Source organism: Lolium perenne, chromosome 4, assembly GCF_019359855.2.
Source record: "Lolium perenne isolate Kyuss_39 chromosome 4, Kyuss_2.0, whole genome shotgun sequence".
NCBI classification, from domain to species: domain Eukaryota; kingdom Viridiplantae; phylum Streptophyta; class Magnoliopsida; order Poales; family Poaceae; genus Lolium; species Lolium perenne.
The window spans coordinates 155,955,351-156,027,439 of record NC_067247.2 but is presented as its reverse complement, the minus strand read 5'-3'; the positions used below and the strand labels follow the sequence as shown (position 1 = coordinate 156,027,439).

General features: G+C 44.7%; 1 long non-coding RNA gene across 1 annotated transcript; it reads left to right on the top strand.

The window, feature by feature from the left end:
* Positions 1-43,265: 43,265 nt before the first annotated feature.
* LOC127294245 (uncharacterized) lies at positions 43,266-46,582 on the top strand. The gene is made up of 6 exons (XR_007846465.2): positions 43,266-43,638; positions 43,728-43,824; positions 43,990-44,066; positions 44,952-45,025; positions 45,188-45,302; positions 46,355-46,582. It is a non-coding gene; the product is annotated as an uncharacterized lncRNA (long non-coding RNA).
* The last annotated feature ends 25,507 nt before the right edge of the window (positions 46,583-72,089 follow it).

The window sequence follows — 72,089 nt, the reverse complement described above, 5'->3', positions numbered from 1 at the left end:
GCCAAAGGTCGACGCCGGCGGATGCTTGTGATGGTAAAGCACACGTCCGTTGGGAACCCCAAGAGGAAGGTGTGATGCGTACAGCAGCAAGTTTTCCCTCAGTAAGAAACCAAGGTTATCGAACCAGTGGGAGATGAAGGCCACGTGAAGGTTGTTGGTGAAGGAGTGTAGTGCGGCGCAACACCAGGGATTCCGGCGCCAACGTGGAACCTGCACAACACAATCAAAATACTTTGCCCCAACTTAACAGTGAGGTTGTCAATCTCACCGGCTTGCTGTAAACAACGGATTAAACGTATGGTGTGGAGAATGATGTTTGTTTGCAAAGAACAACAGAGAACAATGATTACAGTAGGTTGTATTTCAGATGTAAAGAATGGACCGGGGTCCACAGTTCACTAGTGGTGTCTCTCCAATAAGATAAATAGCATGTTGTGTCGTCGTGGTGAACAGACAGATGCCATAGGATGGCTTATGTTGGGGCCGAATGGACGCTAGAGGATTCGGGGGAGGGTTTGTGATCAGATGGGATGAACTTCCGGATGGTTTCCTCAAGAACTTAGCCGAGACTAGAGGTTGAAGAAGAAAGACACAAGGAAGAACTCGCTCTAGATCACTTTCTTCATTGATTTCCACAGGTTACAGGTTTGTGTTTACAGAATCTCTTCCTCTGTGTTCCGTGCGTCGCCCGTGAGGAGGGCTGCCCCCTCTCCTTATATAGGGGAGAGGGTGGCTTACAGGGCAAGAAACCCTAATGGCATCTTTGACTAGACAAACTACTTTACAAAGCTACTTTACAAAGCTACTTTAATCATAGATGACACCGGGGTCTCCTTTAATCAGGGATGCTGACGTCCTACGGCTTCTTTCATCGTCATCCTCCTCTTTATCGTCAGCCCTTCGTTTAAAGCTACTTTGCTTAGCTCATCTTTGTCTTCTAGTTTTGGAGAGGATCTTTGACCAGTCCTGCCGACTTGCTCTGCTTTCCGGTAACCCGGTGTCTTTCCTATCCGGTTCCGGTATACCTCTCCTGAGGATACCGGCTTAGCCCCGCTTAGCCAAACGCTTATCCTGTGCTCCGGTATAAACATTAAACCGGTATCTCGATGGCTCAAACCATCCGGTTTGGCATGCCTTTGGCATACCGGGGGTCACCCCCCCAACATTAGTCCCCGAAGCTGGTATAGTCTGGCGGATTCTATCCAACAGACCATGCTAGGTTCTCACGTCTTTGGATACCGGTTTAATCTATCCGTGCTGGGCTTGGATCCGGCATCTTTGCCCGGATTTTCGTTATCTCTCTATACAAGACATTTTCCGGTATCTTATCCTCTGGCACCTTAGTCATTAAACACCTCCTCGGCGAAGCCGAGAATATCTCGGGCCCCGTGCCTGTCAGAGACATGCACACTGTGACTGACGCGCCAGTGTCAGGGGTCACTTCCCTTCGGCTTCTGCGCCAGCATTTATGGCGCCACACCGGATCCTCGCGGCCGTTCCGGATCCGTGTGGCCTTCCTGTGACATGTTGTTTTCTGCACGTGTATTTGCGCGCCATGTGGCGGCCCCCAAGGTGAACCGCCGCGGCCCGACGGTTTTCGGCCCACTCTCCCCTCTCTCTTTTTGTATGTTTTGTTCTTACCAAGTTCCTTTCCGGTTGCTTTTTTCCAATTTGTCCTTTTTCTCTCTTTCAGCCCTGCGCTTGAGCTTGGCTCCAAGCCGGAGGGCTCTGCCGGCTCCGCTAGGACCTCAACTCCTCCTCCTCACTCAAGTCCGGCACCATCTGGTGCCGGCAAGACCTCTGCCTCCCCTCCGGGAGGCACTACAAGTTCGGGGCACGCGACCCCTACACCTCCTGATCACCGCGCGGAGGAGGATCTCACCTCCCCTCCTGAAACCCAGGACACCGGCGCCAGCAACACCGGCGCCGACGACACAGCTGCCGGGCAGGTGGAACCTCTGGTTCCTCCTGGCCCGAAGAAGAAGAAGAAGAAGCAGCCAAGCTCTTCCCCCAGCGAGACCGCGCCGGATACTTCCGTGCCGGCCTCCTCTGCACCGCACCCGGAAGCTCTTACTCTTGAGCCTAGCGGAGCTGCTCCAACACCGCCACCAAACCAAGGACCTTCCGCGGCCAAGCCAATGCCGCCGCCAGAAACCCCCAAGATCACCAAGTTCCTCAAGCCCGGGGCTTCTCGGGGCAAGGCCGTGGAGGGCGGCGCCTCAGCCGGCTCGCAGCCTCTAGTGCTGCATGTCGGGCCTGCCGCCGCTGCGGCCCCGGAAAAACCTTCCGGCCTCCTGGGCCGAATCGTTGAGCTGAAACGTGAGGGCAAGGACCTGGGGCACCTTCTCCCCTATGCCCAAAAATGGAACGATGCGGACATCTCTGCATCCACCCGTGGCTTGGGGAAGGACCGCCTTCCAGCGCCAGATCCCGCTGGGCCTCGGTCCACTGAAGAACACTTTATGCGGCTCAAGCGTGCCGTGAAGGAGTTCGACAGTGCGTGGTACGATGCCACCAGCAACGTGGTGGTAAGTTTCGCCAACCTTCTTGTAATTTTTGTTGATGCCGGTTTCTTTCTTTCCGGATCTTGTCTATCCTCCCAGTCCCCGAGTTTCGTGTTGAGAGCGTAGCTCTTAGCGCGAAACTTAACTAGAAACGCGCGAAACCGGCATAGCCCGTCCCCGAGTTTCGGGTTAAGATCTTTGTTTCTTTCTTTCTCACAATTATCTTCCTTTGAACAGAGCACCGCGGATGCCCGGAAGCAGCTCTTCGAGGAGCTTTTGTGGGAGCATCGGGACCTTGCCGAGGCCCACAGCCACTGCTAAGGTTTGTTTCCTTTCTTTTCCTCCGGCATCTTTTCACCGGAATGTTTTCTTCTTTGATACTTATGCATCTTTTGTTCAACAGCTGTTCCGGAAGCTACCATCGAGGCCCTCAAGGCCCAGATTGCCACGCTTCAAGGTATCACTCTTTCTTTTCCGGTTAACCCGTTCTTTTTTCATTTTATCAGTTGCCACTTGCTAACACCCTTCTTTCCGGTATCTAGGCGAGAAAGAGCAGCTCATCAAGGAGCACCACGAGGCATTGGACGTCCAGAAGACTGCCTCGAGGGAGCTGAAGGAACAAGCTATGCAAGCCGCGCTCCAGCATAAGCAAGCTCTGAAGGATGCCCGGGCTGCAGCCGAGGCCAGGCTGGCGGAGGTCGTGGAGGACTCCACGAACTCCAACACGGTGCTGACGACGGAGCTGGAGGAGGAAAGGAAGGCACGGAAGGCAGCGGAGCGCCTTATTGAGGTCATGACCACTGATCATAAAGAATATGATCGGCTGGTTATGCAGATTGATGCGCTGGCTTTCCGTAAGTCCTTGCCTTGTCCCTTCTTTCGCTTATAAGCTTTCTCCTTTTGAAAATGTATCCGTGTTCCTTTTCCTTCCGGCATACTGCTTTCCGGTATCTTGTGCTTATGCTTTTCCCTTCTTCCTGTAGAACACTTCCTGGACTCCCAGGCACACGCCGTGAAAAAGGTGATGGAGGATCGGGTGGCGCGGAAATTTCCCAATATGGACGCGCACTGGGACGGGTACGACTATCTGGTCGCCCTCTCCGCTCGAGTCCAACACATGCGCTCAGTGGACCGGCTCCTTGGCGATCTACCGGATGCCGCCATCCAATTTTTCAAGGTGCTGTGGCCTGAAGAAGAGATGCCAGCAAACATCACCCTTACCGCCCACCGGCTCAAGGAGGCAGGGCGCCGGATTCGTGAGTGGCAGTGCTCAGCGGCTCGTGCCGGAGCTGACACGGCGCTGCGCTCCGCATGCTCCTGGTATCCGGACTTGGATCTGGATGCGCTTCAAGGTGTGCGCCAAGATGCTCCAATCGACGTGGACCCGGTTCTTACCGCGAAGCGGCAGGATCGGGCCTACCGACTCGCGGAGTTCGCCGAGGTCCGCACCTTCATCCCTCCCCCCGCTGATGTCAAGGACTACCTCAGCGATGAGGAGGAAGAAGAGGGAGATGAAGATGAGGATGCCGAGGATGTGCCGCCGGAAACTCCCGAGGCCAGCGCTGCTCCCCCTGAAGCTCCCGAGACCGGTGCTGCTCCACCAGACGCCTCCGTTGCCTGAACAAACTTATCTGCTCCTGCTTGCTTGATAATAGAACTTGTTAAATTCGACCCCGGTATGCCGGGGTGTATGATGTAAGATAAAACTTGTCCTTGTGGTTTGTGGTGCAACATTTTATGCCGGTGTCTTGCACATCGGTAACTTATTAAGTTATGTTGGTTTGCTACTTAGCGCTTTGCTTATCGGTTCGATTTTTGTCTTGCACTGCAATTATTCCGAAACTGTTTCCGCATCCAATTCGATGCACACTTGGCTCTTTTGCTTTGCCTCTGCCTACCTTCTCTGGGCGTTTTTGGCGTATGAGCACAAAGTTCTTTCACCAAGCAAGCATTTTCTTGAACTTAGAAATAACTCGAAATTTTTGCAAAGAACCGGTATAACCGGGGTTAGTTAAATTTTTCCGGATTGTTCTTTCCCGCTCTCGCTCTTCGTAGTTCATGTGCTTATCCCCTACCGGTTTATCTTGCTTGCCATGAAGCCGGGTTGCGGACAGCAGCAGAGTCTAAGACTCCGGTAGGGTTTAGCACACTACTAAACCGGAAAGAAAAAACGTTCAATAAGCAACCGGTAAACTGAAAAAATAAACAAGTTACATGCAACCTTAGTGGGGTAGTCCCCGAGATTCATTCAATGTTCCGACATCTTTTATTCATAGCAATTAAGTTACAAAAAGGAACTTCTTACACCACAACTTCAAGAGTAGAAAGGACGCAACAGAGCTACATTCCACGGTCGTTTGGTCTCCTCTCCGGATTTGTCTGCCTTTCCTTTCTTCCATTCCTGCGCATCAATTAAGTAATAGGCATCATTGTGGAGAGCCTTGCTCACAATGAAGGGTCCTTCCCATGGGGGGGGACAGCTTGTGCCGGCCTTCAGTGCGCTGCACTAGGCGTAGCACTAGGTCCCCTTCCCGGAATACTCTCGGGTTAACCTTCCGGCTGTGATAGCGTCTGAGGTTTTGCTGGTAAATGGCTGTTCTTGCCAATGCTAATTCTCTTGCTTCTTCTAGCAAGTCCACATCATCTTCTCGGGCCTCCTTTACCTCTTCTTCGGTATAGAGTTGCACCCTTGGCGAATCATGGAGAATGTCGGTTGGTATGACCGCTTCTGCTCCATAAACCATGAAGAATGGAGTGTATCCGGTAGACCGGTTTGGAGTTGTTCTTATACTCCACAGTACTGATGGTAGCTCATCGAGCCAACACCCCGGTGATTTTTCCACCGCATCAATGAGTCTTGGTTTGATACCGGAAAGTACCAAAGCGTTTGTTCTTTCAACTTGGCCATTGCCTTGTGGATGCGCTACTGAGCACAAATCCAACCGGATGTTGTTGTCTTCACAAAATCTTTTGAACTCACCTTGATCAAAATTTGTGCCATTGTCAGTGATAATGCTATGCGGGTAGCCATACCGCAAGATAACATCTTTTAAGAACTTGACCGCTGTGTGCCCATCACACTTTGCAATGGGTTTCACCTCTAGCCACTTGGTGAATTTGTCCACCATAACCAAGATGTGGGTCATGTTTCCCCTTGCGGTTTTGAACGGGCCAACCATGTCTAGGCACCAAACGGCAAACGGCCAAGTTAGCGGTATTGTCTTTAAACCGGATGCTGGGGTATGGTTTTGCTTGGCGTACCTCTGGCACCCGTTGCATTTTCTTACCATATCTTCCGCGTTTTGCAAAGCCATTGGCCAATAGAACCCATGCCGGAATACCTTTGCCACCAGCGCCCTTGATGACGCGTGATGCCCACATTCTCCTCGGTGAATTTCCTCAAGCATTTCTTTTCCCTCTTCCGGTTCCACACACTTTTGGAGGACACCGGTAACACTTCTCTTGTATACCTCGCCATTGATGATGGTGTAAGCTTTGGACCTCCTCTGGATCCTTCTAGACTCATTTTCGTCAACCGGCAAGGTGCCGTTGATCAGGAATTCCTTAATAGGTTTAACCCATGATGGTGCCTCCCGGACTAGGAACACCGGTACGTCTACGTCCATGCTATCCACCAGCATTGCTTCTTCCGGTATGGGCACAGCAGTCCCCGAGCTTGCCGGAGCAGTCCCCGGGTTCCCTTCGTCGATGTCCATTGGTGCAACATGTGACTCCGGTACAAAAATCGATTCCGATTCCGGACTCGGTTTGATCGATGGTACTCTTAAGTGAGCTAAAGCTATTCCGGGAGGAATTTCTTGCCTAGATGAGCCCAGCTTGGACAAAGCATCCGCGGCTTCATTTTCTGCGCGCGGCACATGGTGAAACTCACACCCTTCGAAGAATCCGGCAATCTTTTGCACGTGAAACCGGTACGAGGCCATGTTGGCATCTTTTGCATCCCAATCCCCGGAACACTGCTGTACCACAAGATCTGAATCTCCATAGCAAATGATCCGGTGTGCACCGATTTCTTTTGCGACCTTAAGCCCATGGATCAAAGCTTCGTATTCAGCGACATTGTTTGATGCCCTGAAATGTACTTGTAAAACATAACGAAGATGATCTCCCTTTGGTGAGGTGAGCACCACACCGGCACCTAGACCCTCTTTGAGTTTGGATCCGTCAAAGTGCATCTTCAGATTACCCTCTGGTCTGAGGGCTTGTATTGCATTTCTGCCCAATCAACCAAGAAATCAGCTAAAGCTTGTGATTTTATGGCATCCCTTCTTTCATATACCGGCACATACGGTGATAACTGAATTGCCCATTTTGCAATCCGGCCGCTGGCGTCTTTATTGCACATGATATCGGAGATGGGTGCCTCACTCACCACCTTCATGGGGTGCTCCTCAAAGTAGTGCTTGAGCTTCGTGGCGGCCATGAACACACCATAAGTCATCTTCTGGAAGTGCGGGTAGTTTTGCTTCGAGGAGGAGAGCACTTCGCTCAGGTAGTATACCGGCCTCTGCACGGTTTTTCCTTCCTCTTCTCGTTCTACTACAACTACAACACTAACCACCCGGTTCGTTGCTGCTATGTAAAGCAACATGGGTTCCCTTTCTAAAGGTGAGGCCAAGATTGGGGCCGTTGCAAGCATGGTTTTTAGCTCTTTAAACGCCGCGTCTGCCTGAGGGGTCCAGACGAACGTATCGGATTTTTTCATTAGAGCGTATAATGGCAAAGCTTTCTCTCCTAGCCTGCTTATGAATCGGCTTAGCGATGCCAAGCTTCCGGTAAATTTTTGCACATCTTTTAGTTCTCGTGGGATAGTCATTCTTTCTATTGCCCGGATTTTTACCGGATTGACTTCAATGCCCCGGCTTGACACAAGGAAACCGAGCAGCTTGCCGGCAGGGACACCGAAAGTGCATTTTGCCGGATTAAGTTTCATCCGGAACCGTCTTAGGTTATCGAATGTTTGCCGGATGTCACTGACTAAGGTATTCTTTACATTAGTTTTTATCACAATGTCGTCTACATAGACTTGCACATTCTTTCCGATTTGATCAAACAAGCATTTTTGCATACAGCGCTGGTACGTTGCACCAGCGTTGCGCAAACCAAAGGGCATAGTGACATAGCAATAAGCCCCATGCGGGGTAATAAACGCAGTTTTTATTTGATCTTCCTTTTTCAAGGGAATTTGGTGGAAACCGGAATATGCATCCAGAAAGGACAACAACTCACACCCAGCAGTTGAATCAATCACTTGATCGATCCGTGGCAAAGGGAAAGGATCTCTTGGGCAGGCCTTGTTTAGGTTGGTGTAGTCGATGCACATGCGCCATACCTTTGGAGCTTTTGCCTCCAGGTTCTCATCTTTTTTCTTTTCGACCATTACCGGATTGGCCAGCCACTCTGTGTGCGTGACCTCCACAATGAATCCGGCAACGAGCAGTTTGGTCACTTCTTCTCCAATAATCTTTCTCCTATCTTCAGCGAACCGGCGCAAGGGTTGCCGCACCGGCTTGGCGTCTTTCCGGACATTTAAAGAGTGCTCAGCCAGCTCCCTCGGAACACCCACCAAGTCATCAGTTGACCAGGCAAAGATATTCCGATTCTCACGGAGGAAGCTGACGAGCGCGTTTTCCTATGCTTGATCGATTTCGGCACCGATGCGAACGGTGCGCTCTGGGTAAGCCGGATCCAGCACAATGTCCTTTGTTTCATTTGTCGGCTTGAATGCCGGTGAGCCCAAGCTTCCACTCATTGCCGCTAAGCTCAACTGTGAGGACTGAGCCAGCGCAACTGCGGTTTGCATTCTTCTTTTTTCCTCCGTGATCACCAGCGATTCCGCTAGGTTTGATCCGGCAGATGCTGTTTCCAGTGAGACCTTATAGTTCCCCACCACAGTTAAGGGTCCACGAGGTGCCGGCATCTTCATCTTGAGGTAAGTTGTATGAGTCGTAGCCATGAAAGCTGCCAATGCTGGTCTTCCCAGCAACGCATGGTAAGGACTGTCTAGGTCCACCACCTCAAACTCAACATTTTCAACCCGGCAATTGTCACGTCCTCCAAACGATACGTCCACCCGAACTTTTCCTACCGGGGCGCAGGACAAGCCCGGAACGATTCCGTGGAATGTTGTACGCGTTGGCTGAAGCATGTTTTCTGTTATGCCTAGCGTATGCATGGTATGCTTGTACATGATGTTTATGCTGCTGCCGTTGTCTATCAGCACCTTGCTGAATTTTACTCGAGTTTGCGGCCCTTTCATGATTGGGTCCACAACAAGAGCGTATCCACCCGGATTCGGCATGATTTTGGGGTGATCCTTGAATGACCAGGTAATTTCCTGATCTGACCACAGCATGTATCTGGGAACTGCCGGCATCACGGCGTTTACCTCCATGGAGCGGCGATGCGTACTTTGCCTGTCTGTCGGCTCAGTGACAAAGACAACACAGCACAGATGCGGGTCCTCGTAAACATTCCGGCCTAAAGGTGCCGGTGGAGGTGGTTGATCATTGTTTTGCTCCACCCGGTTAACTTGCTGGTATTGTTGCCTGTTTGGCTGATGCTGTACCGGTAAAGCATTTGCCCCGGTGAGTGGTGGCGGTGGTGGTAGTTGTTGCTGACGCAGCATATCTTGCGATGGCGGCAACACTGTTGAGCACCCTTGTGCTTGCGCGTCCTTTACTGCTCCCTTTTGCATCAAGTACTTGGTCCAAGAACAATCCTTCGTCAGGTGGTTTGACGGGTGATCCGGGTTTGGCGTGTGCCACCGGCAAGGTTGATCCATGGCGGCTTCCATGGTGTATTTTACGGGTTCCTGCCAATTCTTTTTCTGGCCCCAGGGCTTCTTTTCGACCCACTGCTTTTTAGGACCCGCCCATGGCTGCGATCCGGTTTTTTGCCTTTGGCTGCCGCCGGCATCATAATTTTCTTGCACGGCAGCAACGTGCTGCGGAGCGTACCTTCGATCCGGGAAATCTTCCCTTCTCTTGTTGTTCCGGTTGTCCCGGTATTGTTCCTGCCGCTGCTGAGGCGGGTTTGACTGCTCCGGCTCAGCTTGTACTGCTGGTTGCAATCGGTCTCCCAATGCATAGCTATCCGCCACACGTATCATCTCTGCCAAGGTTGCTGGCATGCTTCTCTGCAGCTTTTGCCACAGCGGTGATCCTCTCCGGCATCCTTGACTGAACCAAGCAATTGCTTGTGCTTCAATCACTCCTTCACACGTGTTTCTTGTTGAGTTCCATCGGGTAAGATAATCCCTGTCTGTTTCACCGGCACGTTGCTGGCATAAAGCGAGCTGTTGGGGCCGGTTTGGCCTCTTGTAAGTGCTACTGAAGTTGTTCACGAAGGCTTCCTCAAAGTCCAGCCATCCGTTAATGCTTCCTGCCGGCAAGTTGTTAAGCCAAATCCGTGCAGGGCCTACCAGGTAGGACGGTATGATTCTCACCGCCCAACGCCGGTTTACTCCACCACCAGCTACATAAACCGCTGTGACATAGTCCGCCAGCCAATCTTCCGGCTTGTTCGTGCCATCATACGTTTTTGTGTCCCGGGGCAGCTGGAAATTGCGTACCGGTGGCTCTTCTCCCATGATCCGTGGGCCAAAACATTTTGGGCCAGGAGGACCTTCAGATTCGATCATCTCGGAAAGATGTACCCTGTCCAGCCTGTGCCTCGCATCCTGGTCTGGCAAACATCTTTCCCCCAGGCGTTCCCCCAAAGGGTTCCGGTAGACTCTTGTTCGTTCTACTTTGGAATCTCCCTCTCCGTATCTTTCCGGTTCCGCGGCTCTTGCCTGCCGGTACCTTGGTGGTGGCATTTCCTCATACGCTGCCCTTGCAGCTCAATAATTTTGCCCGGTTTCATATCTACCGGCATGATTGTTTCTGGCATAGCCTCCTCTGGCGTAGCCTCGACCTGCCCCTTGGCTTTTTCTTCTGGCATCGTGTTGCCCGGCTTGTTGTTTTCCGGAAAGAACCGGATCGTACACAGTCATCTGCTGTGCGTTCATCTGTTTTTCTCTTCTTCTGTCCGGGTGGGGGGACGATGCCTGCCCATGGGACTTGCTTCCGGCATTCTTTGTTGAACGCGCGGATTTTGAGGCCGCGGCCTTGTTCAGCTTAGCCAGCTGCTCAGCATTCTGCTGCTCAATAGTTTCCAGCAGCTCTCTAACACGCTCTTGCTGTTTTGCCAAAGCATCTCCGGAAAGCGATTCACATAGCTCTACTGCAGCTTTAGCAGCTTTTATAGTTTTATCCGGGCTACTGTACTTAGGTTTTTCCACGATGCTAACAGATGCAGAGGTACTTTTGCCGGCAAGAACTTCTTTGCGCAAATCCTGATCTAGATTGCGAGCTTTAAGCCGGTTTTTCGGTATCCTAGCAGCATGAGCGCTAACAGAAGCAAAGCCATGGGCAGCGTTATACTCACGTAGGGTCAGGTTCAGCTCGCGCTGCGCCCGGACGATGTCGGCGCCGTTCACGAGCAGCTTCTGGCGTTGTGCCTCCAGCTCCGCCTGAGCCGCTGTCGGGTCGATGTTCTGCGCGATGGGCGTTACCAGCACGTTCATCGCCGCTTGGAGTGGCATTGCCGGTGGTGCGGATGATGCTCCCGCAGCGCCAGCGTCTCGTTCCAGCGGTGGCTTGGCCGCACGGGTCGAAGCCGCATGACCAGCACCTTCATCCACAGCTTCCTTGCTTGCACCAACCGCACCGGTCATCAATTACCTCGACGCTGCCGGCGGCGCGGCCAGCACAGAGCCATCTTGGCGGGTCCGGTGCCACCAGCACCGGCGAGAGGCGCTGGCGCACGGGGACGGTGCCGAAGTAGACGCGGTGGCTGCCGAACTCGATGGTGCGGCCGTTCTTGGGGAAGATGCCGCCGTTGGCGAAGCAGCCCGCGTTGTCGTTGATGAAGTCCATGTACCGTACGCTCGCCGGCGACCTCAAGGATGCCCGCCCGAATATGAACTCCTGCAAGCGCCACTTCATGCCCCACGGTGGGCGCCAACTGTCATCGTGGTGAACAGACAGATGCCATAGGATGGCTTATGTTGGGGCCGAATGGACGCTAGAGGATTCGGGGGAGGGTTTGTGATCAGATGGGATGAACTTCCGGATGGTTTCCTCAAGAACTTAGCCGAGACTAGAGGTTGAAGAAGAAAGACACAAGGAAGAACTCGCTCTAGATCACTTTCTTCATTGATTTCCACAGGTTACAGGTTTTTGTTTACAGAATCTCTTCCTCTGTGTTCCGTGCGTCGCCCGTGAGGAGGGCTGCCCCCTCTCCTTATATAGGGGAGAGGGTGGCTTACAGGGCAAGAAACCCTAATGGCATCTTTGACTAGACAAACTACTTTACAAAGCTACTTTACAAAGCTACTTTAATCATAGATGACACCGGGGTCTCCTTTAATCAGGGATGCTGACGTCCTCTGGCTTCTTTCATCGTCATCCTCCTCTTTATCGTCAGCCCTTCGTTTAAAGCTACTTTGCTTAGCTCATCTTTGTCTTCTAGCTTTGGAGAGGATCTTTGACCAGTCCTGCCGACTTGCTCTGCTTTCCGGTAACCCGGTGTCTTTCCTATCCGGTTCCGGTATACCTCTCCTGAGGATACCGGCTTAGCCCCGCTTAGCCAAACGCTTATCCTGTGCTCCGGTATAAACATTAAACCGGTATCTCGATGGCTCAAACCATCCGGTTTGGCATGCCTTTGGCATACCGGGGGTCATCCCCCCAACATGTTGGGTGAACAAATTACAGTTGGGCAATTGACAAATAGAGAGGGCATAACAATGCACATACATATCATGATGACTACTATGAGATTTACTTAGGGCATTACGACAAAGAACATAGACCGCTATCTGCTGGCGTGAAGTTGACATGGGAGTTATAAATCTTTATGGTGTAACTTTTCTTCAGGTCCCCGGCAACGGCGCCAGAAAAATGCTGGATGGCGCGTGAAGCACACGTCCGTTGGGAACCCCAAGAGGAAGGTGTGATGCGTACAGCAGCAAATTTCCCTCAGTAAGAAACCAAGGTTATCGAACCAGTAGGAGATGAAGGCCACGTGAAGGTTGTTGGTGAAGGAGTGTAGTGCGATGCAACACCAGGGATTCCGGCGCCAACGTGGAACCTGCACAACACAATCACAATACTTTGCCCCAACTTAACAGTGAGGTTGTTAATCTCACCGGCTTGCTGAAAACAAAGGATTAAACGTATGGTGTGGAGAATGATGTTTGTTTGCAAAGAACAACAGAGAATAGAGATTGCAGTAGATTGTATTTCAGATGTAAAAGAATGGACCGGGGTCGATAGTTCACTAGTGGTGTCTCTCCAATAAGATAAATAGCATGTTGGGTGAACAAATTACAGTTGGGCAATTGACAAATAGAGATGCACATACATATATCATGAAGACTACTATGAGATTTAATTAGGGCATTACGACAAATAACATAGACCGCTATCCAGCATGCATCTATGCCTAAAAAGTCCACCTTCGGGTTAGCATCTGCACCCCTTCCAGTATTAAGTTGCAAACAACAGACAATTGCATTAAGTACTGCGCGTAATGTAATCAACACAAATATCCTTATAGAAAGCATCGATGTTTTATCCCTAGTGGCAACATCACATCCACAACCTTAGAACTTTCTGTCACTGTCCCAGAGTCAATGGAGGCATGAACCCACTATCGAGCATAAATACTCCCTCTTGGAGTTACAAGTATCAACTTGGCCACAACCTCTACTAGCAACGGAGAGCATGCAAGAACATAAACAACACATATATGATAGATTGATAATCAACTTGACATAGTATTCAATATTCATCGGATCCCAACAAACACAACATGTAGCATTACAAATAGACGATCTTGATCATGATAGGCAGCTCACAAGATCTAAACATGATAGCACAAGAGGAGAAGACAACCATCTAGCTACTGCTATGGACCCATAGTCCAAGGATGAACTACTCACGCATCAGTCCGGAGGCGGGCATGGTGATGTAGAGCCCTTCGGTGATGATTCCCCTCTCCGGCAGGGTGCCGGAGGCGATCTCCTGAATCCCCCGAGATGGGATTGGCGGCGGCGGCGTCACAGTATGTTTTCTCGTATCGTGGCTCTCGGTGATAGGGTTTTCGCGGTGGAGAGATTATATAGGCGAAGGGGCAGAGTCGGGAGAGGCTCGAGGGGCCCACACCCTAGGGCGGCGCGCCCCCCTCCTTGGCCGTGCTGCCAGGTGGTGTGGGGCCACCTCGGCTCTTCTTCTTCTCCTCTTCGGACTTCTGGAAGGCTCCGTGGAAAATAAGACCGTGGGTTTTTGTTTCGTCCAATTCCGAGAATATTTCCTGTGTAGGATTTCTGAAACCAAAAACAGCAGAAAACAGGAACTGGCACTTCGGCATCTTGTTAATAGGTTAGTGCCGGAAAATGCATCAAAATGATATAAAGTGTATATAAAACATGTGAGTGTTGTCATATAACTAGCATGGAACATAAGAAATTATAGATACGTTTGAGACGTATCAAGCATCCCCAAGCTTAGTTCCTACTCGCCCTCGAGTAGGTAAACGATAACAAGGATAATTTCTGAAGTGACATGCTACTATCATAATCTTGATCAATACTATTGTAAAGCATATGAAGTGAATGAAGTGATTCGAAGCAATAGTAAAGATAATGACTAAACAACCGAATCATATAGCAAAGACTTTTCATGAATAGTACTTTCAAGACAAGCATCAATAAGTCTTGCATAAGAGTTAACTCATAAAGCAATAGATTCTTAATAGAAGGTTTTGAAGCAACACAAAGGATGATTAAGTTTCAGCAATTGCTTTCAACTTGTAACATGTGTATCTCATGGATAGTTGTCAACATAAAGCAATATAACAAGTGCAATAAGTAAACATGTAAGAATCAATGCACACAGTTGACACAAGTGTTTGCTTCTAAGATAGAAAGAAGTAGGTAAACTGACTCAACATAAAGTAAAAGAAAGGCCCTTCGCTGAGGGAAGCATGGATTACTTATGTGCTAGAGCTTTTTATTTTGAAAACATGGAAACAATTTTGTCAACGGTAGTAATAATTCATATGTGTTATGCATAAAACCTCTCATAAGTTGCAAGCCTCATGCATCGAATACCAATTGTGCCCGCACCTTGTCCTAATTAGCTCCATGGATTATCATTGCATTACATATGTTTCAACCAAGTGTCACAAAGGGGTACCTCTATGCCACATGTACAAGGGTCCAAGGAGATAGATCGCATTTGATTTGTCAGTTTTGATAGATCTCAACTTAAGGACATCCATACCGGGACAACATAGAAAACAGATAATGGACTCCTCTTTAATGCTTAAGCATTCAACAATAGATAATATTCTCATAAGAGATTGAGGTTTAATGTCCAAACTGAAACTTCCACCATGATACATGGCTTTGGTTGGCGGCCCAATGTTCTTCTCTAACAATATGCATACTCAAACCATTTAATCATGAGAAATCTCCCTTACTTCAGACAAGACGAACATGCATAGCAACTCACATGATATTCAACAAAGGTGTAAAAAGTTGATGGCGTCCCCAGAAACATGGTTACCGCTCAACAAGCAACTTATAAGAACTAAGATACATAAGCGACATATTCATTACCACAATAGTTTTTAGGCTACTTTCCCATGAGCTATGTATTGCAAAGACAAGGAATGAAATTTTAAAGGTAGCACGCAAGCAATTTACTTTGGAATGGCAGAAAAATACCACATAGTAGGTAGTTATGGTGGACACAAATGGCATGAGTTTTGGCTCAAGGTTTTGGATGCACGAGAAGCATTCCCTCTCAGTACAAGGCTTTGGCTAGCAAGGTTGTTTGAAGCAAACACAAGTAGGAACCAGTACAGCAAAAACTTACACAAGAACATATTGCAAGCATTATAAGACTCTACACTGTCTTCCTTGTTGCTCAAACACTTTTACCAGAAAATATCTAGACTTTTTTAGAGAGACCAATCATGCAAACCAAATTTCAACAAGCTCTACAGTAGTTCTCCACTAATAGGTTTAAACTACATGATGCAAAAGCTTAAACATGATCTACTTGAGAGCTCAAAACAATTGCCAAGTATCAAATTATTCAAGATAATATACCATTTACCACATGAAGCATTTTCTGTTTCCAACCAAATAGCAATCAACGAAGCGGCTTTCAACTTCGCCATGAACATTAAAGTAAAGCTAAGAACACCAGTGTTCAATATGAAAAAGCGAAGCATGTCTTTCTCCCACACAATGAATGATAGGATCCGATTTTATTCAAACATAAACAAAAATAAAAACAAACAGACGCTCCAAGTAAAGAACATAAGATGTGACAGAATAAAAAATATAGTTTCAGTAGAGGTGACCTGATAAGTTGTTGATCAAGAAAGGGATGCCTTGGGCATCCCCAAGCTTAGATGCTTGAGTCTTCTTGAAATATGCAGGGATGAACCACGGTGGCATCCCCAAGCTTAGACTTTTCACTCTTCTTGATCATATCATATCATCCTCCTCTCTTGACCCTTGAAAACTTCCTTCACACCAGACTCAAAACAATCTCATTAGAGGGTTAGTGCATAATAAAAATTCACATGTTCAGAGAGGACACAATCATTCTTAACACTTCTGGACATTACCCAAGGCTACTGAAAGTTAATGGAACAAAGAAATCCACTCAACACAGTAAAAGAGGCAATGCGAAATAAAAAGCAGAATCTGTCAAAACAGAATAGTACGTAAAGACGAATTTTTTCGAGGCACTTAACAGGCTCAGATGAAAAAGCTCAAATTGAATGAAAGTTGCGTACATATCTGAGGATCACGCATGATTTTTTTCAGCATTTTACGAGTTTCCTACAGAGAGATCTACTCAAATTCGTGATAGGTAAAAATCTGTTTCTGCGCAGGAACTCAAATCTAGTATCAACTTTACTATCAAAGACTTTACTTGGCACAACAACGAAATAAACATGATAAGGAGAGGTTGCTACAGTAGTAACAACTTCCAAGACACAACAAAACATTAGCAAAATAAGAAACATCATGGGTTATCTTCCAAGAAGTGTTTTTCTTTAACGCCTTTCAGCTAGGCGCAGAAAGTGCAAATCAAGTATTATCAAGAGAAGAAGCATCAACATTATTACCTCGGGCTTTACGCCTACCTCTCTTATTCTTACTCTTTGATTTAGGGAATACATGACCGCCTCCGGGTGTAGAGGTGAAATTTAGGGTGCCTTTTCCCACATCTATGGTTGCTCCCAATAGTTTCAGAAGGGATCTTCCAAGTGTGATTTGTCCTGTTCCTACACATTCAATAACGAGATAATCAGTGGATACCGTTCTTCCAAGAAAGGTTGTGAACACACCTTCAGCTATCCCCTCAGGAATTATAACAGAATTATCAGTAAGAGTTATTCCTTCTCCACCTTCAGTAAGTCTCCAAAGTGTCAAAGATTCATAAATACTTTTAGGCATAAGGCAAAACTCAGACATAATATCACAACGGGCATAAAAAGTTTCACCACAAATAGCAACCTTAATAGTAGGGACCCACTGACATAGGCGTCCCCAATGGGCCTGCCGAAGATGGTACCCGGGGTTTACTGAAGGCCCATGACTCGAAGAATAAGAAGATTCGGAAGCCCAAGATGTTATTAAGGAAAGCTAGAGTTGTATTAGGAAGTATAACTTGTAATCTTGCGGGACGGGTTGGAAACCCTCTCGGACTCTGTAACTTGTGTATTACGAATCCCTCGGCTCCGCCTCCTATATAAGGGGGAGTCGAGGGACGAAGAGAGGATCGAATTCATTGTCAACATAACCCTAATTTCTTAATCGTCGAGCACTTTTCGGCTGAAACCTTCGAGATCTACTTGCCCTCTACGTCCAACGAAACCCTAGTCTACAATACGTAGGCATTGACAAGTTAATACCTTGTCACCCACATTGAAGGTTCAAAGCTCACTCGAACATAATCATAATATTCACGAATCTGATTATACCCTTCTCTCAAACAGGATATATTTGTCTCGAGGGTGTTTAGTCTATTATGAATGCTAGCAAGAGATGAATCAATTTTACTAGCTGAGCTAAATGATGCAACCAATTTTTTTATGGCATTAAAAGCTTGAACCCCATCGCAATGAAGGAAATCTCCTCCCACTAACGCATCCAAAGCATATCTATAGCGAAGAATAAGCCCAAAATAGAAGTTACTAAGAAGCAAACTTAGAGTCATTTTAGGTTCAGTTTTACCATAAGAATCAAAAATTCTAGACCAAGCCTCTTTAAAACTCTCCTCATCCCCTTGTTTAAAAGTAAAGATCAATTCCTTAGGTGACAGAGTAACAAGTACAGAACTAGACATGATAAAAAAATAAATTAAATGCAAGTAACTAATTTTTTGTGTGTTTTTGATATAAAGAAAGCAAACAAATAGAAAATAAAATAAAATAAAGCAAGACAATAAACAAAGTAAAGAGATTGGGTGTGAGAGACTCCCCTTGCAGCGTGTCTTGATCTCCCCGGCAACGGCGCCAGAAAAAGAGTTGCTTGTAACGGTAAAGCACACGTCCGTTGGGAACCCCAAGAGGAAGGTGTGATGCGTACAGCAGCAAGTTTTCCCTCAGTAAGAAACCAAGGTTATCGAACCAGTAGGAGATGAAGGCCACGTGAAGGTTGTTGGTGAAGGAGTGTAGTGCGGCGCAACACCAGGGATTCCGGCGCCAACGTGGAACCTGTACAACACAATCAAAATACTTTGCCCCAACTTAACAGTGAGGTTGTCAATCTCACCGGCTTGCTGTAAACAAAGGATTAAACGTATGGTGTGGAGAATGATGTTTGTTTGCAAAGAACAACAGAGAACAATGATTACAGTAGGTTGTATTTCAGATGTAAAGAATGGACCGGGGTCCACAGTTCACTAGTGGTGTCTCTCCAATAAGATAAATAGCATGTTGGGTGAACAAATTATAGTTGGGCAATTGACAAATAGAGAGGGCATAACAATGCACATACATATCATGATGACTACTATGAGATTTACTTAGGGCATTACGACAAAGAACATAGACCGCTATCCAGCATGCATCTATGCCTAAAAAGTCCACCTTCGGGTTAGCATCCGCACCCCTTCCAGTATTAAGTTGCAAACAACAGACAATTGCATTAAGAACTGTGCGTAATGTAATCAATACAAATATCCTTAGACAAAGCATTGATGTTTTATCCCTAGTGGCAATAGCACATCCACAACCTTAGAACTTTCTGTCACTGTCCCAGATTCAATGGAGGCATGAACCCACTATCGAGCATAAATACTCCCTCTTGGAGTCACAAGTATCAACTTGGCCAGAGCCTCTACTAGCAACGGAGAGCATGCAAGAACATAAACAACACATATATGATAGATCGATAATCAACTTGACATAGTATTCAATATTCATCGGATCCCAACAAACACAACATGTAGCATTACAAATAGATGATCTTGATCATGATAGGCTGCTCACAAGATCTAAACATTATAGCACAAGAGGAGAAGACAACCATCTAGCTACTGCTATGGACCCATAGTCCAAGGATGATGTGGGGACCCCGGACTAACTGTCCGAAATACCCTGTTATGTATACAGTTCACGATCCCATGATCAGTGTGCCGTGGACACATAACCGAACTGATATCAAATTACATCCTTCATTACAAAACGGAATAAGAAAATTACAATAAGGTCAAATGACCAACCTTTACATAATAGCCTCGAAGGGCCTATCTAATCATCAGAGTCGCGGTATCACTTCAGCAGCGCAGAGCCCAAGTCATCTGCCTTAACCCTACAGGCAACTGACTGGGAAGACGTTCCTAGCTCGCATAGACGTTGTCAACTCCTTCTTCATCTGTCGAATTCCTCCAAGTCTGGCCAAGTAAATAGCCAGGGAGAAAGCCGTGAGTACATTGGAATTGTACTCGCAAACCATCAAGAAAGGTGCTAACAATGCTAACTAAAAGAGACAAGAGAGGAAGAATAGTTTTCTCTTGTGGATATAGCATGTGAAAGAGAATCAGTTTCTCTTGTGGATATAGCATCCCAACATCGCAGTTGAAGGGGACACTAAGAGGGTTCTATGACATCTCTATATCTTTGTTAAAGAAGAGTTCTACAACATAAAACACTAGGATGGGAGTAACCCAGTTTATTTCCTTTCCGACCATCTCCATATGGTCATCACAATTTTCATGTACCTTCCCGGTACTCCGAAAACAAGTTCCTTCCTTTCCTTTGTCAAACACTTTCATAAAACAAAACTCTTTAGGCTAAGCAACAGCCATTCCAACCGTCCATGACCGCGGACACGGCTATGCGAATAGATTTGACTCTGCAGAGTTTGCACACTTTCCCCACAAGATCCGCGAGTTTATCATGTGGGCATCATCCCCGCATATCAACTATGCCATGACAAAAACTCGGACATAGCCTTTCGCCTATTCGACTTAGCACGGGATCCTACCCTATGGAGTATGTACCTCCCCGGCACCGTGGCAGCTCACCTCACTTTGAGCGTGGCTCCACCGCCAAGCCAGGAGACCCATAGTGTCTTCCGGACGGGTCAGCCCCGAAGGCCTCCCATTATACTATTGTCTCCACCAACGACAATCCGGATTCAGGGGTAACCTTACCCTTATATAGTTGTGCGGTGTCCCATGTTAAGAAGAACAAACTACGAGCTAAGCCCCGTCCCACTCCAGGGTAATGTGGTTGCGCGGGTTAATTGTCACGGGTGAATACTTAGGCGCCAAAGTTTTCGAAAACAAGATTTTCTTTTCAACCATCTTTGCCAAGATCCTTTCCTTTCATAAACACACGTTTGGGTAAGTCCAACTCACCCAAGGTTTTCAAAAATTCTTTTCAACAAGGTATTTTTCCAAGGGGTTCCCAACCTATAGTTTCATGTAAGAACTAAGAGACACCAATGGCGTGATGCTAGCCATCATACCACTAAGGAGATGAAAATTGAGGTGTCAAGGGGATCATACATACTTAGGATAAGCATGCATAGGGACATCATAAATAGCATGATTCAACAAGGGTCATGATGTGAATCATCATACTACTAAGAAGATGACAACATGAATATGGTCAAGGGGGCATACATGCTTAGGGTAAGCATGCATAACCTCAACAAGGGGGTTCACATACTTGGGAGCAAGTATGCAAGCATCAACAAGGGGTTCAACATACTTTGGGAATAAGTATGCATACAGTAGAGGACCAAAAATCACACATGATACAAGGAACCAAGTATATAATGCAGCAACGAGCACAACAAGAAGGATAAATAGCAAGAGATCAAAAGATGGCTTGCCTTGGTTGGCTTATTTGTCCCTGGACTTCTTCAACTTCATCGAATAAGAATTCCAACAATATAAATAAAAATCCTCGTCCGATTCCACTTCTTCTTCTTCTCCGGAATTGTTCGCATCTATCGCCGGAAAATATAAAAGGAACACAATCAACACATTGCATCAACAAACACAAACATGAAACAATCAGAAGCTAACCACTCAACCAAGGGCTAACATACTAAGGACTTATAGATACCACAAAACAACTTTAAATTTTATTTTAATAAAACCCAATTTATTCCTCCTAAAAAAGGCATGAGAGCATCAAAAATTAGCAATTGCCTCTTTGGGTATCACCATGGCATAAAGCAATTATCCCCTGGTAGATAACACCATAAAGAAGACAAGCGCAATATTTTGTCCTAAAAAACATTCATATTTTCTTTCAAATAGTTTTGGAAAGACACAAATCATTTTCCTCTTTTATTTAGCTTACATAACACTACACAAGAATAGGAATTAAACAAAATACCATACCACTTGAAAATTTAAGCAAAACAATAAAACTAGGTTTAAGTACCAGAATACTTGATTTTGTAAAACCAAATATTTCAAAAGGTTCAACAAAATTAGGTGGAAACAACTCTGATTGTGCTAATTAAAAACTAAGGGTTCTTATTCTATGTGCAACACAAATCCAATAACTAACACAAAATTTAGCTAAACAGAGAGAGGCAACAAATTTAGTTGAAATATAATATTAAAACAAAACTAACAAAATTTGATTTATCGAAAAAGGTTAATCCTACTATTTTTAAAGCAGATTTGAATTTAAATAACTCATAGAGAAAGATACACATAGCATAAATCGTAGAAAAATCCTAAAAATACGGGGGCAGTGGCATTGGAAAGGTATTTAAATTTGTGATCCAATGCAATTTGTTTCATCGGATTTGGTTGAGTAAATCTCGAGTTATTTGCATTTGAGTGCCTCTGGTTTAACACATTTCAACAGAATTTCAAACTAATTGAAATGGGCGGGAAACTCTGGGCTGCACAGATTTGAAAAGTGGGCCGGCCCAGGAGGAATTGCCAGGTGGCGGAAGGAAAAAAAAAGAAAAAGGGAGAGAGGGGCCCGGGTGGGCCAGGCTGCATGGGCCAACGTGGCCAAGTGGCCATGCAGCCCTCCCCACGATCGGGACGATCGGCTCGAGGCCGTCGTCCTCACGACGCCTCGCAGAGACGCGAGCGAGCGGACGGGAACGCGCGGGGACGGGGCCGGGGACTCACCGGCGGGCCGCAGCGGATGGCGGCGAAGCTCCGGCGGGCGGCGGTGGGTCGAGGCGGTGCAGGGCCCGCTCGGGGGCGTCCTCTTTTCCTCGCAGCAACTTCTCCCGGTGGCGGGTTCCTCGCAGCAGCTCCGGCCTAGCAGCAATGGCGGCTCTCTCCGGCGGACCTGGGCGGCGGGAATGGATGCATGAGGACAAGGAAATGATGGCGAGAAGAATAAGGCAGAGGGGAAGAGAAGAGGTCGAGCTCCACCTCCTCGTGGTGACCACGCCGGAGTTCCTTGCTCGGGCGAGCTGCGGACAGGGAGCGCCTCAGCGCCCTCAGGAAGGTGTCCTGGGGAGGAGGGGAGAGAGGTGTGAGCTGAGGGAGTGGCTGGAGAGCTCTTTTTATAGGCGGGGAAGGCAACAGGAGGGGGACGTGGGCGGCGTCCATGGCCAATGGGTGGCGAGGGTCGACGTCAGGGGTGACGTAGGAGGGTGGGGGCAGGGTGACATCACGCTGGAGACGTCAGCAGGAGGGGTGGGGCGAGCGGGAAGAGAGGGGGTCGAGCGGGAGGCTCCCAGAGTCGCTGCTCTCGTTGGTTTTCCTCTTTGGCTCCGTAGGGTTTCAGTTTTTGGGCTGTTATAGTTGGGCTACTTGTGGCTGGGCTTGGGGAAGGGAGAGAGGGGAGTCCAGGGAGGGTCCAAGAGGTTTTGAGGTTGGGCCAAAAGGTGCAGGGGGTTGGGGTGGTGCATGGGCATCATGGCCCGGTCATGTGAGAAGAAAAAGAGAGGGGGAGAGGAAGGGTGGTGTTTCTCCATAGGGTTTGCAAAGAGAAAAGAGGGAGAGGGAGAAAAAGATATTATATTTAAATGATACTAACAAAAGATCATGTTGGTCCAACAAGGTTTGGAGATTTTTAAGACAAGGTGAGAGGAGATGGTGATGATGGTGATGGTGATGGTGATGGTGTGCCATTATGGTGGTCAAAGATGGTGATGGTCCAAGTCTTAGAGAGGTAGAGATGGAATAAACATCACCAAGGATAATATGGTGACATAAATCATTGATTCAAGAGGTCAAGGTGGTGATGGTAAGAATTAGAGAAGTGAGATGTGTATGATGCAAAGAGGATGTTATGTCAAAAAGATTTTTTTTGGTAAAGGTGTAGATCACCTAAGAAGAGTAAAGCCGTACTTTTAAAGAGAGAGAGAAGGGAGGGTGCATGGTACAAGATCATGATCAACATGGCCGGCTCTCCTCTAGTGTCAAACCTAGAGGGTCATGCACATTGCTCAAATGTACTAAGGAAATATTCTAGGTGGTGTTACTAATGATGGAAAGGGTAGTGATAAGTTTGATCAAGGTAGAAGGAAGTGGAGAGTTGAAAAAATGTGATATTCAAACATGGATAAAGAGAGAGAAGAGGAGGTGTGAGCATGATCACATGCAATAATTCATAAGCATTATTAATATAGAGGTATAGTTGGTGCATAAAGGTTATTAAAAGAATATGGCTCAAGAAATAAGGTTGGAATCTTTCCTATGGCTATGGCAAATTTTGAAGTGAAAGGTAATTTGAAAAAGTTGAGAGAAACTAGGTGGAATATAGGAGTTCAAAGAGTCCTACTCTCTTTATCAAATAAGGTAGAGTTTTTCTCAAATTTTAAAATAAACAAGAAATGGTATAAGTACCATAAACAAACCTTTTGTTAAAAAGGAAAGGAAAATAGAAAGTAATGTTTTAGAAATCAATACTTGGTAGAAATGGGATGATAAACAAAACCCATTTCGTTTCCTTGTTTTATTTGAGGAAAATATTTGAAGAGTTTTAATAAAACTAGAAGTGGTTTTGTGGTTAAAACTAGGGAAGAAAACAATAGGGTGTTGAGAGGGAGAAGGAAAACTAATTTAGAGAGGAGTGATCTCAATGGCAGATGATTATTACACAATGTAGCAATCATCTCCACTGTTGGTTTTGTGAAGAATAAAGAAAAACAAGAGGTAAAAGAGGAACAAGTGATCTAGAGCTGAAATAGTGGATAGGGTATGAGACCAAGTGAATATAAGAATTTCAAGGGTAGAATGGGACATGCAAGACGTGGAAGTTGTAGAGGGTGTTGCATAGATGAGATCCATGCATTGAGGTTACCAATAACAGTTGCGGGAGCTTAAAGATAAACAGCCAAAGTTTGAACTTTTTAAGCCTGCCAAAACTTCTTATTGACTTGGCTTCAAAATCCTCAAGGATAAGTGGGTGTAAGAGAGATCTGGTTAAAGGCAAGGAAATGGTTGGGGATCGAGTGCTCATGACAAGGTAGGTCCAGGACCATGTGCATTGCCTTGGATGGCAAGGGGCTCCAAAATGGGACCTGATAACAGTTTTAGGACTTAGCCAAATTTGTGAGATCCTAGGGTTTTGTGACTAGGATAAGGGAGAAGGATATGTTAAGGAGTGGATGATATTCAAACTTGAATAGAAGATAGGGTGAGCTAAAGTGCATTATAGAGATGATCCCAAGATAGGTGCATTCAGGGTTCCGTAGATGGGAAGGTTTTAGTTAATGCGTTGCTAGTTGGTTTTCACCTAGGAGGTTTATGTGGTGGAGTAACTCAAGACAATTTAACTCAACCAACAGACAAGGGCAAAATCATCTACAAGCAAAACAAGCATTTCGTATCAACAAGCAGATAAAGGCAATTCATCTATAAACAGAACAAGGCAATTTATCTTAATTAGCGTTTTAGAAAAAGTTTTTGTTCCCCCTGATTTTTATACTATGGACAACTAAACATGGTTCCAAAAGTTGGGGTGTGACAGATCTTCCACCCTTAAAATAATCTCGTCCCGAGATTACTAAGCGTAGAACTAGAGGGGTTGTAAAGTTAGATTCCATCCTTCTATGGGTGTGCCGTTGTTGAGAAAGTCGTTGCTTCATCTCCTGGGAGACATGATGGATTCCTTCTGATGGCGAGCTTCATGAAGAGGTTGACTATTCCAAGCAGGTGTTAGACCTGTAGCTTCTTCACGATCCTAGCGGAGGTTCAAGACTGTGGGAGGGTTAGTGCACCCAACAGTGCTTGAGCAGGGTTGAAAACTTTTTAGATTTAGCTTAATTTTAGTGGAAGACAAAGTCTTCCACCCTTAAAATTGTTTATCGGAGGAGGGGTTCGAAAACTCCAAGCTTCGGCCACGGGTCTTGTTGGTGCTTTCGAGGAAGTCATTGATCTCATGTCTTGAGTTGAAAACATCTTTAGGGGGTGATGTAAAGTCCACACCTTCGCGGCGAGTTAGTGCATCCCAAGACTCCAACGTTGTTTTTAGAAAGGTGGAATTTTTTTTTTTGGGGTTAGCTCCAAATTTTAGTGGAAGACGACGAAGTCTTCCACCCTTAAGATTCTTCCTCGGGATTTTGGAAGAACTCAGAGCTTCCGACTTGTAATTCTGTCTGGGGCTTCTGAAGAAGGCGTCGATCTTCCGTATTCAGTTGAAGGATCTTTGGGGAAGACATGCAGACCATGGCTTTAAGAGGCACTCACGGTGTTTAAATAATGTGCAGAAAGTTAGTAAGTCGGGGAAACTCCTGGTTGGTATCCACATGAAGTAGCAACAAGGTTGTCGGAGAAAATCTTCAGCTTGAGGGTCGGTGTTGACCAGTTAAGAAGTGAGCGGGTAAACTACACCTAATCTTGAGTCTTGAGGTATCTTCAGGAGCTTCACTTGATGAGGAGCGGATGAACCATGTGATGTAGCTTGGCTTTGACGCAATTGTTTTCTCAGCTTGTTGGACGGTGTGTTAGAGGGAGGGGGTTTCAAGAAGGTAGCCTTGAGGTTAGCACAATTATACTCCAAGGTTAGACCAGGTTATTATGCCTTCTCGCAGAGGTGCAGTCACTCTTGAAGGTAGGGCTTCTTCTTTCTTGGCGTAGTCAGGATGCTCCAGCTGATCTTGAATGTAGTCAGCATAGATAGGGATCTGGGTTAGTTTCTCTAACAGTTGAAAAACAACTGCTAACAGCGCTAGAGTTAGATCCTTTTGTTAACCTATCCAACTAACTAGATGTTAGTGATACGTCTCCAACGTATCGATAATTTCTTATGTTCCATGCCACATTATTGATGTTATCTACATGTTTTATGCACACTTTATGTCATATTCGTGCATTTTCTGGAACTAACCTATTAACAAGATGCCGAAGTGCCAGTTGCTGTTTTCTGCTGTTTTTGGTTTCAGAAATCCTAGTAAGGAAATATTCTCGGAATTGGACGAAATCAACGCCCAGGGGCCTATTTTTCCACGAAGCTTCCAGAAGTCCGAAGACGAAACGAAGTGGGGCCACAGGGTGCCCAAACCCTAGGGCGGCGCGCCCCCCCCCCCCTGGCCGCGCCGGCCTATGGTGTGGGGCCCCTGTGCCCCCTCCTGACTTGCCCTTCCGCCTACTTAAAGCCTCCGTGACGAAACCCCCAGTACCGAGAGCCACGATACGGAAAACCTTCCAGAGTCGCCGCCAACGCCGATCCCATCTCGGGGGGTCCAGGAGATCGCCTCCGGCACCCTGCCGGAGAGGGGAATCATCTCCCGGAGGACTCTACGCCGCCATGGTCGCCTCCGGTGTGATGTGTGAGTAGTCTACCCCTGGACTATGGGTCCATAGCAGTAGCTAGATGGTTGTCTTCTCCCCATTGTGCTATCATTGTCGGATCTTGTGAGCTGCCTAACATGATCAAGATCATCTATCTGTAATTCTATATGTTGCGTTTGTTGGGATCCGATGAATAGAGAATACTTGTTATGTTGATTATCAAAGTTATATCTATGTGTTGTTTATGATCTTGCATGCTCTCCGTTACTAGTAGATGCTCTGGCCAAGTAGATGCTTGTAACTCCAAGAGGGAGTATTTATGCTCGATAGTGGGTTCATGCCTGCATTGACACAGGACAGGTGATGAAAGTTCTAAGGTTGTGTTGTGCTGTTGCCACTAGGGATAAAACATTGATGCTATGTCTAAGGATGTAGTTGTTGATTACATTACGCACCATACTTAATGCAATTGTCTGTTGCTTTGCAACTTAATACCGGAGGGGTTCGGATGATAACTTTGAAGGTGGACTTGTTAGGCATAGATGCAGTTGGATGGCGGTCTATGTACTTTGTCGTAATGCCCAATTAAATCTCACTATACTCATCATGATATGTATGTGCATGGTCATGCCCTCTTTATTTGTCAATTGCCCAACTGTAATTTGTTCACCCAACATGTTGTTTATCTTATGGGAGAGACACCTCTAGTGAACTGTGGACCCCGGTCCAATTCTCTTTACTGAAATACAATCTACTGCAATACTGTTCTACTGTTTTATGCAAACAATCATCTTCCACACAATACGGTTAATCCTTTGTTACAGCAAGCCGGTGAGATTGACAACCTCACTGTTTCGTTGGGGCAAAGTACTTTGGTTGTGTTGTGCAGGTTCCACGTTGGCGCCGGAATCCCTGGTGTTGCGACGCACTACATCCCGCCGCCATCAACCTTCAACGTGCTTCTTGGCTCCTCCTGGTTCGATAAACCTTGGTTTCTTTCTGAGGGAAAACTTGCTGCTGTGCGCATCATACCTTCCTCTTGGGGTTCCCAACGAACGTGTGAGTTACACGCTATCAAGCTCTTTTTCTGGCGCCGTTGCCGGGGAGATCAAGACACGCTGCAAGGGGAGTCTCCACTTCTCAATCTCTTTACTTTGTTTTTGTCTTGCTTAGTTTTATTTACTACTTTGTTTGCTGCACTAAATCAAAATACAAAAAAAATTAGTTGCTAGTTTTACTTTATTTGCTATCTTGTTTGCTATATCAAAAACACAAAAAAATTAGTTACTTGCATTTACTTTACTTATTTCATCATGTTTCCTCCTAAGTTTGTTCTTAAAGATGTACCGGTAGGTCGAGGGTCTATCCTTGGGAAAGACAATATAGAAGATTTTTTCACTCATATTAGTACGGTCGAAGATTTTGAAGATAGACACTTGGTAGAACTTGCCCCCACTTATGAAATTGCTGTTGCTTCTTTAGTACACGCATTAGAAGCTAGATTTATTAATCTTAATCCTGTGATTCAACATATGTTTCTTACACTCAGTGATATGGAAGAAGGAGAAAAGAAAGATTTTGTTTTAGAAACCCTTCTTAGAGAATTTGGTGGTCTAGCAAGAGAAGCTAGAAAGGTCTTTGCTAAATTTAATATGCTTGGTTCTCATACTAATTTTGTTAGTCTCCTTGAAAAGATGGACATGGATAGAATAAGATACACTAATAATATTGATGATGGTGGGGAGATCAAAGCACCAATACCATGTAAACTCTTAGCTATGAATGATGCACTAGAAAATAACTATGCTTGGCTTGTTCCTGAAAATTTGTTTGATGAGAGTAGCACGCCTAAGACTAATGAAAAAGGAGATGCTAAAACTTATATATCTAATATATTATGCCTGGTTGAGAAAACTCCGCACCCCGCTGAGAATGCACCACCCTTCGATAATACATGATACACACTTTCTGCGCCTAGCTGAAAGGCGTTAAAGAAAAGCGCTTGTGGGAGACAACCCATGTTTTTACCTACAGTACTTTGTTTTTATTTTATGTCTTGGAAGTTGTTTACTACTGTAGCAACCTCTCCTTATCTTAGTTTAGTGTTTTGTTGTGCCAAGTTAAGTCGTTGATAGAAAAGTAAGTACTAGATTTGGATTACTGCGCAGTTCCAGATTTCTTTGCTGTCACGAATCTGGGTCTACCTCCCTGTAGGTAGCTCAGAAAATTAAGCCAATTTACGTGCATGATCCTCAGATATGTACGCAACTTTCATTCAATTTGAGCATTTTCATTTGAGCAAGTCTGGTGCCATTTTAAAATTTGTCAATACGAACTGTTCTGTTTTGACAGATTCTGCCTTTTATTTCGCATTGCCTCTTTTGCTATGTTGGATAAATTTCTTTGATCCACTAATGTCCAGTAGCATTATGCAATGTCCAGAAGTGTTAAGAATGATTGTGTCACCTCTGAATATGTTAATTTTTATTGTGCACTAACCCTCTAATGAGTTGTTTCGAGTTTGGTGTGGAGGAAGTTTTCAAGGATCAAGAGAGGAGTATGATGCAACATGATCAAGGAGAGTGAAAGCTCTAAGCTTGGGGATGCCCCGGTGGTTCACCCCTGCATATTCTAAGAAGACTCAAGCGTCTAAGCTTGGGGATGCCCAAGGCATCCCCTTCTTCATCGACAACATTATCAGGTTCCTCCCCTGAAACTATATTTTTATTCCATCACATCTTATGTGCTTTTCTTGGAGCGTCGGTTTGTTTTTGTTTTTGTTTTGTTTGAATAAAATGGATCCTAGCATTCACTTTATGGGAGAGAGACACGCTCCGCTGTAGCATATGGACAAGTATGTCCTTGGTTTCTACTCATAGTATTCATGGTGAAGTTTCTCCTTCGTTAAATTGTTATATGGTTGGAATTGGAAAATGATACATGTAGTAATTGCTATTAATGTCTTGGGTAATGTGATACTTGGCAATTGTTGTGCTCATGATTAAGCTCTTGCATCATATACTTTGCACCCATTAATGAAGAAATACATAGAGCATGCTAAAATTTGGTTTGCATATTTGGTTTCTCTAAGGTCTAGATAATTTCTAGTATTGAGTTTGAACAACAAGGAAGACGGTGTAGAGTCTTATAATGTTTTCAATATGTCTTTTATGTGAGTTTTGCTGCACCGGTTCATCCTTGTGTTTGTTTCAAATAAGCCTTGCTAGCCTAAAACCTTGTATCGAGAGGGAATACTTCTCATGCATCCAAAATACTTGAGCCAACCACTATGCCATTTGTGTCCACCATACCTACTACATGGTATTTTCCGCCATTCCAAAGTAAATTGCTTGAGTGCTACCTTTAAAATTCCATCATTCACCTTTGCAATATATAGCTCATGGGACAAATAGCTTAAAAACTATTGTGGTATTGAATATGTAATTATGCACTTTATCTCTTATTAAGTTGCTTGTTGTGCGATAACCATGTTCACTGGGGACGCCATCAACTATTCATTGTTGAATTTCATGTGAGTTGCTATGCATGTCCGTCTTGTCTGAAGTAAGACAGATCTACCACCTTATGGTTAAGCATGCATATTGTTAGAGAAGAGCATTGGGCCGCTAACTAAAGCCATGATCCATGGTGGAAGTTTCAGTTTTGGACATATATCCTCAATCTCAAACGAGAAAATTATTAATTGTTGTTACATGCTTATGCATAAAAGAGGAGTCCATTATCTGTTCTCTATGTTGTCCCGGTATGGATGTCTAAGTTGAGAATAATCAATAGCGAGAAATCCAAATGCGAGCTTTCTCCTTAGACCTTTGTACAGGCGGCATAGAGGTACCCCTTTGTGATACTTGGTCAAAACATATGCATTGTGATGATCCGGTAGTCCAAGCTAATTAGGACAAGGTGCGGGCACTATTAGTACACTATGCATGAGGCTTGCAACTTGTAAGATATAATTTACATGATACATATGCTTTATTACTACCGTTGACAAAATTGTTTCATGTTTTCAAAATCAAAGCTCTAGCACAAATATAGCAATCGATGCTTTTCCTCTATGGAGGACCATTCTTTTACTTTCAATATTGAGTCAGTTCACCTATTTCTCTCCACCTCAAGAAGCAAACACTTGTGTGAACTGTGCATTGATTCCTACATACTTGCTTATTGCACTTATTATATTACTCTATGTTGACAATATCCATGAGATATACATGTTACAAGTTGAAAGCAACCGCTGAAACTTAATCTTCTTTTGTGTTGCTTCAATGCCTTTACTTTGAATTATTGCTTTATGAGTTAACTCTTATGCAAGACTTATTGATGCTTGTCTTGAAGTGCTATTCATGAAAAGTCTTTGCTTTATGATTCACTTGTTTACTCATGTCATATACATTGTTTTGATCGCTGCATTCACTACATATGCTTTACAAATAGTATGATCAAGATTATGATGGCATGTCACTCCAGAAATTATCTGTGTTATCGTTTTACCTACTCGGGACGAGTAGGAACTAAGCTTGGGGATGCTGATACGTCTCCAACGTATCGATAATTTCTTATGTTCCATGCCACATTATTGATGTTATCTACATGTTTTATGCACACTTTATGTCATATTCGTGCATTTTCTGGAACTAACCTATTAACAAGATGCCGAAGTGCCAGTTGCTGTTTTCTGCTGTTTTTGGTTTCAGAAATCCTAGTAAGAAAATATTCTCGGAATTGGACGAAATCAACGCCCAGGGGATTATTTTCCCACGAAGCTTCCAGAAGTCCGAAGACGAAACGAAGTGGGGCCACAGGGTGCCCAAACCCTAGGGCGGCGCCCCCCCCCCCTGGCCGCGCCGGCCTATGGTGTGGGGCCCCTGTGCCCCCTCCTGACTTGCCCTTCCGCCTACTTAAAGCCTCCGTGACGAAACCCCCAGTACCGAGAGCCACGATACGGAAAACCTTCCAGAGACGCCGCCAACGCCGATCCCATCTCGGGGGATCCAGGAGATCGCCTCCGGCACCCTGCCGGAGAGGGGAATCATCTCCCGGAGGACTCTACGCCGCCATGGTCGCCTCCGGTGTGATGTGTGAGTAGTCTACCCCTGGACTATGGGTCCATAGCAGTAGCTAGATGGTTGTCTTCTCCCCATTGTGCTATCATTGTCGGATCTTGTGAGCTGCCTAACATGATCAAGATCATCTATCTGTAATTCTATATGTTGCGTTTGTTGGGATCCGATGAATAGAGAATACTTGTTATGTTGATTATCAAAGTTATATCTATGTGTTGTTTATGATCTTGCATGCTCTCCGTTACTAGTAGATGCTCTGGCCAAGTAGATGCTTGTAACTCCAAGAGGGAGTATTTATGCTCGATAGTGGGTACATGCCTGCATTGACACAGGACGATGTGAGAAAGTTCTAAGGTTGTGTTGTGCTGTTGCCACTAGGGATAAAACATTGATGCTATGTCTAAGGATGTAGTTGTTGATTACATTACGCACCATACTTAATGCAATTGTCTGTTGCTTTGCAACTTAATACTGGAATGGGTTCGGATGATAACCTGAAGGTGGACTTTTTAGGCATAGATGCAGTTGGATGGCGGTCTATGTACTTTGTCGTAATGCCCAATTAAATCTCACTATACTCATCATGATATGTATGTGCATGGTCATGCCCTCTTTATTTGTCAATTGCCCAACTGTAATTTGTTCACCCAACATGCTGTTTATCTTATGGGAGAGACACCTCTAGTGAACTGTGGACCCCGGTCCAATTCTCTTTACTGAAATACAATCTACTGCAATACTGTTCTACTGTTTTCTGCAAACAATCATCTTCCACACAATACGGTTAATCCTTTGTTACAGCAAGCCGGTGAGATTGACAACCTCACTGTTTCGTTGGGGCAAAGTACTTTGGTTGTGTTGTGCAGGTTCCACGTTGGCGTCGGAATCCCTGGTGTTGCGCCGCACTACATCCCGCCGCCATCAACCTTCAACGTGCTTCTTGGCTCCTCCTGGTTCGATAAACCTTGGTTTCTTTCTAAGGGAAAACTTGCTGCTGTGCGCATCATACCTTCCTCTTGGGGTTCCCAACGAATGTGTGAGTTACACGCCATCAGTTAGCAATCCATCGGCGAGGTAGATGAGGGTGAAAACATCTTTGGGAGGCTTCCTAAGTTGGTTTATCACACTAAGAGTGTTTTTCACACCGAAAGACCAAGACAAACATACATACAACAAACAGACAAAAACACTCAAGGCAACACACTTATGGAACTACAAGAAATCATCAAACCAGACATGGTAACATAAGTACCCAGAAATTCCTAATGCGCGGGGGTAGCTCAATCAAAGCGATTGAGTTTGTCCTATCCATCCTATAGGTTTGGGGCTGGACACATATGTTGATGTCTTCATCTTGCTGATATTGACTTCAACAAGGGTTCTAGAAGCAGTTGGTGGTGATGCGGCCTGGTGTTGAGTCGTCGATGTTGAGGCCGAGGTTAAAACGGTGTAGTCTTCTTGCTTAGCATCCCGGGAACGTGAGGTCTTCGAAGGGTTAATTGCTGAAGAGCTCCATAGACGACAACTTCTCGTGACAAACCTAAAAATTACTAGTCAGGAAATTGAGGACTTTCTCCTTGACGACTACAAAAGTGCGGGTCCAAAGAGGAACAAGGTCAGCTCCCTGACAGACTTTGGTGACAACCAAAGACATGATCTAATTATCCCTTTATGTGCACACTAAGTCGGCCTCAAATCTTCAATAGCTGATGTTGGAGATACAAGAGTATTCCTGAGAGATTGATCCACCTTCGACTTCGAGTCTCCGGGTCTGAGTCGGGGACATCGTCCAGTATGTAGGTTTGAAGTGGATGAGACAATAGAGTAAGAGTTTTCGAACATTTTTTTATAAAGCGGAGAGATAAGAATTTGGAAGTTTTGAAGAAATAAAAGGAGTAGAAGCTATGCTTCCGACGAAAGAAAGAATTTGTTTGGTAAATAATTTTGCCCAAGTACTTGTTTCCTAACTAACGTCCATACTAACTAAGGTCTCCTACAGTCAGGATAGCTCTGATACCAGCTCTGTGGGGACCCCGGACTAACTGTCCGAAATACCCTGTTATGTATACAGTTCACGATCCCATGATCAGTGTGCCGTGAACACATAACCGAACTGATATCAAATTACATCCTTCATTACAAAACGGAATAAGAAAATTACAATAAGGTCAAATGACCAACCTTTACATAATAGCCTCGAAGGGCCTATCTAATCATCAGAGTCGCGGTATCACTTCAGCAGCGCAGAGCCCAAGTCATCTGCCTTAACCCTACAGGCAACTGACTGGGAAGACGTTCCTAGCTCGCATAGACGTCGTCAACACCTTCTTCATCTGTCGAATTCCTCCAAGTCTGGCCAAGTAAATAGCCAGGGACAAAACCGTGAGTACATTGGAATTGTACTCGCAAACCATCAAGAAAGGTGCTAACAATGCTAACTAAAAGAGACAAGAGAGGAAGAATAGTTTTCTCTTGTGGATATAGCATGTGAAAGAGAATCAGTTTCTCTTGTGGATATAGCATCCCAACATCGCAGTTGAAGGGGACACTAAGAGGGTTCTATGACATCTCTATATCTTTGTTAAAGAAGAGTTCTACAACATAAAACACTAGGATGGGAGTAACCCAGTTTATTTCCTTTCCGACCATCTCCATATGGTCATCACAATTCTCCTGTACCTTCCCGGTACTCCGAAAACAAGTTCCTTCCTTTCCTTTGTCAAACACTTTCATAAAACAAAACTCTTTAGGCTAAGCAACAGCCATTCCAACCGTCCATGATCGCGGACACGGCTATTCGAATAGATTTGACTCTGCAGAGTTTGCACACTTTCCCCACAAGATCCGCGAGTTTATCATGTGGGCATCATCCCCGCATATCAACTATGCCATGACAAAAACTCGGACATAGCCTTTCGCCTATTCGACTTAGCACGGGATCCTACCCTATGGAGTATGTACCTCCCCGGCACCGTGGCAGCTCACCTCACTTTGAGCGTGGCTCCACCGCCAAGCCAGGAGACCCATAGTGTCTTCCGGACGGGTCAGCCCCGAAGGCCTCCCGTTATACTATTGTCTCCACCAACGACAATCCGGATTCAGGGGTAACCTTACCCTTATATAGTTGTGCGGTGTCCCATGTTAAGAAGAACAAACTACGAGCTAAGCCCCGTCCCACTCCAGGGTAATGTGGTTGCGCGGGTTAATTGTCACGGGTGAATACTTAGGCGCCAAAGTTTTCGAAAACAAGATTTTCTTTTCAACCATCTTTGCCAAGATCCTTTCCTTTCATAAACACACGTTTGGGTAAGTCCAACTCACCCAAGGTTTTCAAAAATTCTTTTCAACAAGGTATTTTTCCAAGGGGTTCCCAACCTATAGTTTCATGTAAGAACTAAGAGACACCAATGGCGTGATGCTAGCCATCATACCACTAAGGAGATGATAATTGAGGTGTCAAGGGGATCATACATACTTAGGATAAGCATGCATAGGGACATCATAAATAGCATGATTCAACAAGGGTCATGATGTGAATCATCATACTACTAAGAAGATGACAACATGAATATGGTCAAGGGGGCATACATGCTTAGGGTAAGCATGCATAACCTCAACAAGGGGGTTCACATACTTGGGAGCAAGTATGCAAGCATCAACAAGGGGTTCAACATACTTTGGGAATAAGTATGCATACAGTAGAGGACCAAAAATCACACATGATACAAGGAACCAAGTATATAATGGAGCAACGAGCACAACAAGAAGGATAAATAGCAAGAGATCAAAAGATGGCTTGCCTTGGTTGGCTTATTTGTCCCTAGACTTCTTCAACTTCATCGAATAAGAATTCCAACAATATAAATAAAAATCCTCGTCCGATTCCACTTCTTCTTCTTCTTCGGAATTGTTCGCATCTATCGCCGGAAAATATAAAAGGAACACAATCAACACATTGCATCAACAAACACAAACATGAAACAATCAGAAGCTAACCACTCAACCAAGGGCTAACATACTAAGGACTTATAGATACCACAAAACAACTTTAAATTTTATTTTAATAAAACCCAATTTATTCCTCCTAAAAAAAGGCATGAGAGCATCAAAAATTAGCAATTGCCTCTTTGGGTATCACCATGGCATAAAGCAATTATCCCCTGGTAGATAACACCATAAAGAAGACAAGCGCAATATTTTGTCCTAAAAAACATTCATATTTTCTTTCAAATAGTTTTGGAAAGACACAAATCATTTTCCTCTTTTATTTAGCTTACATAACACTACACAAGAATAGGAATTAAACAAAATACCATACCACTTGAAAATTTAAGCAAAACAATAAAACTAGGTTTAAGTACCAGAATACTTGATTTTGTAAAACCAAATATTTCAAAAGGTTCAACTAAATTAGGTGGAAACAACTCTGATTGTGCTAATTAAAAACTAAGGGTTCTTATTCTATGTGCAACACAAATCCAATAACTAACACAAAATTTAGCTAAACAGAGAGAGGCAACAAATTTAGTTGAAATATAATATTAAAACAAAACTAACAAAATTTGATTTATCGAAAAAGGTTAATCCTACTATTTTTAAAGCAGATTTGAATTTAAATAACTCATAGAGAAAGATACACATAGCATAAATCGTAGAAAAATCCTAAAAATACGAGGCCAGTGGCATTGGAAAGGTATTGAAATTTGTGATCCAATGCAATTTGTTTCATCGGATTTGGTTGAGTAAATCTCGAGTTATTTGCATTTGAGTGCCTCTGGTTTAACACATTTCAACAGAATTTCAAACTAATTGAAATGGGCGGGAAACTCTGGGCTGCACAGATTTGAAAAGTGGGCCGGCCCAGGAGGAATTGCCAGGTGGCGGAAGGAAAAAAAAAGAAAAAGGGAGAGAGGGGCCCGGGTGGGCCAGGCTGCATGGGCCAACGTGGCCAAGTGGCCATGCAGCCCTCCCCACGATCGGGAGGATCGGCTCGAGGCCGTCGTCCTCACGACGCCTCGCAGAGACACGAGCGGGCGGACGGGAACGCGCGGGGACGGGGCCGGGGACTCACCGGCGGGCCGCAGCGGACGGCGGCGAAGCTCCGGCGGGCGGCGGTGGGTCGAGGCGGTGCAGGGCCCGCTCGGCGGCGTCCTCTTTTCCTCGCAGCAACTTCTCCCGGTGGCGGGTTCCTCGCAGCAGCTCCGGCCTAGCAGCAATGGCGGCTCTCTCCGGCGGACCTGGGCGGCGGGAATGGATGTATGAGGACAAGGAAATGATGGCGAGAAGAATAGGGCAGAGGGGAAGAGAAGAGGTCGAGCTCCACCTCCTCGCGGTGACCACGCCGGAGTTCCTTGCTCGGGCGAGCTGCGGACAGGGAGCGCCTCAGCGCCCTCAGGAAGGTGTCCTGGGGAGGAGGGGAGAGAGGTGTGAGCTGAGGGAGTGGCTGGAGAGCTCTTTTTATAGGCGGGGAAGGCAACAGGAGGGGGACGTGGGCGGTGTCCATGGCCAATGGGTGGCGAGGGTCGACGTCAGGGGTGACGTAGGAGGGTGGGGGCAGGGTGACATCACGCTGGAGACGTCAGCAGGAGGGGTGGGGCGAGCGGGAAGAGAGGGGGTCGAGCGGGAGGCTCCCAGAGTCGCTGCTCTCGTTGGTTTTCCTCTTTGGCTCCGTAGGGTTTCAGTTTTTGGGCTGTTATAGTTGGGCTACTTGTGGCTGGGCTTGGGGAAGGGAGAGAGGGGAGTCCAGGGAGGGTCCAAGAGGTTTTGAGGTTGGGCCAAAAGGTGCAGGGGGTTGGGGTGGTGCATGGGCATCATGGCCCGGTCATGTGAGAAGAAAAAGAGAGGGGGAGAGGAAGGGTGGTGTTTCTCCATAGGGTTTGCAAAGAGAAAAGAAGGAGAGGGAGAAAAAGATATTATATTTAAATGATACTAACAAAAGATCATGTTGGTCCAACAAGGTTTGGAGATTTTTAAGACAAGGTGAGAGGAGATGGTGGTGATGGTGATGGTGATGGTGATGGTGTGCCATTATGGTGGTCAAAGATGGTGATGGTCCAAGTCTTAGAGAGGTAGAGATGGAATAAACATCACCAAGGATAATATGGTGACATAAATCATTGATTCAAGAGGTCAAGGTGGTGATGGTAAGAATTAGAGAAGTGAGATGTGTATGATGCAAAGAGGATGTTATGTCAAAAAGATTTTTTTTGGTAAAGGTGTAGATCACCTAAGAAGAGTAAAGCCATACTTTTAAAGAGAGAGAGAAGGGAGGGTGCATGGTACAAGATCATGATCAACATGGCCGGCTCTCCTCTAGTGTCAAACCTAGAGGGTCATGCACATTGCTCAAATGTACTAAGGAAATATTCTAGGTGGTGTTACTAATGATGGAAAGGGTAGTGATAAGTTTGATCAAGGTAGAAGGAAGTGGAGAGTTGAAAAAATGTGATATTCAAACATGGATAAAGAGAGAGAAGAGGAGGTGTGAGCATGATCACATGCAATAATGCATAAGCATTATTAATATAGAGGTATAGTTGGTGCATAAAGGTTATTAAAAGAATATGGCTCAAGAAATAAGGTTGGAATCTTTCCTATGGCTATGGCAAATTTTGAAGTGAAAGGTAATTTGAAAAAGTTGAGAGAAACTAGGTGGAATATAGGAGTTCAAAGAGTCCTACTCTCTTTATCAAATAAGGTAGAGTTTTTCTCAAATTTTAAAATAAACAAGAAATGGTATAAGTACCATAAACAATCCTTTTGTTAAAAAGGAAAGGAAAATAGAAAGTAATGTTTTAGAAATCAATACTTGGTAGAAATGGGATGATAAACAAAACCCATTTCATTTCCTTGTTTTATTTGAGGAAAATATTTGAAGAGTTTTAATAAAACTAGAAGCGGTTTTGTGGTTAAAACTAGGGAAGAAAACAATAGGGTGTTGAGAGGGAGAAGGAAAACTAATTTAGAGAGGAGTGATCTCAATGGCAGATGATTATTACACAATGTAGCAATCATCTCCACTGTTGGTTTTGTGAAGAATAAAGAAAAACAAGAGGTAAAAGAGGAACAAGTGATCCAGAGCTGAAATAGTGGATAGGGTATGAGACCAAGTGAATATAAGAATTTCAAGGGTAGAATGGGACATGCAAGACGTGGAAGTTGTAGAGGGTGTTGCATAGATGAGATCCATGCATTGAGGTTACCAATAACAGTTGCGGGTGCTTAAAGATCAACAGCCAAAGTTTGAACTTTTTAAGCCTGCCAAAACTTCTTATTGACTTGGCTTCAAAATCCTCAAGGATAAGTGGGTGTAAGAGAGATCTGGTTAAAGGCAAGGAAATGGTTGGGGATCGAGTGCTCATGACAAGGTAGGTCCAGGACCATGTGCATTGCCTTGGATGGCAAGGGGTAGCTTAATCCAGGGGCTCCAAAATGGGACCTGATAACAGTTTTAGGACTTAGCCAAATTTGTGAGATCCTAGGGTTTTGTGACTAGGATAAGGGAGAAGGATATGTTAAGGAGTGGATGATATTCAAACTTGAATAGAAGATAGGGTGAGCTAAAGTGCATTATAGAGATGATCCCAAGATAGGTGCATTCAGGGTTCTGTAGATGGGAAGGTTTTAGTTAATGCGTTGCTAGTTGGTTTTCACCTAGGAGGTTTATGTGGTGGAGTAACTCAAGACAATTTAACTCAACCAACAGACAAGGGCAAAATCATCTACAAGCAAAACAAGCATTTCGTATCAACAAGCAGATAAAGGCAATTCATCTATAAACAGAACAAGGCAATTTATCTTAATTAGCGTTTTAGAAAAAGTTTTTGTTCCCCCTGATTTTTATACTATGGACAACTAAACATGGTTCCAAAAGTTGGGGTGTGACTGATGAACTACTCACGCATCAGTCTGGAGGCAGGCATGGTGATGTAGAGCCCTCCGGTGATGATTCCCCTCTCCGGCAGGTTGCCGGAGGCGATCTCCTGAATCCCCCGAGATGGTATTGGCGGCGGCGTCTCAGTAACTTTTCTCGTATCGTGACTCTCGGTACTAGGGTTTTCGCGACGGAGAGAATATATAGGTGAAGGGGTAGAGTCGGGGGACGCTCGAGGGGCCCACCCCATAAGGCGGCGCGGCCAGGGGTGGGGCCGCGCCCCCCTATGGTGTGGCCGCCTCGCGTCCCTTCTTCGTCTCCTCTTCGGTGTTCTGGAAGACTCCGTGGAAAATAGGACCGTGGGCTTTTGTTTCGTCCAATTCCAAGAATATTTCCTGTGTAGGATTTCTGAAACCAAAAACAACAGAAAACAGGAACTGGCGCTTCGGCATCTTGTTAATAGGTTAGTGCCGGAAAATGCATCAAAATGATGTAAAGTGTATATAAAACATGTGAGTATTGTCATATAACTAGCATGGAACATAAGAAATTATAGATACGTTTGAGACGTATCAGCGGAGAGCGCCCGAGGTGCAGCGTGAGTGGAGGGAGACGGCTGAACGGGGTACAGGTCGCCGGGACTCTCACAGCGGTGCAAAACCATCCGGGTACGGGCGCCCTTTACTAAAAAACCAAACTCGTCAAATTCCACAATTACAGAGTTATCACGAGGAAGAGTTTTGACGGAAACTAAATTCTGAACAAGATGTGGTGAAACTAAGACATTATTAAGAGACAATGGTGTGGAGTTAGAAGGAAAATGAGTGGAGCCAACATGAGAGATGGGAAGACTAGCACCGTTACCAACAATGATGCGAGAGGAAGTGGATGTCAGAGATGAAGTGGAAAGGTTACCCGGGTGAGCAACCATGTGTGCGGAGGCTCCGGTGTCCATGAACCAGTTGCCACCGCCAGAGTAAGCGCCCGACGAGGGGGCATACTGAAGGGCGGTGTACAGCGCGGGGTCCCAGTGGGCCGTCGGGGCATGCGACATCATGCCGCCGTAGGCGGGGGCGTAGGGCGGGCTGGCGTGAGCCTGCGGTGGCGCGGCGATGAAGGCCTGGTGCATCGACGGACGGGGGCCGACGGTGCCGGGGACGGGTGGGGGGGGCCGCGGAACATGCATGGTGTAGGAGTGCACGACCCCCGTCCAGGGGTTGTGTCCGCCCGCCCACGGCGGAGTGGGGTGTGAGTACCCGGGGCGCGGACCGACGATGTCAGGGCCGCCGTTGTTGCCACCGCCGCGGCCACCACCACGGCCACAGCGACGCCCATGACCACCGCCCCTCCTCCTCGGTGTTGTGGCGGTTGAGGCGCGGGGTGTGGAGGGGCAGGGGTGGGCGCCGGTGGAGTTCCTCCGCCATGAGGAAGGGCGTTGTTGCCTCTGGCCCATAGAGCGGTGTGAACCGCCCGGGTGCGCACATTGCAGGGAAGAGATGGAAATACTACGGAATTAAACACTAGCAATCGGGTCCGATTGGAATCGAATCGTCGGACCTCATGCATGCCATCGATTTGCTCTACAATCGAACGGTCTGTTTGTGCGCGTCGTTTTCTCCCCGTTAACCAGGGATGTTTACTGACCGAAATTCAGAATTTCTGGTCAGTTACCTGTCAATCTCCTCCCTCCTCGTAATGCCTCCATATCCCCCACCTCATTCAAATTGATCAGCGCCACTATTGCTCTGCTTCCCTGTAACACCCCACTTTTTGCAACCTTGATTATTTGTCCTTACTGCCAAAAATTAGGGGGAAAAAATTTTCTATAGGTTTAGTAGATGAATTGCCTTGATTTGTTTGTTATGATGAATTGCCTTGATCTGTTGGTAGATGAATTGTCTTGATTTGCTTGTTGAGTTTTGTCTTGAGCTACCTCATAGAACAACACCCCTAGTGGTTAAACAAGCAACTCACCAAATAAAACACATGTGTGGCTTAGGAAGAATTGTTTTCCTTCTTACTACATCAAACCTCTCTCCTGATGACAACATGAGTGTGCCATCTTGATTTTTCTCTTTGTGGTACAAGATAGCTCGATCATCCTTAATTCACAACTTGGTGATCTCAATGCATGGATCTCATCTGTGCATCTCCCTCTACAATTTCCACATCCTGCATGTCTCATTCTACCCTTGCATCGCATATATTCAACTTGATCTTATACCCTATCCAATGATTCAACTCTAGATCACTTCCTTCACTTTTACCTCTTGTTTTTATTCAAGTTTAATCTTCACAAAACCAAGAGTGGGAATGATGGGTACATTTTGTAGCCACCATCTACCCTTGAGAACACTCCTCCCTAAATTAGTTTCCCTCCTCAAAAATCCTACTGTTTTCCTTCTCTAGTTTTGATCACAAAACCACTTCTAGTTTTATTAAAACTTTCCAAGATTTCTCTTCAAAGAAAACAAGGAACTGAAATGGGTTTTGTTTTTCATCCCATTTCTACCAAGTATTGATTTATAAAACATTATTTCTATTTTGCTTTGTTTTAACAAAAAGCTTGTTTATGGTACCTATACCATTTCTTGTTTTCCTCTTGATTATTTTACATTTGAGAAAAACTCTACCTAACCTGAGAAAGTAAGTAGAATATTTTGAGCTCCTATGTTCCAACTAGTTTTCTCTCAACATTTTCAAATGCCATTCCACTTGAGATCATTCCCAATTGTCCCTAGACAATTGTGGTGTTTCAAGTACTTTTCAAATAAAATTCTATTTCGAATGACAACTCTTGCACATCTTGTGTACATCTCTGATCTACCCCATAATGTTCCTTCATCCTCCAATTCTTGATCAAGTAGATGAACTCTTGATACTTTTTATTGGACTTCCTTCAACTAAACCCTAGACTCAGAGAGTATTTCAAACCACTCCAAATTGACCTCTTATTTGTAGAGCAACTATATTCCATCATACCCATCTCAATCCTCTATTATTTTCCATCATCACCTTGACCTCTTGAATTGATGACTTATGTCACCATATTCATCATTAGAATTGAATCATTATTCCCTTCACTATCTCCCTAAAACTTGGACTCTATATCCCTGGAAGAAAACCTAGTTTCCTTGCATAACACAAGTGGTGTCGTGTGTCTTGCATAGGCACTTGAGCACCATGTGTCTCATCTTGTTTGGAGTAGTCAAGTCTCAAATCTTGTGGAGGCCATCTCCAAGATGGCATGCACATGAAACCTTGTACATCACCATCATCTTCTTGGCACAAAGACATCATGCAACAAATACCATCATGGTATATTTTACCATCACAATCCTCCCCCATCTCTATATCTCTCACATTGTTCATTTTTATTGGCATGAATGGAGCCGGCCAAATGGTGTATGCATGGCAATTTCGGCCAGCCATGCCTCTTCATTTCCTTCCTCCACAAGTCTTGCCTCCCACCTAACCCAATCAATAAATGGGCAGCCACCATCCTTGCCCAATCAAAAAAGGAGGCAGCCACCCCTCTCCCTCTATAAAAACTCCCTAGCCGGCCACCTCCACTCCTCTTGCTCTCATTTTTCTTCTCTCCACTCACTCCTCCACCTTATCTACTCCCTCACACTCTTCTCCTACTCTCCCCCACGAAAATGCAGCTCCACCTAGCTCCCATGGCCGGCCATGGCCATGGAAAGAACTCCAAGATGAGCTCCCTCCTCCCTCAAGCTCCTCCTCACCATGAGAGCCTCCCTCTCCTTCTTCTCCCCAACCCTAGATGGTTTTCTCTCCTCTTCCTCTTCCTCCATTGCTAAGATTGGATCTTGATGCAGGTGCATGTTGGTCCAAGCATGGAGAAGCTTGAGCAATCCTCAGATCTGAAGTTCTTGAGCAAAGTCCGTCCAAATCCCTGCAGTAATTTCTGCTATCTTGCTGTTTCAGATTCTGGTACGAACTTGTAAAATCCACCAAATCTCGTGTGCAGATCCAAATCGCGTGATTCAAAGTTCCGCGGATAGGTATTCAAAAGATATACAACTTGGCGTTGGTCTCATCCTCAAATTCGCTACAGATTCTCCCTGGTAAATAAAGTTCTGGAAACATGCAGATTCACTGTTTGTTAGATTTGTTCCGTTTTACAAAACCTTTTTGAGCAAACTCAAATGCGGGCGAAAGCCCTCTTCAATACCTTCATTTTGGCGGTGGTTTCACTTCGATGGACCTTCTGAAACTGAAATGGTTCACAGATCAAGATCTGGAAAGATCTGGCTTTGTCGAATTAAACCAGAAGCTTGGGAACGAATTTTTGAATGAAACAAATTGGGTAAGAACCAGCTTTTCAATACCTTTCCGATGCAGCTGACCTCATATTTTTATGAGCCGTGTACGATTTGTGGTGAATTAAACTTGTTCTGTGTGTTCTGGAGACATGGCTGTTAGCTTTTAAATCACCAAAAATCCATTTTTGAACCTAATTGAGTGATTCCAGTTCTGTAGGACTACGGAATGTTTTCTTAATCATCTCAAACAAGTTTCAAACCTTTATCTGTTCTGTAACTCTAGAGGTAAAGCAAATGGTATAGACATGCAGTAATCTTGTCAATCCATTTGTGAGAGTTTCAGAAATAATTTTAACCCAAATCCAATTGTGTATGCCTCTCTGTTTAAATACCTTTCAAATGCCAGTGGTCCCATATTTTTAGGATTTTTCTACGATTTATGGCTTACAGATCTTGTTTTCTGTACAGTCAGATTCAAACAAATTCCTAAATTTGTAGGTTTAATATTTTTGAGTGAATCCAATTGGGTTAGTCTTGTATTAGTACTGGCCATCTAGGAAAAATAGTGTTAGTCTCTGTTCATGCATTTTCGTTACTGTTAGTAAGGTATATGTGTGACATGCATTGTTGGACCAAAAGTTGTTGGGTTTATTTAAAAACCTTGACCAACTCTTTTATTTAGAACTGGGCAACCTTTGTTTTATGCTTGCAAAACAAAACCTCTGCAACTCAACTTTAGCCCTATTGTTTTGCTTAAGTTTTCAAATGATGTGGAATGTGGTTTGCTTCCTATTTTGGATGTTGTGTTATGTGAGCAAACTAAGTTAGGAAAACTGTTTTCTACTTTTCCAAAAATGTTTGAAAATGTTTTGTGAATGTATTTGATGTCAAACTAATGCTCTTGTCCTCTTTATGATGTTATCTACCAGGGGATACTTAGTTGTGCCATGGTGATACCTAGAGAGGCAATTGCTAAGTCGTGGCACTCTCATATCTTTACTAGGTAAATAAATGGGGTTTTCTTTTAGTTGCTTTGTAGTATCTATAAGTCTTTTGTATGTTAGCCCTTAGTAAAGTGGTTAGCTATTGATTGTTGAATGTTGCATGCTTGTTATGTTTGGAGCAATGTGATTGATTGTGTTCCTTTTATATTTTCCGGCGATAGATGCGAACAATTTCGGAGGAGAAGAAGAAGAAGTGGAATCGGACAAGGATTTTATTTGTACTGTGGGAATTCTTATTTGATGGAGTTGAAGAAGTCCAGGGACAAATAAGCCAAGGCAAGCCATCTTTTGATCTCTGATATGATGTCTCTTTGGATGTCATCTTGTGCTATCAATAGCATCATGGTTCTATGTGTGATGATCTCCATGTTGTTGTCATCTATGCTTGGATGCAAGCATGGTACCTCTAGTAGTTTTATCTTTTCAAGGTCTTGGTAATTGGTTGGGTGTATGGTATCATGTCCATTGCTACCCAACTTGTTTTCTATATTTAGCTTGATCATGTTCCACCTCGGGACAAGATTCATACTACACCACCTTCTAGTGTAGAAGTATCAATACCATGACCTTGGTGTATTCTCAAATTGTGATGAGTATGCCTAATTCCCTAAATGGTGTTGGTGTTGGTCAATTCTCATCCCTATCTGTTGATTGGGTTAGATAGCACCACAAATCTGAAAGTATAGTTTCATCTTATGTTGTCATAATACATGCTTAGCCCAAGCAAGTATGATCCACTCCAATACCTCTTTTTCATACCCTCAATGGTGTGATGACCCTCATCTCGGCCATAGTGTTGTATTAGTCAACTCATGAAACTTTAGGTTGGGAACCCCTCAAGGTTTACCTTGTTGTAAATGTTTATGAAAACCTTGGGTGAGGCAACCTTACCCAAGCGTATGGTTTATGAAAGGAAAGGATCTTGACAAAGATGGTTGGAAAGAGGAAAGTGTGGGTGTGACTGGATTGGAGTGTATGAAAGATTATTATGTGGATTTTAACTGAGATGGGATAATATACACTTGTAATACTCAATACACACAGTTCAAACTGAGCGGATTGACTTGTTTTTCGTGGAAGGTGATAAACAAGGAGACTAGAATAGTACATACACGACCGAATCACTAACATGTGGGTTCATATATAGGCCCAGGTTCCACGTTGGTTGTGGCAAGACGCCTCGTTGTGGCTGGCTTTCCTATTTTCAATCAAACAAAGATCATTGGTTGTCATAAATTCACTTATATTGAAGTGGACATTGCATACATGACATTGCATGCAAATCTAGGTCTTGTGTAATAATCGTGTGTTTTTCATATCATATATAGGAATCGTTGATGCATGTCATGGATGAGCTTCTGATATTCCCCGTCGATGTTGTTCTTCAAAAATATCTGTCTACACGCTAGGCATGCTTGCTTCGATGATGATGTACGTGTGTCCCTCGTCCATGTGTCATTGCCATGAGAGGTGGTGGCAGGCATTGTGTGAAACGGCACAAACTCTGTGAATTATTATTATTGTATACGGAAGCTCAAATTCTGATATTATTGGAAGGAAATCTATACCTACTAATAAAGGAAGGAAGGTTTCTCCCCAAAAATTTCGTCCGTTTTATTATTACTCTTATTTATCAATCGAAATTACTCCGGTTGCCACCGCGTTTTCCTGATGTTTTTGTTGCTGGTCGACGGAAACGCTCGCGCGAGCTGGGCAATCGGTAGCTTCGCTTTACGTGGGCCGGCGGCCGGACGGCCCAATTAACCAACAAGAACCGATCGTGGCGATTTAGGAGCACCGAACGAATTATCGGTATGGCTCAAGGGACTTTAATCGCGCACGCTTCTAATTGACGGGCTAGCCGGTGAGTTTCAGTTTTGAATTAACACTGCAAGCCACGTTATGCCAGGATGTAATGGAGACCTCGACTTGCCGTGGTGGCACGAGTCCAGCCGCAACCTATGCAGTATGATGTCAAGGAGCATCTCATCTGCCGTTGCTAACCTGTAATCGTGTACGCATGGCAGCTAACTACTAACAGTCTCTAATGGGGAATAACGGGAGAAAGGCAATGCTGATATTTGGCCAGGCCAAGCTACTAGAGAGAGAAAGACAAATGTTGATTTGTATCTACTGAATTTCAACCGATTGCTACTGCCACTGATTCATTGTTAGCATCTACTGATTTTCTACGGATTGTTTGCATCTACGATGTCGGGTTGGGAATGGGGGACTTGATTTATTTACTTGCCTGTATTGACTGAGAAAAATGAGTGGGAGATAGAGAAATTTGCTGCTAATATTTTGAAACTGGCTGTTGTGTTTTTGTGTTGATTATTTCATAAGGATTTGATAAGGATTGTTGTGGGTTTGAGTTGATTATATTTATATGTATATGTATATGGAAGGAGAAGAAAAATACTTATTTTCAGTATTAAAAAATCTTTACAACCTAACAAATATAAAAATATGATCAAAGTCCACATGTACCTACAATTAATCGGAGTGTGGTACACGAATTTAAACATGGGATGAATATAGAGTACACATACAATAAAAATTCATTTACGATAACCTACAATAAAAAGACAACCACGACCACAACATCAATCCAATGTCAAGACTTGTGCCACATAGAGCCGAAAGAAAAACTAGCTTCATGGCGCACACTGACAAGTCACCGAGCCCTAGCTCATGTGGCTACCACAAGCCTCTGATGCCGCCGATGTAATGTGCGCCAAATCCCTTATCTTGTGTGCCCATGCGGTGGCGTTGGCACCATTGTTGTGTAGATGCAGTAGGGCAAGCGGGAGATTGCGGGATATAAGAGCTCATAATACGGCTATGGCGTCACAAGGGTGAAGGGGGAGACCTAGGAACGGGAGACACTCTTGATGCTGGCTAGCACGATCTATGAAACACGTTTAAAAGAAAGCTCTGACTGTGCGGTACATACAATTATAGTACTAAGCAAGCCCTTTCCCGTTGCAACGCACGGGCAATTGCCCTAGTTATATCCTAAGTAGGAAGCATTGATGATAGAAAATACTATATTTAGGAGCAAATTGTAAGATCTTTTCGAATCAATGTTGATTGAAAGAAATTTCGTTACATTGGAAGCAACACCCTATTTTCTCTGTAAGCAAAATATATTGGGATGCATGTTGGAACAGAAATAACAATGCATTTTTTCTATCTTGGAAGCAATCTCGCCAGATAACGAAAGCAACACATTCTTCGTAGGAAGCAAAATTTAGTTGCAACGACAAAACAAATTCACCACAGTTGGATACAGATCTGCCATGATTATTCTGAAGAAATGATTATATATTAATATGCTTCCGCTAATACTACCGTGGCACATAAATATGTTACCATGACTGGAAAAACTGTAATTCACTTCTCGCATTTTATTAGTCGGAATCAATTCATAATGACTAAAACTAGCTGCTAAAATGATGGGATCGTTTTCTATAGATTGGCTGTTTTATTGGAACCAGTTACGGGAAAGTAATCTATACCTAATAATAAAGGAGCTAACGTTTACTTGGTTCGGTCCGTTGTTTACGCTTTCGTCCATCAGTCTTGACGCCTTCGTACGCGTTGCTTCTCGTATGTCGCTGCTTGGTCAGAAACGTATTAGAGCAGGAATATGTACCGTGCTTCGTTAGGAGTGTGCCTCTGCCCGGTCTAAGCTAATCTAATCTAAACCTGCCAAGAGTCTTGCCCCAGCCCCTCCCGGTCCAATATAAACGGAGTACCTCAACCTAAACCCTAGATCGACATTGCAACATCACGACTCGGCTTAGGGATTACTTCGAGCCACCAGCGGCGGCCCACACCACAGCTCGGCGGAGGGAGGACGCCGTGCGATGCACGATCGCCGGCCGAGTGCTGAAGACTGGCTTGCTGCAGAGGGAAACTCGAAGCTGCTGTTGAGGAACCTCAAAGCCACCATGTCGTTTGTAGTCCCAGCTGATATCGACGTTGGCTCTGTAATGTCAAATCCCCAATACTCACCATGGTCGTCGACTACAACGAAATACACGCGGCCGTAGGCAGGAACCAACTCTGCCAACACCACCACGTCCGGCAAGCAGGACTTGCAGAGATTTGATGTAGCTCATCAAAGTGAATCAGGCCACGCCGTACAAAGTACAAACATCATCCTTGCCGACGACATGATCCGCGGCGTTGTCCTGTCCGCCCTCATGGTGGAGGACGATGAGCACTACAAGCACCTCGAACGCCACTAGAGTTGTGACTATTGCGGGTGTGTGCCTGATCTGCTGCTCCGTGGTGTCCAGTCGCGCCCCATCTTGGTGCGGCGCTCTTTATGCTCGCCACCGCTTCTATGTTTGTATCCTTGAGTCCAACTCGTACCAACCGGTTGAGGCGCAGATCAAGCAACTTCTCCACGGCTCCATGGCGAAATTACGTGGAACAGCTGATCGAATAGGCAGTTGCTCTACTTTGGAGCTCGAGTGCAAGTGCATGGCAAGATTCTGCACCCTATTAAAGGCTTGCATGGTCATGTAGGCCTCTGTTCCCGATCTGAATATTCAAACTTTGGTTTGGTGAGCTGACATAATCAGTGCCAATCATTGCATGGATATATGGGGGCAGCCCATCCATTGAACTATGTCGTGCTGGTGCCCTTCCAAAGCACAGCCATGGAGCTTAGTGTGTTGTTGCAGGTAATCATGTACACGATTAGAGATGAAGTTAATGTGCGCTGGCTAGATCAAATAAATAGGTACTGAAAATTAAGTATTGAAACTAATAGTACGTCAAATAAACTTATTTAAATTGTTAATGATTTAATTTATGTACCTTTTACCCTTTATACAAATTAATATTTTTTGTGCATGTATTTTTGTGGCATATTGATTTAATAATTACAAGAAGTTAGGAAAGTAAGGATCGGAGAAATATAGTGTGAAAATTAGAGAGTGCATTCATCAAAATATCGGTACAAAATCGAAGCGGAATTTGTCAAGGATACGTCATGGAGAGACGTATCTGGTTCATAGAAGAAGGGCCAGAAGGCCAAAGTACAGCGCACCCCCGGCACAGCCACCGGATGATGCAGATCCACACTGCCCTCAGAGAGTCAGAGGGCAGTGGCACACACACTCTACGAGACTACTCGCGACATCTCCACTTTTCCACATCTGCAAGACTACCTCTAAACAGCCTAGCGGTGCGCCACAGCTCCGCTTCGTCTGAGATCTGGGCTACAACCTCATACAAAGATGGGATGGCGCCTTCAAAAACAATGTCGTTCCGGTGGCGCCAAAGGCACCAACACACAAGGGTGATGGCCGTCCACAGGTCTCGGTCTTTCCCCGGACCTCCCCCCCTGCTTCGATTGGAGCCAAGGGACGAAGCTTGTGTCCGCATGCGGCATCCAATGGAGCTTACCCCACCATCGCAAACACGTCGCCCAGATCGAAGCGGAATTTTTTAGAGAGCACTATAGTGAACAAATAGAAAGCTAAACTTGCCAAATCACTTGGACTATAACAAAAGAAAATATCCTGCCTCGCTGGTAAACAAATCACAAATCATGACGAACTGAGATCATAGGTTGAATTTTCCTTTTTTTTTTTTTTTTTTGAGAATCAGCACAGGTTGCAGCCCAAAGCAAATAAACCTTAATTCCTAGGTAGAAGCACAGTAATATTTTTTGGCCCGGGTAGGGAAGGGTGCCTGTGGGACTACTTGAGGCCCAAATAAAATTAGTTTCTTGCGGTCCAACTTAAAACTACCCATAAAGTTGCAGGAAATTACCCACCAATGCCACCCATAAGTTTGACCGGTTGTGTTTTTTTCCTCCGGCGCTGGTCCTGGTTTCCGTCGCTTGTACGTGGTGGTTTCTGAAGTCGTAGTACCCTTCTGTCCCGATTTGGACCTAAACCGAGTGGTTCTATTTTTTAGATTGCTACAACTCAACTATAAAACAGTTGGTCCGTTGATCGCAAGACAAACAATCGAAGAAGAAGATCTTGGTCGCGGCGACAACAGGGCCGAGTCGAGGCACCGCCGGAGCCTCACGGTGGCCATGAGTTTCTTTGCGCCTTCTTGGGCGTCCGCGGCGCCTCACGCACGAACGCACCGTTCTGATCTGCGCCCGGAGCTTGGATCACATCACAGGGAGAGGTTTCGGCGGCTCTGTCCTGGTGGGGATCCAGTGAGAGAAGCAGGGTAAGGGGAGGGGCACCTCGAACATGGACGGCCTGCAGCAGTTCAGCTTCTTGCTGGTCGGGGCCGGGAGATGGACTGTGTGGCCTAACACCTACCTGGTGAGGAGCCAAGAAGAGATGACTGTGGGGATGAGAAGAGAACGGCGATGGGCGGCGGGCGTTGTCCGGGTAGGCTTAGACGATTCAACGTTGGTTGTTGCTGTCGTTGTTCATGGATCCGCGTTCATCATTGGATCGAGTGGCCTGGCGGCATCATTGGTTGGCATGAACCTGCCCAAGTCCACCTGTGAGAGTTCCACGGAGGCCTCCAAATAGATCCTTCCCTAATCGTGGGAATTTTTTATATTGACGAAAACAAGGAGAAATTTATTTATTTGTGTTTGTCGGTCACCGCAGCAGATGCTGCCGACACACAAAATGAAGTTAAGGCTTAACTTCATTTTTGTTCGAAGTTACTTGGGACAAATTTTCGCCAAACAAAAATAGGTGTGTATCAGAATTTTTTCCGCCATGACAAAGTATTTTATCTGACGATAGTGAAAAATGAATCAAATTCCACGTGTGTGCCATGATGCTTATATTGGCTAATTACATACAAAGATGAGCGGGATAGTTAGCTCTGTAATTGAACGAGATTGCGGTCCCGATCTATACACACGAACCACATCGGAAAGCTTCATGACAGGAAAATAGGAAAACAACAAAGTTGTGTTGCACAAGAGCTGCTTTGGCATCATCTAAGATCGGATACCTCATCAACTTGTTCTAGAGCGGAAACTTGCTCCGTAGCGAAGCACGGGTTTTGTTCTAGTCAAAGCTAAAAAACCAGGCCCACGCATGCATGATGTTGAGGGATCGGATGATCTGGTTGCATCCTACGGCAATAGAGGAGTCCGATGGATTGGCAGCGATCGGCTTCCGATCCCTAGTGCTCCCTTACACGGGAAACAAAAAGAGGCGAAAGCCGTTCGATGTTAAACCAACGGAAGGGCCGCACGGATGGGAGCTATATATTGAGGGATCATGCGTCCTCGCAAACCTAATCCGCCGACGCTGCTCCACAGCCCCCAGGGCTTCACCTCGGGCGCCGCCTTCCTCCGATGCTAGCCCAGGCCGCTTGCAACACGACCCAATCGTGTGATCGGCAGCCATGCACGGATCAGGCCCCGGTCGGCATCCGCACCTTCACGCCGTCGTCGACATCGAACGCCGGCCGCTTACAGTTCAGGGGAGCCAGTAAATGCGCCGACGAGCCGTCGTATATGTCGTTCTGGAACGCTGGAGAATCAGCGCCCACATCTGCTCCCTTTGTCGCTCAACTAGGTGAGTCCCCCTTCTCCACAAAAGTAATTAAGTAGATTTGGTGAGGTGCCGGTCACTACTTCTGGTACAGCCGCTTCATATGCTTCTTCTCTTTTTTTGCATAGATAAGAAAAGATGGATCGTTCTTTCTGTGCCGCCCTCATGCAGCGCTGAACCAGCCACCGCCAATATAGGTGTTCCTCCGTGCCTCTCCACCTGGTATGCCATCAAGATTGATTTCCTGATACTACGTATTTTCTTACCATGATGATTGTAGTTTCGTTGTAGGATCGTAATCACTTTCAGAATATTATGCATGTAGATGTTGGTACACCTTTACTACCATCATAAGAACCTGAGAGAAATTATGAACTTTGAATTCTGAAAGTTCAGTAAATATAATGGTCTTGGTCTTTATTAAGTTGGTATATATTTTGTAATATCTTGTTTCAGGTGTTGTAGTGTATTTAAAGCAACGTTAAGTGGACTTTTGGAGCAGGTGCTTGGTGAGCACCGTATCCATACCATGTATTCTGCATCAACATTCGTGCAAATTCTTTTTGTTCCCCTCTCAAACAATTTCTCATTTTTGTATCTCTCACACCGCACATTGTTTGAACAAAAAAAATTGCAGATCACTTAAACATAACAATTGGAACGTGGGAAAAATATTTTGGATTTTTTATTTTATTACGTATATATATATTTCAAGATTTTTTTGAATTTTAAATTATTTGAAATTTGAAATTGCACAAAAAAATTCCGAACTATTTTTGTCCCATTCCGTTTGTTATTTTTTAGTGACTTGCAAAAAAATCAAATCAAAAAATGTAATATTTTGAGAGATATAAAAAAGAGAAAGTGAAAAAGTGCCTGCACTCTCACACTTTTCCCTTTGCAGTAAGTTGGAAAGTTCCAAATCACAACACTCTTAAACGACCATGACCAAGTCTTGCGCATCGGCCTAAAAGAAGTTTTGCATATAGAGGTTGCTCTGCAGAAATGTCCGATGAAAAAAGGAAAAAAAACCAAGAGAATTAATCGTATGGCCCTGCAACAAATGTGATTTCCAATCCGAATTTGGGTCCATGGTTGCAAATATTACTCATTTTCTCTTTTTTTGTGATTGGTCCTGTAGGATTAGAAGCTCAGAATCCAAGTAAACAGGCAGCTAGGTCAATGCCAAAGGAAGGTCGAACTATTATTTGCTTAGCTGCCACTAAAACTTAGAATATCCTCAGAAGGTGAAAGGTATTTCATCTACTAATTGGCTTTATATTCAATTTTGAATACTTTGCTTCCTTTTGCAATTACAGCCTCGGATGCTTACTTTAGTTTTCTGATAGTAATAGATTTTTTTATCTCATAATATAAATGTTCGAAAAAAGAGTCAGATTCATGTCGTCTCATATACTCCATCCAACTATAATGGATTCTTACTATTTCATTACACTGATGCATGTGTACTTGCTAGCACTATTGTTCTGGCAGCACTTACTATGAAAGAGTGAGCTGCAAGAATTGTTTGTAATCATAGAAATTCCAAAGCTCCGGGAGTGTCGAGCAAGAGTTACCTTACATTTATGACATATTAACTAGGAACCACATGCAAGGGTCTTAGGCTGGTCATAGTGCATTGTATCATATAGTAGTATCATGCATATGATACTTGTCTATGATACTATCTCTATAGTGGGTGGTATTATAGAGTAGTATCATAATCTTCTAAATTTATTGTTTGTAGAATCCCAACACAAATATGTGTACAAGATCTATTTAGCATTAACTTTTATCGTAACGTGCGTTATGATACAGTATCCACCTATGTTACTCCGATCCTATCTCTTCTCGTTAATTAGATGCCACATTACTATTTTTGTGGACCTAGGATGCATGATATATGCTACCTAAAATACTAGCGCTATAGCTAGCCTTAAACTCTTCTCTGGTCCCTTTAGTTGCATTGATAACAAATACTTTACCACTTGGATATTAAGTAAACAAACATATTACCATGTAAAGAAAACACATTATCTGTTGGCGGTTAGATCCAAAAGTAAGACACATTAATTTGTTTGCACAGTTACTCCTAACATTTTCAAGCATGTGTTTTGTCATGATATATAAAGTATAAAAATGGTACGTGTCACCTAAAAATGGTGTAAACATAGGCATGCATACTAACTAGCATGTGTTTTTTCTCAATTTAAAAGTAGGTTGTATTGTGGAGACTTGTGGTTGCACACGCACACTGACCCATGTAGGCATGTACAGGTTTAGGCCATTGTGGACAATCATGATGTTTCGTGACCGTTCCCATGATAGATTGCTCGAAACTTCGTGTGGCCTGCCTGCCTGCGCCTTTGTCCATTCGGCCCGCTTGTAGGGCCGTCGGGCGCTTGCTGCTGCCGTTGCTCGCCGTGGGATTCCGCTGCACGCTGACGCCGCCGAGTGCAATGCTATATTAATATTTACGTGTTTCAGTTGATTTTCCGTCGCTCGGCTTCGCCGATCTAGTGCATGGGATGGGGCACATAGTAAGAATTTCGTGGAATCTCAGAATCTCAATCCTTTTTTAAACGTCGGTTCCTAACACATAGTGATTATGTTAAAAATTATGTTTAGTGGGTCCACAAACTTTTCCTTGCCCCCTTGTGGAAGCAATTTTTCTTCTATTGAATTGATCTTCTCCCAAATGCTTAATGGTCGTTCTGTTGAGTGAAGATGAGGAAATTCCCCATGGTTGTGTTGATTTCTTTTTAACCGGAAAAGGTTGGTAGTAAAACCAAAATAATTAAAATAAACTTACAACACTAATAGTAAACTTTGAAATCCTAGATGTATTGGACGTCGCTAGGTGATCCAGTAACCTACTTGTAACTTTTAGTACTTTTAGATCTGTTTGTACTGCTATTAATAATTATTAATAGATTGGCGGAATTTTTACTGAAACAAAGATAGAAAAAATGGTCTGCAGGTACGTAGATGGATCTAGATAACGAGCAGGCATGCCAAAATGAAAATGTTGTGTCGACGAACAAGGTGCACTTGCCAGCTTCCGCACAACTTGCTTCTTCTTCTTATCGTTCGACTACACCATCTTCACATCAACCTCCTTCAGATCGACATCCTTGACTCAAGGTCTCTCAACTCCTTCCGGACATGAGCTCGTTTCAGCTTCATCTCCTCATATCCCATAGACACAACTAATCTCAATGATGGAAATGGAGAATTGAGTAGGAAAGGAAGTCATCGACGAGCCTACGCATGAAGGCAACGTCCATGCCCATGGGCTCAAATTACTCCAGGAAATTCTTCCACATCGCAAGGTCCTTGAGGGAAGGGACATATGAGGACATGATGACCTCAAAAATGTTGGCAGCCTCCACAATGACCCTTGAAGTGAGCGCCGAACTTATCTGCTTTCGTAGATACCCATGGAGGAACGCCTTTCAGGCGTGCCATAGATCGTACGATGTCCCACGCATATGATGAGCAAGTACTTTGTTGCCGACGACTGTAAGGTTGTCGACAATGATGTTAAAGTTTACGAGATTTTCCTCATTGAAGATATTACGGATGTCTTGACCCGAAGATATAATGCTACCTCGTGCTGCCTCTTTGCTCATAAGTTGCTCTTGGCAGGTTTGGAAACTGCTGGCCTCCCTCTCTTTCTCTACAAGATAAGCATTATATTGATAGCACAACTTGCTAGCTAAGTTCTATAATAAGATTTTTTTGACTAAGCAATACGTTCAATAGCATGTTTTCAACATTTGAATAGTGAGATGTTTAAAATTGAAACAATTTGAAATGATTCAATGTTGTACTGTACCTCTCGCGTGAAATTCATCGTTATCTCCTTTTCACCTCACTATCGTACAACATGAAATCATTTTAAATTGTTTCAAGTTTAGACATCTTTCCTATTCGAATATTGAAAAACAAACTATTGAATGGACGACTAAGTCAACAAAAAGCTTACTAAAGAGACATGATAAAAAAATTGTGATTGCTTATCTTACATAGTAAGAGAGGGAGATCGGCAAGTTTCAAATTTGCCAAGGTCAACTTACAAGCGAAGGGGCAGCATATGGCCGCAACCCATATCTCCAGGTCAAGGGATTTCTTCATCGTGAAAAGGCTTGTAAACTTCAAGATCGTCGTTGGCGATGGTAAGGTCATCGGCACCAAAGTACTCCTTGATCACGTGCGCAAGACATACTACGATATCTGCTAGGACAGGAAAGCGTTCCTCCACGGGAAAATGCTGAGGCACATAAGCCCTACTCTTGCTTCGGTGGTGACCGTTGAGACCGAAAACATCGCTGAAGGTATTATGGATTTTTTTCCGTTTCCCTCGAGGATCTTGCGGGGTGGAAGAACTCCCTGTAGTCATTAGAGCCTGTGGACATCGATGTCACCTTCATGTGTAGGCACGTCAACGACCTCCTTGGCCTCCCCAGTTCTCCGTCATGTACATTAGTTGTGCATGAGGTGGAACAGGAGGTGAAGTTGGATCATGCTGATGGCGCGAAGCGGTTGAGAGACCTCAAGTTGAGGGTGTTGATCCTCAAGGATGATTTCAAGGAGATGGATGTGAAGATGGAAAAGATGCTAAAGGCGAGCGAGAAAAAGGAATAAGCTGTGCAGAAGATGGCGACCACGCCATAGTGGTCAACACAATATTTTGCAGGCAAGCTCACTGTTCTAGTTGTATGTCTAGTTGGGTTATTGTTGCAGCGACGTCTATGATTTCAGAGTTAATATTAGTGTTGTTTATTTATTTCTAAAGCTAATGATTTTGATTTTACTACCAATAATCTTGCTCCGGTTTGATTTCTACAATACTGATAATACATGCAGAGTTTACTACATTTCAGAGTTAATTGGCACAACCCACGCACTATTGAAGTAGATATGATACATTCATTCGAAGTCATGACTTGACTAGTCTTCAAAGTACCTGTCCCAATGGTCTCCGTGGTGTTCCAAGTTTGTCTGGAATGGTTGGGTTGTAGAGGCCAAGAAGAGGAACAGTTAGTTTTGCGAGGTTGACATTTGCAATTTTTCTGCTTCTTTTCTTCTGTGTTGTTAGGAACCAATCAATTCTTTGTTCTTTCTCCCCTGTGTTTATCTTCTTGAAAATAGCTTGGAATGAATGATGTTTAATGGCTATTGCAGGAGCATAATGTATAGATACTTCTATTAGAAGGCATGGAAGAGGTTCCACATGCTTCTGTTGAGGTACACATGCCACATGCTTCTGCTGATGCCATTTTTTTTCTCTTGCATGCAGCTTTATGAATTCATATAGAAAATAGTAACCCTTATCATTTTTCACTCGCATATTGGATTTCTCAATTCTGGGAAAACAACCCATAAGGGAGATTGAAAGTCAAAACCTACAAGAAAGTGTAGGAGGGATCCTGTTGCTGACCCCTCTTCTCTTGAGCCTCGAGCCATGCGACTTAGAAAGAGGACGATTGTTCTAGTGGTACACCTAAGGTGTAAGAGGTGTAATTTTTTTACTTTTCTTGTATATACCCCCATCTCTTCAGCCTCTTTGCAGGTGTTCCTAGCTTTTATGTAGGTCCATATTGTCTGTTATGGATTCATGAGTGACGGATTAATTGTTGGGACTATCTGTGCTTATGTAGTTTGTGCCTTATTCGTGAGAAAAACTTAAATTTTTTGTCTGTTCTATGCATGCACATAAGAATCACAATGGGCATATATATATGTGATATAAGAAGCACTTACATTTCCGAGTATCTGCTCACTTTGTAACCTCAACCAACATCAACCGCTCCCATTATGTACAAACATGATGTGTTTCTCTGTGGTCGGATTCGAAGGATACGAAAGAGAGATGGAACTTCAAACATGTACCATTAATACTAGAGAAACGACAATAGAAGAGTTGTGTGGTGTCAAGGCTGCAAAAAAAAATATGAGGAGATACTGCATGCTATGCATAACTCACTGGTTGGTGCCTATTAAATGTGTAAATGTTGGCCACTAGGTTTTATTGCAATTGCCTATCTGTTTTTTGTAGATTTATAGCACTTGTGTTTGTTCAATCTCTTAAATATAGTACTTATCGTTCGGTTACCGTGCTAGCTCAAAATATTAAAATGATGTGTTTGTTAACAAAATGGCATGATGGCATGACTTGTTTGTTGCATGATATCTACAGGTATCCGCATTTAACGGAGGATAACTTTGAATAGTTGTTCATTTTGTCACGATAACTGAGCCTTGGCTGTGGAAAAATATAATAAAGACGGTATGCCTCACGTTTTGGGCTTCACATCTTATTTTTTATTGGCTACATCTTGTTTCATACTCCCTTTCTCGTGCCTACATAATCCTTCAACCAACACGAGGGGGAATAACAAGCATCGAGTCTGCTTTAGATTTGTGTTTTCTAGTTAGTTTAGTGTAGTGTTAAAAGGGTCCCTTTTTCAGGGAGACGAGAGTTCTGCCCATCCACTAAAATTCAAAATTATTAGTCACTCAGAATAAAGACACTAACCTAATTTACCTTTTTGGTCCTCTTGCTTTTCCACAGGTTGACAAATGGGATGCATCTCACGAAGATAAAATGAAATGCTCACTTTGGATTTCACGAATATTTGCTCCCATGGTTTAAAGACTTTACATGATTGTCGATTATTCATTGTTGCCCTGTACATTACTCTGATCGTTTTAGGCATTGTCTTTCTTCAATACAACCCATTGATCAGTATCTTTTTCCGTCGATGTGAACTTGAGACTAGTCATAGTGGGAGTAACATAGAGTAGTAACATGCACATGTTATTACTCTATGCTACTACATCTATAGTAGGTAGTAACATATGTGTGGTATCATGCAGGGTCATATTTATTAGGTTGTAGACTCATCTTGTTCTGGGAAGTGTGATGTTAGGGTAACATAGTTAGTTACTACGTCAGTCTCTTTCTTCATTTATTGTCATGCCATGTCACCAAAATGTCTTGGAATGCTACCGATATTACTCACACTATGAGTAGTATGATACTATAAAATAAAATTATATACCAGTATCATATATGTGAGGAAATATCAAAACATTAATGTGTTCATTAGTTATCCAAATTTTGCAATTTTGGCTGCATGCGTGCCAGAATGGCCTTGTCATCTCTTTAGGAATGTAGTCAGTAAGTGTTCCATCGGCTCTGCTGTAGTGTTGTGCCTAATGTTTCTTTCATAACAGGCATTGATGCATGCCAAGTGAAGATTCCACCAGCTAACTATATAGAAATGAGCAAGTATATTGGTTAGTCTTGTTTCAATTTGGAAGTGTGCAAATTATTTGGTTCTTTGGAGTGTATGATTCATAGTTTCCTTCGTGACTACTAACAACTGCAGAGCATCTATAGTAGACTTTCACAGAAGCTGCAATAAATGTTCGGATGATCCTGAGAGCTTCGTCATGGAATCCTGGTGCTCCTGCTGCAGGTGGCAATCTTCACACAACCTGGGATAGAATGCAACGAAAATTTGCAAGTGGGAAGTAGCCATGATAACGTTTCAATTCGAAAGCCTTCTGATGGACTTGAGGATAGTGCTCCTGGTTTGAGATAATGGGGGTAAATAGCGATGGTAGCATACCTTGCCCGCCAAGGGGAGTTGGTGGTCGCAGAGATTCTGTCCTTGAACTTATGTCATTGCTGGAGGAAAATGTTATTTCTAACTTACTGGAGAAGGCCAATTCAGTTCAGTGGTACGTCAAAGAAATTGGCTTGTAGAGAGAACTTGAGTGACATGCATATATTGCCCAAATGCTAGAGATGTTTGAAATGGAGCTTTGGATCATTTCCAGGGCATTTGTTGAAGGGGTCAGACTTTTATTGTTCATGATGTGTTTTGAGTTAACTTCTGGATTGAGCTTGGACCAATGGTTATGCGGGTGGCTTTACAACAAAAGAAAGGATAGAAAGGTTGTTTATCTGAAAAGGAAGCCACTTAGCTTTGAAGAGTCTACTAGTTGAATGCCCGTGCATTGCTACGGTTGCTAAATTTTTCTTTTGGTCGTCGCACATCTGGCACATGTACATGAAATATCCTCTTTTTTTACAGATAGGAAACATACCCACATAGTATTTCAGAAACATCAAAATTTCCACTTCTCATAATTCAACATCATATGCACCACCATTCAAAATCATATGGGCGGAAAACTATAGAAAAGATACATGCCTTTTTATATTTCTCAAAACAATAAATCAAGAGTGACATGCACCGAACGGCCGATGAGAGTCGACTTCTTCCTTCTTTTTTCCGGCATTACAGTACGTGTCATCGTCCTCATTTCTTACTTCTTTTCCACATACTTATCGTCACCAGGCGGGCATTCCTATTTTCTCAGCAAGTCCGTTATTAGATATTAGTAAGTAGTATGCAGACCCTAAGTTCACATATAAAATAGAACAAACTGCTCTAGAGCACCACCGCTATAATATATCTCTTTTTTTGTGACTGCTCTTGTGAGTCCAACAATAGTTTTGAACAAAATGACAATTATTTGCATATGCTTACTTCTAAGAATAAGCGAAAATTTTCATACATTGAACAAATAACAACTTTCCAGTTTTCATACCATTGAACGTGTGAGTTAGTATCTCAGTACGATAAATGCTAGCCCTTAACCTGAAATTTTAAATACAAGGAAGTAGTTTGACACTAACACTAATGTGAAAGTTTCGATGAATTTATACATGTCTATATTTTTTAAAATAATTTCCATCATACTTCTTTCCGTGTTCATTTCATAAGCACATTGTTGCGTTGGCTACTCATGTTAATTACATAGACAACTGGCCTCTTCACGGAGACTGATGTAATACGATCAATCAAAGAAAAAACATTTATTTGAATTAGCTTTTGTGCAACACTGTTCTCAACTTTTGTGTCAGTCTAACAACAAAAATTAGGCACTGGACACTCCTAATCCAAAGACCAGTGAATGATACTACAAATATCAGGAAAGGTACAAGAAGACTAAAATTTGCCCTCTCAAAAAGACTAAATCTTTTGTTTTTTCACTCCCAGTATCACAGCAAGATGGATGTTTCCCACAATTTTTCAAGCTAAATACGGTAATAGAAAAATTTGCGTGCATGAAAACTAAACTCCCTGGTAAGATTATTGTAGAGACTTATGTGGGGCAAGAAAAAGGATATTTGGTGTTATTACCCAAGGGGAGAAGCGATATACACCATCCCTCTAGCAGTAAATATATGTTATTCATCTTGAAATCTAAAGTGTAATCTAAAGGGTGTTTAAAAACATGCAGATACATTCTTTTACATAAATCACAATTTACGACATACATGGAGCAGTCGTGTGAAAACTCTAGTGTAAAATTTCAACTGAAAAATATCAAGCAATTTAAGTGTACCTTCGATGGATTGCATTGGCATTAGATTAGTACTGCCTCTGACCGCTTTTAATCGACGTGGCCACCGCCCTAGCTACCTACGTGTATGCAAGCTCCACATGGATTAAAAGCAACCTGAGGGAGTGTCAAGTGAGTTGCATAAATATGATCTTTAACTCCGTTGGCTGGAATAAATCGTCGGCGCTGAGCAAGAAATTATTTTTCAGTGTAGGTAATCTGCGAGCACTTCGGAGAAATTTCTCCCTGCTAGGAAGAGTCAAATTCTTTTAGTCAAATGAAGTTGTTAACCACGTCAAGTATGATTTGAAGAAGGAAGATGTGATGGATAATACTACTACTTTTAGGAAATATTAGTCCTGCAACCATCGGTACAGAGAAATTATATCTATGAGGCCTCTATGTGCATGTAATGTAGCGATTGACAACTAATCGTCCATAAATAACTACAGACATATTATCGAATCACCTGAGGTAATTATCATCTACCAATGGATTGATCATCTCATTGCCAGAGAAAATGCCGCTGCTAGCTGATTGTTCCCCGCAAGACTGCATCAGGCATTAGTGCATGTGGCCATCCCGGATAAATGTATAACTCTTTAGGCTGAACACATGAGTTTCGTAGCAGGCTGAACATCCGTAAATCTGAAGTGAAAGGAAGAGAGCACATAGAATGTATTCTCGAAGCAGAAAGACGGCATAAATCAGTATCTTCATCCTTGAAATTCCAATCTCCGTCATAGGCATTTCTGCAAATAAAATGCAAATTCCATTACCTCTGCTTCTAGAACTGAAACCTCAACATCAAACACGTCAGCAATCAAACTGCTAGCTGCAAACAAAAAGAAGAATGAAATGTACCTGTATTATATGTGGGCAGCTATTAAAACTATAGGAGTTACTTTTGGAATGAGAAATCAGAGCATTAATAAAGTCCACGGTCAAGGCCTTTATTTTAGTCAGCTATTGGATCCACCATCTGAACAAATTTAAAGATATTATGGTCTACAACAGGAGCATTCAGAATTTCAGATCAACACTGCTATGAGTACCGAAGCGATGACCAGAAACAGAGCACCACTTTTAGCCTTTTCATAGAACGTCCCAGTAGCTTCTTGCATCAGCGTTGTTTGCAATCAAATGGAAATAAATCAAAGAACACACGAGAAGTGCAGGAAAAGATGAACGATGGTCCAGTAATCAAGGAGCATCAAAGGTTGAAGATAGAGAACATACCAAGAGAATGATCTATGGCCCGCCCGTGAAGGCCTATCATGCCTTTCTTTCTGACGCATCCGGTAGCTCTGCAGCTCGCCGTCGTTGAGGCGGTCCAGGCACGCAGGATGAACGTCCAATGACTGGAGCCGGCAGCTCGCCGTTGTTGAGGCGCGCAAGATTAAGAGGCGGTAGAAAAGCAACGGCATCATCACGTGACACCAGGACTCCAGGAGGAGGGAGACGTACGTAATCCTCAATCGCAGCCAATGCTCGGAGGTCCGCCACCGTTGCCCCGTCTTGGTCATCCCTGTTGGCCACCAGGGCCACGCTCAGAGGTTCGCTGCCTACCCTGCCCTTCGCTCTCTCTCTCCCCGCCCTCGGCTTGAACCCCTTGCCTTGGCTTCTCTCCGTGGCGATGTCGTTGTCCCGGCCGGCCACGGGACCGAGCGCAACCATGCGCGTATGCTCCCGCATCCCTTGTCCGTGAGGTGCTCTGAGTTCACCGGGAGGAGGGGCACCAGAGCGTCGGAAGACCGGCCGGAGGTGGGAAGGGCGCTACTGGATAGGGATAGACGGGAGAAAAAGGCGCACACGAGAGAGATCTGAGGAGATTTCCATGGAAAGGGAGTGATGGTTGTGAGAATTGTTTTTTTAGGTAAGGGATTGATGATTCATGCTACAAAGGAAAGCTGGGATGACTTACCATGAAAATGGATCGCGTGAATAGAAAAGTGAATTGGATGGATGGATTTTGAGCGGAAAGATGAGATTATATTGGACGGACAAGATGCTCTGAATCTCCTTCACCAAACGTGTTGTATGACCTACGACCAACTCCAATATAATAGTATAGATAAGTGCCGATTTCTTTCCTGTACAAAAAAGAGTCGTCTTTTGTCCTTGAAAGCTAGGCAGCAAGAACGACTACCAGGTACCTATCGCGACTATCGTGTGGCTATTTAGAAACCTTGATGGTATGGTAAAAAAGTAATTGTTGCGACTGCCGCTTGAATGGCGGCGATAGATAGGTTGAGAAGCACATGTCAGGCAACGCTGTCTCTGGATCGAGCCTGCAGCTTTCTTTGTCACATCGAGCGCTATGGAACTCATTGGAATGGATGGAATCTGTAGCTGCGACTCTTTTCATCCTGATCTTCTTCCACAATTCCCTGGAAGGATTGGTATGTCGTGTTACTCGTGAAACATAAGCCCTTTGCTCCACTCTTTAGGATGGAAGATGGTGTCATGGTGAAACTTACCGAGGGGTGTATGCTCTCATTCCCGTTTTGTAAGTGCATCAGACTTTTCTCCAAAAAAAAAGTAAGTGCATCAGAACAGGGTGAGGGCCTCCAATAAGTAGTTGAATGCCCGTGCGTTGCTACGGCATCTTATTTTTTTCATCTTTTTTCCCCATATCAATGCAAGGCACATGAAAACTTACATGTGTATACTTACGGTAGTACATCAACATAGTACTTCAAAATTGCTAAGATTGCACTTCCCTCAAGTGTAATTCGTTAAAAGCTAAATATTCATGTGTATCTACATAATAACGAAGATGATACACAAAGGTATCAATTAAAGTTTATTTCAAACTAAGTCAGGACAATTGGTGTTACATCTTGCTTTTCACTCTCTATCGACCCCACTATACACTTGCTATCCCTTCTTTTGGTACAACTCCTCTACATGGCTACTTCCTAAGAAGACAAATATTTTTCCTCTATTTCCCCCTCCCATCTTTGCCCTCATCCATGCATCTATCTATGTTGATGCTTTGCTCAAGGTCGTGTGCCACTATCTTCTCCTTGTCTAGTGTGCCGCATAAATGGAAAGGCGTCTCAACATGACTCCCATAAAATTGAAAAGTCATTTCACTGGAAAAACATCTCATGTCCTAGAGGTTCTGATATTTGCATCCCTAATAAAATTGAATAGTTACTCCTGCAAAACAAGCATGGTTGTTGGCACCAAACTTTGTATCCATATCTACAGGCTGAGCACAAGCAAGTGAAAAAAAAAAGAATAAAACACTGAGATGATATCATGTATCAAACCTAAGTATAACTACATGTACATACATTTTATAAGAATTGACGAAGTGTCTGTAAGTAGACACCTCCTGTTTTGTTATGTATCTCAAATCTTGCCCCTACTCAATTACTGCATGGCAATTTCCTCTCTCTCAGCGCTATCTATAGCACATTCGACCTGCATTGTCACGTTGATAGTGTTAGGGAATATACTTGTTGTATTACAGGGGGCCAAAGGCCATAATATATAGTACATGTACAGGTGCACATATGCAGAAAGCCCCCTAACATATGGGGAAACTACAATATATATATACATCTAACACCCCCCCTCAAACTCATGGTGGATCCACAACACTGAGTTTGGAGAGGAAGAAATCATGCTGCGCTCGAGTCTGTGCCTTCGTAAAGAAATCCGCCAACTGCAAATCTGAAGGCACATAATGAACCGCAACAACATCATCCTGTACTTGTGCACGCGTGTAAAAAGCATCAACACCGATATGCTTGGTCAGCTCATGCTTGACCGGATCACGTGCAATACTGATAGCACCTGTACTGTCAGACAAAAGTGGAGTGGGCGTCGTAACAGAGACCCCAAAATCTGCAAGCAACCACCGTAACCAAGTCACCTCAGCAATCAACAAAGCCATAGCCCGCAACTCAGCCTCAACACTCGAACGGGAAACTGCGACCTGTTTCTTCGTCTTCCAAGCAACAAGCGAACCACCAAGAAACACACAGTAAGCAGAAAGCGAACGACGATCCGTAGGATCACTCGCCCACGTAGCATCCGAATAGCACTGGAGCTGGAGAGAGCTGGAACGGGGAAAGAAAAGGCGACGAGTGATCGTGCCACGAAGATAACGAAGAACACGGAGGAGATGACTATAGTGAACAGTGGTAGGAGATGAGACAAACTGACTCAGAATATGAACAGGATAAGAAATATCAGGACGAGTGACAGCAAGATAAACAAGACTCCCAACAAGATGGCGATAACGAGTGGGATCAGGAAGAGGATCACCATCAGTAGGACGAAGCTTAACATTAAGCTCCATAGGAGTATCAACTGTGCGCTCATCCCCAAGAGCAGCACGAGCAAGAAGATCCTGAATGTACTTTTCCTGAGAGATAGAAAAGCCATCAGAAGTGGAGGAAACCTCAATGCCAAGAAAATAGCGAAGAGGACCAAGATCAGTCATAAGAAACTGATCACGAAGACGAGCCTTGACGAAGGCAATATACTCAGGATCATCACCAGTAATGATCATATCATCAACATAGAGAAGAAGAAGAGTACGTCCACGAGGAGAAGTGTGAACGAAAAGTGCTGGATCATGAAGACTAGGAGAGAAACCAGCAGCAGTCACCACAGAGGCGAAACACTCAAACCAGGCACGAGGGGCCTGTTTGAGACCATAGAGAGAACGTCGAAGACGACAAACCATCCCATCGGGAACAGAATACCCAGGAGGAGGCTGCATGTAAACCTCCTCACTCAACTCACCATTAAGAAAAGCATTCTGAACATCAAGCTGGGAGACAGACCAGCGACGAACAGAAGCAACAGCAAGAAGGGTACGCACAGTAGTCATATGAGCCACAGGGGCAAAAGTCTCATCATAGTCACGGCCGTGCTCCTGCTGAAAACCACGAGCCACAAGACGCGCTTTATAGCGCTCAAGAGATCCATCAGAGCGAGTCTTAATTTTATAGACCCACTTACACGTGATAGGACGAACACCAGAAGGTGGAGAAACAAGATCCCAAGTGCCAGTGTGCTCAAGCGCAGCGATCTCCTCAGCCATGGCAAGTTGCCATTCAGGATGACGCTCGGCATCCCGATAAGAAGTCGGCTCGGAAACGACAGAGAGACCATACTGACTAGGAGAGTAACGAGCTGGAGCACGACGCTGACGGACAGGCCGTGAAGGGGGAAGGTCATCAGCAGAGGACAAGTCATCAGAAGAAGCGGAAGAAGGGACAGCATCAGAAGGATCCGAAGCCGGGGAACGAGGAGTACTAGATGGACTAGACAGAGGAGAGGATGGCGCCGAAGGGGGCGCATCAGGACTAGGAGTGGGAGGAGATGGGATAGCAGGGGGTGCATCCGGAAAAAAAAGAAAAGAGATATCATCCACCGGGTAAGTACCCGAGATGGGACGAGGATAGAAGGGACGCGTCTCATCAAACGTGACATCACGAGAGATGCGCATCCGACGACCAACGGGGTCCCAACAGCGATAGCCCTTATGCTCATCACTGTATCCGAGAAAAACACACTCAACAGACTGAGCGGTCAGCTTGGTGCGATCGCGAGGAGGGAGAAGAACATAGCAAACGCAACCAAATAAACGAAGTGTCGAGTAATCTGGAGAGCAACCAGAAAGACGCTCGAGAGGAATGCCACCTTGAAGGGCAGCAGAAGGCTGAATGTTAATGAGGTAAGTTGACGTAGCGACAGCCTCAGCCCAGAAATGCGGCGGAAGAGAGGAAGCAATCATCATAGCACGGGTAGTCTCAAGAATATGACGATGCTTACGCTCGGCGACACCATTTTGAGCATGGGCGCCGGGACACGAGAACTGGGCAAGGGTGCCCTGCTCAGCAAGAACACCACGCAGGTGCTGGGAGATATACTCGCCTGCAGAGTCAGCACGAAACACACGAATAGGCGTGGAATACTGAGTACGAACCATGGCTGCAAAACGCTGATAAATAGAAAGCACCTCACTGCGAGAGTGCATAAGAAACAACCAGGTGTATCGCGAAAAATCATCAATAAACAAAATATAGTATCGATGACCCCCTTTCGAAGGAAAGGGAGCCGGACCCCAAACATCCGAATGAACTAAATCAAAAGGTCGCTGAGATACAGACGCACTAGTAGGATAGGGAAGCTGAATCTGTTTGCCTAGCCTACAACCCTGACATGAATGCAACGACACATCTCCTGAGACAGACCCCAGAAGACCACGACGAACTAATGACGATAAACGGGAGCCACAGAGGTGACCCAGCCGATGATGCCACTGCTGAAAAGATCCAGTGACGAAGAACAACCGCAGGAGAACTGGCAGATGAAGTGGCAGTAGAAGGAACGCGAAGCCAGTCTAACTCCCAGAGCCCCGGGGACTCAAGGCTGCGAGGGCCAGCTCCAACCAGGGCTTGTGTACGGCGGTCCTGAACAACACAAGAATCAGCGTCAAGAATGACGCGACAACCAGAATCAGTAAGCTGACTAGCGGAAAACAGGTTCATCTTAAGACTAGGAACATGAGAAACATCAGGAACAGAGAAAGAGGTAGTAGAAAGGGTGCCTCGACTGGAAACAGGGAGAGAGGTACCATCAGCCGTGATAACACGAACAGGCGAAACAAGAGAGCGAAGAGCAGAAAGAATAGAAGACACAGAGGTCATATGAAAAGAAGCTCCAGAATCCAGATACCACGGGGATGACGTACCTGACTGTGTGGAAGGTGGTGGTCGCACGGTGCCAGAAGAGCCAGGCACAGAACCAGCAGTACCCGTCGAGGAAGAGCCTGTACCAGCGAGCAGACCACGAAGACCACGGATAATGTCCTGATCAGATAGCGCAATAGCAGAAGAACCTGAAGAACCAGCCTGACGACGAGTAAGATGCGGCGGGCGTAAGCTGGGATCCCTCTGCCAGCAAGTAGAGATAGTGTGGCCAGGCCTGCCACAGTAGGTGCAAGGAGGTGACGTCGAACCACGAGGCTGCTGGGGCTGACGCTGACCCTGGAATGGAGGAGTAGGAAGTATCGGCTGTGCCGGAGGCCGCAACGAAGTCGGCGGCATAGGAGGTCCACGAGCAGACGGCACAGGAGGGCCACGAGCAGCAAGAACAGAGGGAACCTCAAGGAGACCAGCACCACGAAGACGAGTCTCCTCAGCACGAAGCTCAGCAAGTACCTCAGAGAGCGGAACACGACCACGGGCAAGCAGCTGGGCCCGGCGCGGCTCAAACTCCTTGCGGAGCCGCGACAAGAACTCAAAAACGCGCTGGAACTCCAGATCCGCGCGCACAGTCAGACAGCAGGGACATGTGGCACACACAGCTGTACGGAGAGAATCAAGCTGACGCCAAATAGCAGCACTCTGAGTGTAGAACTCATCGATAGTAGAATCACCCTGCTGAAGGGCATGCTCCTGGCGGACCACAGACAGGTAAAGAGCATCACCAGACGGCTGATAGCGCTGACGAAGAAAAGCCCACTGAGCAGCAGCGGTGGGAAGACCCATAAACTCAGCAGCATACTGAGGCAGAACACTGGAGGTGAGAACAGCAGCAGCACGAGCATCCTCATCAATCCACTGAGTGTACTCAGTCAGATCCTGCCGGTAAGTCGCAACGGCAGTAGAGTGGTCCTGGACCTTCCGGTCATAATCAGCCAGAGCATTGTCATCAGCACTCTTGGCTGCATCCTTATCCGCCTGAGTAGCATCAGGGGCAAGGGCAACAGGTGGCGGTGCAACAGGCACCGTAGGAGCAACAGGGCGCAGCGGACAGGAGACCTCGCCAGAAAGCACACCCCAAAGACGAAGACCGCGCATATGGACGCGCATAAAGGCAGCGAAATCAGGGTAATTCGCGCCATCGAAGATCACCGGGCAGCGAGGGATCGCAACATAGCCCGAGGAAGACATATCTCTCTCTCTTTTTTTTTCGTTTTTTTTTTTTACCTCAGCTGGAAGTCAACACGGGAGCAGGGAGCAGGGAGCGGACTTGAGCAGGGGAGATCGAATCGGGCCGAATCAGGGGAGATCGAATCGGGCCGAATCGGGCCGAAGCAGGGAGCAGGCCGCGGATCGAGCAGGGGAGATCCTGGAGGGCGACGGGCCCTGCGAGAGAGGGCGTCGGCGGAGATCGAGACGGGCGACGGGCGAAGACGGGCGACGGGCGATGGCCACGCACGGGCGACGGGCGAAGACGGGCGACGGGCGACGGCCACGCACGGGCGACGGGGCGTCCAATCTCTTGAGCAGAGGAGATCGAGAGGGCCCTGCGAGCGGGAGCAGCCTCAGATCGGGAGTCGGTCGGGCGGGCGGGGAAGGAGATCCCTCAGACGGTCGGGCAGGCGGGGAAGGAGATCGGAGGAGAGCAGGGAGCAACCTCAACCTCAGACGGTCGGGCGACGGGGCGACGGGGACAAGGACGGAACAAGTTCGTAGGGAGAGGAGGATCAATGTAGCTCTGATACCATGTTAGGGAATATACTTGTTGTATTACAGGGGGCCAAAGGCCACAATATATAGTACATGTACAGGTGCACATATGCAGAAAGCCCCCTAACATATGGGGAAACTACAATATATATATACATCTAACAGATAGCAGTAAACAAAAGAATGCAAATGCTTGCAGCTGTTTACACGACAGCACAACCCAAAATCACTGGATGTTGATGAAAGCAGGAAAATCCCTCCTTCGGGATTTGAAGTTATACTTTTTTTTTTTACTCGTGGAGAGACTGTAATAATATTCCTTTTAATTACCTTTTGCACCTATAATTTTCTTTGGCACTCTATTCAGATCTGGTTCAGGCCAGGGTAATTAGGCCATAATTCCATTAAGAAAAGGAAAGATCGCTAATTTTTTCTCCTTTGGATGGTCCTGCACTGCAGATCACTACAACAGTTCGATAGCTTAACACAGTGTCGTTGAAAAATGATACTGACCTTCCCAACACTGCCTCTGGTTTTGCGCAAAGAAGCATCGGAGTGAATCCATGCTCCCAGCAAGATTTTTTAACGTATCTTCTCCTTGGTAAAAAGTCATAGTCATGATCCTGTTTATCACGTTTGATAGTATTATTAGTAAAGCAACCAAACAACCAAATTACCAAGCCATCGTGTCTTATTTTTCAAGATGATCAAATAGAAGACTTGTTACATTAGTTGTAACATTATAAGGTGACTTACCCTGTCATAAATTGGTGTAAATATTCACTGATTTTGAATGTAGCCCTCTAAAAAGATTCATCAACATATCAACATTTACCTGAGGAAATCAATTAGCCCCGTTTTTACAAAAATAATATGTTTTTCCATAACATAAAAGAGCTAAATATAGAATTTGTGTTCATAGTCAAAGATCAGACCGAGCACCACTCAAGTAACAGACACCGGCCCACATTTTTCGATAAAGGATGCTTTATTATTTCAAGAAGCAATTACATCTAGCCTCTGCATAACCAGGATGCACACAGCCGTTTTGTTGTCTCAAGTGACCAAAGTTGCATAAAATAAAAATAAAAAGGCGAAATACATATCGGAACGATGAATCATATAACGCCTAAGAGCTAGGTGGAGCCTCTATCCGTAGACTATGCTGCCACCCATGTAGGGAAAAAGTATCCCTCGCCGTATCCTCCAACCGTGTACAGACCTCCGTAAACAGGTCTCGGTTCTCCTCCCGCTGAAGAGGTAACCACGAACGGAGAATACCTGTGCATCTGTAGATAACCTGCAACAAAGAGCAATTTTTGTCATTAAAGATCTTGTCATTTCTACATAGCCAGAGCGCCCAGATAACTGCTAGCGCCCCCATCCTAAGAAGCATTTTAAACCTTGAGTTGATACCATGAAGCCAATTGCCAAAGACATTAGCGACACTAGTCGGGGAATACAAGGTAGACGCTACTTGGATGACTGACCATATAGATCTCGCAAACTGGCACTGGAAGAATAAATGATTGATAGTTTCGTCATGATGACAAAAGACACATCGTGTACTTTCGTGCCAATTCCGCTTAACAAGATTGTCTTTGGTGACACCGGCCCACATAGTCTCAGGCTACCGTGTGACCTTCGCCATGCCGCACTGTGCACAAGATGACATTTGGTTGAGGATG